The following is a 72,089-nucleotide window of genomic DNA, read 5'->3' as shown; positions in this document are numbered from 1 at the left end:
TCCATGCACTAGCCACAGGAAAAGTATATTCACGATAGAATATGAGAGGGAAAACAGGCTGCAATGATAGTAATGATGATAATAATAATAGCAGTAGTAGTAATAAAAACTAGAGCCCATGGCTGGCTGGCTGAGTGGCAGACAATGGCAGGCATGTAGGATAGACTTAATTTCATTGCCCTGGCTTTTAGGTGCAAATATGATGCCAAACCCCTCTTTAGTTCAGTGTACACTCTTGCAGCCACTTGCAAAGGTAAGCACTGAAAAGTCAGACATACTTCAGGTAGTTTAGGTAGAACGTTGTCATGACAGATCATTTTAGAGGAATGCTAAGCAACCTTTTTTCTAACAAACTGGTGAATTTAAAAGGTAAATTATACCTGAACACAGAAGTCACAGTATCTTCTAAGTTGAAAAGATGACCTTTTCTTTATGTTTAAACGTTCGCTTTTGATATTCCCTCAAAAGAGTAAGGCTAGCTTTCTTTCCAGGGACTAATAATGTTCTTTATGTATAGCAATTTCTGTATATAATGAATATTGTTTAAATTCAGTTGGGGTTTTTTTCCATGTACAAAATTACATGTATCACTTGTTGTCTGCTTAAAAATATTCACCAAATAGGGAAAAATGAGGGAGAAATCAAACAAATCAATTAAAGAGAAAAAAAAAAAGGAAAAGTAAACAAGCAAGAAAAGAAATGCAGGATCACAGAAAGGATATTCTACTTGGAAGAGACTCACAAGGATCATTGAAATCCAAGCCCTGGTCTGTTGGTATTTTTCACATATGGGATGGACTGTCAGGTGGAAATTTCCAGAGAAATGTCAGGAGCTTTATTCAGGCACTAGTTTTGGCTACAAGGTAAGATACAGGAGATAGTGCATGGTCTTTGCTACCCCAGGCAGCCAAAGATCTCTTTGTCACAGGGCATTTTAAAAGTTTTCCAGCCAATAGAATATTGCTAAAGCTTACAGACAATTGTTTTAGCCAATCACTAAAAGCACATGTCTACCTGCTTCAAACAACACTTGCTTGTATACTTTCTATTAACAATGCACAATACTCCATTATTAAGCTTAAAATCTTCTACTACCTTGCTAAGCACATTTTTCTGCAGTCTTAAGGTCTATCTTAGCCAAACCTAAAAACTCAAACTATTGTTTCACACCCTTGCTTGCTGTAATATTGTACCTTCTCTACTTTCAGGCTTTGCAGCTAGCTCTAAGTTCTCTGCTCCTTCTTACACTATTTTTACACTGTTTCTGAGGCCTGCTTTCACAGCTTCTGAAAGTCTTCTTACCTTTACTATTTTCCACACTCTTCCTGCACAGGACCACCCCAAGAACAACAACACATGCTCGAGAGCATTGTTTAAGACTTCTTGAACTCTGTCAGGCTTGGTGCTGTGATCACTTCCCTGGGCAGCCTGTTCCAGTACCCAAGTGGGTGAAGAACATTTTCCTGATGTCCAACCTAACCCTCCCCTGACACAGCTTCAGGCCATTTCCTTGGAACCTATCGCTGGTCACAAGAGTTAAGAGATCAGTGTTTGCCCCTCCTCTTCCCCTCATGAGGAAGCTGTAGGCTTCAGTGAGATCTCCCCTCAGTCTCCTCCATGCTAAACAGACCAAGTGACCTCAGCCACTCCTCAAACAGCTTCCCCTCAAGGCTCTTCACCATCTTTGCTGCCTTCCTTTGAACACTCTCTAATAGATTTATATTTTTCTTATTTTGTGGTGCCCAAAACTGCCCCCAGGACTGAAGATGAGTCTGCTCTAGTGCAGAGCAGGGCGAGACAATGCCCTCCCTTGCCTGGCTGCTTGTCTGCTCTTGCTAGGTAGTACTTTAAAAGTGACCAACACCGATGGACTCCATCTCCTTCAAAAGTGTTTTCCCAGGGGAAAAGTAAAAGAAAAAGGTTTTGAGGCCATTTCTTTTTCAGAAGAGCAGCATGAAGCAGACATGGGAATGATCCCAGAGCAACAGAGATCAGCTGCACCTGGGATGGAAGATGGTAAGAGAGAAGAAAACCTTTGAGTATCCTAGTAAGTCAAAAATATCCCTCAGACTTGTCTTTTTGATCCAAATGTAATGAAATATTAGGAGATCAATGTGTGGTGTCTGTCTGTTTCTGGCACTTTCTTCCTCAAAAGTCTCTAACATTCTACATTGGGAAAATAGGTTGCTTTATGAATAATCTGAACTGGATCCTAATTAGCATTGGATATCTCCATTGTTCATGGTTTCTTTCTTTTTTAATGTGGAAGTTTTTCAGGGAAAATAGAAAGACTTAAAACTCTAAATGGTGCATTTGGCATCCATAATCTGAAAATTTTACATCATTTACTCCAATGACATTACTTATATGGATTATATGGAAGATAATCGCAGCAAGGGATCAGGACACATTCTCAAAGAAACATTGTTTGGTGTTGCTTTACATAAAAGACCATAACCCTGACCCTCTTACATATTTTTGACTTATATATAAGCCTGACAATATAACAGTGTAAAAATAGTGTAAGGAGAAAACCAATTGTATGGTGTCAAGTCAGACACATTTAAGCATGCATCACTCTGATGACATGCCATTCTTAAAAAAAACAGTAACATAAGGGCTGGGAATAGCTTCTACTGTTAATTATGTTCTTTGTTGTGGAGATTTCTCTTTTATGTTAGGTTAGAACTCACCAGCATCACTCACAGGTGTAAATTCTTCAGCAGAGAGAAGAAGACATGGTAGATCTCATTAAAGAACATCTATTCAGTCCACCATGTCAATAGCCGTAGCATTTTCATGGAGTAGGAGATGATGTGGGATCACAATCACTTCAGATTTGCAAATGTTTTAATGATACCGTAAGTGCTTTAGTTTTTAAAAAAATCTATAAATTGCATGACCACTGAAGTGTTGCATGTTGAGGGAGTGAAACCACATAAGGAAGTTTGCAGTTCAAACTTTCATTGTTAAAAAACAGCAAAAAATGACTGTGCTTCTCTCAAGAGAGAGTATATACAAAGTGTCACGAATCCTCATTTTATCTAATACAGTGGGTGAGAAAAAAGGTGGAATGTGAGATCTGTGAAGCTCTTCTACTAAAATTTTGGTGGGAGAGAAGAGCAGACTCTCTATATTTAGGAGGAAAGAGATGATTTTGTTGCATTCTTTGTAAGAACTTTCAGCAAGAGGGATTTTCTAGTGCTAGAGAAAATTTTACACATATGCGGGAGTGGGGAAGTAATTTTTAACTGACTGGGAATAAGTACTAACAAAATAAAAGGGAGGGCTCCTTTTTATAATAAATGCTATAGCCTCACTTGTAAAGGCACACTGGCAAATTGAAAATAACAGTATCCTGATGCTTCAGCTGCTGGGAAGCAGTAAAAGCGACTGAAAAATATCCTCCAGTGGAGGGGTTGCTCTCCTCTACAGCAAGGATGCCAAAAACACTTCTTCTGTGTGGATCTCATCCCCCCAAGCCAAAACAAACAAACAAATAAATAAATAAATTAGTCACAGACAAAGGATAGTTGTTGAATTGCCATTCCAAGCACAAAGAGGGAATTGAAGGGAAGAAGAAGGGAGGGGAAATCCCTCTGTGTTTATGAGCACACATCAAAGAAAATCTTCCAGAAATCTGAAGACTTGGATAAGAGGGAAGGAAACAAAGCCTTGATAGGAAACTTGAAACAATTCAATAAACACCATTGTGTGCACCCATTCAGCAGGTTCAAGTCACACATTTACACAAGCATGGAGTGGTTATATCCCAATGCCCCGTACGTGTGAATATGTGCCTCAGGAACTCAGCAAATGTGCTAAAACTGTACAGGGGTAACATTCATCTGTACATGAGAATTTGTTTTAATGTTTCCAGTTTTGCTAAAGAGAAGTCACGGACTTGTTTTTTCATTCACTAGCACTTTTCTTAATTAATTTTAGATAGAGCATTATTTTTATTGATTTTAGGCATTGTGCAAATTGGTTTTTATAGGACATTAGCTAATTAAGAGCTACAGCAGGTAGTGGATAAACAATGTGTGTCATGCCAGAATATTTCACATAAATTCATGAATAATCATACTAATGGCAAAAGTAAATAACTGATTTAGCATGGCAGTCTTGCCTCACAAATATGTATTTATTTACCTGCATGTATTCATATATATAGGTGATATTTCTCCAGCATATTTGTAAGCATATTTTCAATTGAGCTATTTCTTCCATTGAGCTAAATGAATTCAAAATGTCTTTATCACACCTCTTTTCTTAGACTGGAAAAGTAGCAGTGATATTTTTCATTATTATCTGTAACATGCCGAATGAATATCAAGGTAAACAGTAAACTGCAGAAGTTCATGGGACCGTGAGCAAAGACTGCAAATTTATACTGTTTATTTTTTTTCTCTAATTAGTAAAACCTATGAATACAGGAGCATCTGGATCATATCATCATCTGCAAATATGACACTGTAGGATGTGAATTTTATTCCTGCTCATTAGTTTTACTCCCACTTATATTCAACTTTATGCTCTACAGAATAATAGAAAAAATTACACCTAACATGTAGTTTACCTCTTTTCTTACAGATCATGATAGCTTAGGATTGAAATAAGACACTTTGGTTCTAGTTACTGAAATACACTCTTCAGCTAAGAGGAAGGAAGGAACAAGCTATTCATCAGCACGAAAGAACTGAATTTCATTGTTTTTCTTTGGTCTGCTGTTATTAAACTCCTTCAAGGTTTTATTGTTGTTTTTCATCAAACACATCAGCTCCAGAAAGAAATTTCACAACTTATATAGTTCAAGAGCTTAACAAATACTACTCTTCAATAAAATTAGTAGGTTTGTAAATATTTCCAAGATATATTTATTGCACATCCTAAAGAAAGTCTAGCTGTCCCTATTCAATGCAACTTAAATGAGCAGAAATTCACAGTCATAGTTTATGAAAGTAGTAATGATATTGATGCTATTCCTTCTAGTTTGCATGAACATTTCTGAAATTATGTCAAAAAATTTAGCCATTGTGAGATTGTAATTGCTGTCAATAGTTCACAAGTGCAAAATAGTGTCCTCCACAAGCTGGAATTCCATTCATCACCAGTTCCGGAGCTGCTCAGAACCCTGACTCTTGATTGAAGGAGACTATAGTGGCACTTATAGCTAATCCTCAAGTTTTGCTTCAAATTCTCAGAGCAGGACTCCATCTGAAACTGCTACATTTGTCTGATTTTGTTAAAAATGCATGAATCATCTGCCAGTATTGTAAAAATGGGCTTGAGTTCTTTTGAGAGCTTGTAACCATTTCAGTCCTTTCCTACAGATGTGGTCTGGGACACAAGCTTGAAGGCTGAATGGAGATGAATTTTCTCTGAAATGAGATCTCAAGGGATAGAATACAATTTGATTCACTGTGGATTTTAGTTCACATGCATCACCTCATATCTATGCAATATCTGGTCATACAAAGTGTGATCACTGGGCTCAAATGCTTTAAAGTAAAACATATACACACACACACAACACATACAGATTTAAATATATGGGTACACATATGCATACATGTACACATGGCTTTGTGGTTGCTTTTTTTTTTCACTTGCATGTGTCTGGCTGTTTCCTATTTTGCAGGAACTGGAGAAATGTTCCTTGCCATTTACGTGCAAAAGATGAACGTAAGGTCATTGTGCTTGCTTGCTTCCTGCCAAAAACCCTTACAAATTTTATGACCAGTTTTGAGAATGTGTTACACGTGGTAAGGTTAAACATGTTACTAAAGAGCATTTCTCTGTGAGAATAAATCATTGCTTGCTCTTGCTCTTATGCCACTTTTTCACTTGCTCTTTCACAGAGGTTTACAATTTGATCCAAACTATTTGTCCAAACTCCTTCTACAGAGAATGAAGGCCTTGCAGAGGGCATATTGTTCACCCTATCTGAGACAGTAATCATAGAGTTGGGATGAAGCAGCTTACAGTGGTATTGATCTGTCCCCATTAACCCTACAGGAAGTTTACAGGACTGCTAAACACCTAATCTTTATACAATACTCTCAGAAATACTGAACATCAGCCACTCATTATCTTTACAAGGCTGGGATTAGACCTCCTGTGGTATTTTGTTGCTTTTGCAAATGAAATCAAAGACCTTTAGGAATCTATACACCCCTGTGGAACAGTACCTGAGATGGACTTTGGACTGTATTTGACACTTGAGAAATCAGAGGAGGAGAGATCTTTTAAGTCGATTGTAGCCTTTGCTGCTCAGGAGACACATTAGAGAGACTTACACGCTTAAATTTCCTACATGGCTAGAACTCATCACCTGTGTAATCCTGCCTCCAAGCAGAGGTATTTCCTTGTTCGTGGATGTCATCTCCAAACTGATTATGGCTTCAGGTCTGTCCAATTGCAGCTACTTTGCTGGGGTTATTACAAGTCAGAATAAGCTGCGGTCTGAACTTGCGGTGTGCTTACTTCCTCTGACAGAAAGAAAGAAAGAAAAGGAAGGAAGAACAAGACCTCCCAGGATTAGAAATGAAAACTAAGACAATGAGTAGTCAGTTTTGAGCAAGGCAAATTCCTTATAGTAGGTACCAAGTATTGCATCAATAACTATAGCTGAATAGAATGTGTAGAATAATATATCAATTTATTTTTCAACATTCTCAGTTTTTTTAGAATGGTCTTCAGCTCTTTCCACTTAATATAAAAATATCAAACTAATATTTAGGAATAGAATTATGAAACTGTGGCAATATCCAATTTCCAGGTAATATAATAATTCCTGCTCCTTTAATGATTGTTTATCTTGAGATGAATATGCTTGAAATCACATTCAAGTCATAGCCCTTTCTGTTTGTTCTGATACACAGATACATAGATTTGGTCTATTTATCCATTTTGAAGTAGACTTCTAATACTCAAATTATTACATTCTCGTTTCCAAACACTCTCTAGCTAATCGACTCTCAAAATTGTGTTGTGCACATCAGAAGTGGAGATAGAAATCAATGAATGGCCTTACTAGTCTACATGTAGAGTATGGGGAAATGGTTGTAAGTAGTTTAATTCTGGTCTGGGTTATTCTAGATGGAACCCTGGCAACTTTATCCATGAATACTCATCCACAGTGGTTCATAAATTTAATTCTGACTGTTCTAATAACCCTGTCTTTCTAAAATTTGCCTAAAATAAGAGTGTACATTCAGATGGACACTTCAATTTTTGATTACAGTTTGTAAAAGTTATTTGTTTATAATTATATGCTTGGCTGAATTGAAATGCAAATCAATATGCTTTCCCTTGCATTAAGATGACAAAGGAATTTTTAGTGGTCTGAAGAGGCTTGTGTTGGAGACATCTTATGTTTAAATGCAGTGTTCAAACAGAGATGACAGAGAATACTGACTTTTCACATCTTGAAAAATTATTGATGATAAAGGGAAAGAAAAAAAGAAAGGATTAGGAGCCTTGAGATAAGTTAGACATTTGATATATGAAATATGTGGTGGCAGCAAGGTGTCCACTGTAAATGTCACTGTAAGAAAGACTTTTTTGATTTGAAAAGTGAGAGATTAACAAGGGAAAAGGGCATTTTGATTTTAACAGCTTTAAAGAGGTACTTGAAACAATGGAAATAAATGAAACCTGCATAAAATTTTTGGTCATTTAAAGGACCTTGCCAAATAGGTGAGCTCAAAGACTACATCTATTTTGACAGAAGTGATAGAAAGATGAAAACTTCAAATACATCAGAGTAAAAGTCCACGAAGGGACTGGATTCCACATTCACATCACTGACCTGGATGGAGGTAGCTTGCATAAGTATAAACCAAATGCAGGGAGGGTAGACTGCCACATTGTCAGTAAAGGGCAATTGGTTCATCTCTTACAACATTGTTTGAGAAATTAGTCCTTAAATATTTACAGTATTGATGGTGATCTGACTCTAATCTCTCTGTGCAAATATCTGGTGATAAAAGCAGGTTCATGTTTATCCATGAGAGCTGTTGTCTTTCCATGGCACTAACTGCTCACTTTAGGGTGAGATTCATCTCACTGTGCAAAGAATGCTGCTATACATTTTAAGAAAGAGATGTTTCAAGCCAACTTTCATATTTCTGGTTTGGATATCAGATTCCTACTACATGCTGTACGTGCTGAAAAAGGAACAAAATGCCTCACAATGACATACTGCTGCAATTTAGTGCACTAAGTTAAAGGTAATGACAATGTTTTTATGAAACAGTATGGATTCATTGTCCTTAATCTCTCTGTTTTTCCTGTACCTTACTGGACAACTTTATTTCAGAGTCAGTTTAAATAGCTGCATGAACACTACCAATGCCTCTCTGTGAGCTATTGCCTGGATGAGTAATAAATAGTGAAGACGATTGGGAAGCAAAGCTGCCAGGAGAAGGCTGGACTGGTGCCCTGGGCTGATGAGGTTAGGTTGTTGCATATGCCTTGCTGGTATGCCTAGGAAAGGGCTGGGATGCCAAAAGGGAACACTTGTGGACATGAACCAGAAAAACCTTCTAAAAAATCTTGGAAGCATTTAAGGCCCAGTAATTGGGCGTATTCTAACTTGGTTTCCTTCCAAGTGGGTCCTTCTCCAAATCTTCCTAGCTTGGAAATATTAATGAATTGTCCTTATTGCTGAGCAACACATTTTCCACAGAGAGCTGTTCCAGTTGTTTTAACACATTTGCTTCACATTCATCCACACAGGATTGTTTTGGGGTTCTTTTTGCCCACTTTTTGTGGCAAAGTCTAGCAAACAAGCTTAGTATCTGCAAAAAAAAATTTAAAAAAAGAGTGCTAACCTCATGCATTTTTGAAAGCACTATTTAAATTGCAGACTTAATTAAGCTTGGACAGACAGCTCAGTTGAATTTTTTTCCTCTGTACAATAAAACTGTATTGTTGCTGTTTGTAGCTATGTAAACTTTAAAACTAACAGCAGGATAAACACATGATAATGCCTCTTCTCTGATCCTTGACCTTTAAGAATGAAACTTGAGTAAATAGATTCAGTTTTGTTCTGTTTTCAGGATGCCTGTGTCAGATGTTATGCCCATGAAATATCTGACATAAATCAGAAATATTTCTGTATAGCTAAGGCTAATAAACCATCACAGCTTTTAGATGGTGGGAAGTGAATAAGCTTAGCATGAAAGAAATACAGACCAAAGAGAAATCTCTGAGGAAATACCAAGGCACATTGAACAGATGAATGGAAGAATTTAACTTTTCTGGAAAGTGTATCTCACCAAATTATTGTTGACAAATTAGTCATTATCTCTATTCAGTATCTATTGAGTGCTACTTTTCTCCTTTGACCTGCCCCCTTAGTATCTTCTTTGCCACTCCATCCAGACAGATTGCCCAGCAAGGGACACAGAAGTTATCTCACATCATCCCTAACACATTTTTGATTATTATAGTAACAGTGAATCCACTAGACAACTATTTTATCAAATTATGCACCCAATAAACACCTGAAGTTTTTACTCAGGTATTCAATATTAACTAATTATAGTCTAATTTTAGGACTTAATTCAGGAACTCCATTTTACAAGAGCCCAAATTACAGCAAATGTGATCTTGAAAAAATCTGGTATTTTATAAGGCAGAATGTTTACAGCATCACTAAAAATGGAGCAACATTTAGCTGCCTAATTACATACAGTCGTTTTGTTGTGATAACAACATTTAGGAACCCAAACCACATGAAAAAAAAAACTCTGCAATGCTTATCTAGTTATACTAGATAAAATTAATTATACTAGATAAAAGTAAAGTACCTGACTCCATCACCATGACTTAAAGCCTGTAGGTTTTCTGGAAAGCTGGAAAAAATTGTACACGTGAAATCTTATATGCTAAGGGTGCCAGCAGGATACTTTAGGCAGGACTGCATCTGAATTACTTCCTCTTGACAGGTATTAAGCAGACAAATCATTAGGTGAGTTATCCTTTGGGAATGGCCATGGCACTGAGTGTTCTCCTGTGATGCCAGACTGAGCAGTGCCATGCAATAGCCTCGTTATTTGTTCACTGGTATTAAAAATGAAGTATCATTTTCCATTTTCTTTCTCGCCCCAAAGTATTTGAAACATAGCTTTTTTTCCCACCAAAGAAGTTGGCATAGTGACTTGGAGTATTTTGGGAGGGATAATCAGCATTGTTACAAATGCAAGGACTTTTACTAAGACAGTGCCAGCATTCTTGGACTAACTTGTGTGACGGGAAAATAAGAACAAGCTGTATGTTATAGAAGAAGCAAAAACTGAGATTGTAATTTGGTTTTATTTTTGTGGGGGTTTTTTTGTTTGGTTGGTTGGTTTGGGGTTTTTTTTGGTTTTTGTTTTTTATTTTTTTGTTGTTGTGTTTGTTTGTTTGTTCTTAATTTCAGAATAGGAAAATGGTTAAAAATAACAGATTCATCATGTTCTTAGCAAAAAAAAAAAAAAAAAAAAAAAAAAAAAAAAAAAAAAAAAAAAAGGAATGTGTGTCAGCATCATGTGGTAGGAAACTTTGAGGCAAAATAAGGTGGCAAGTTTTTGCCTATCTGGGAAGGAGAAGGAAAAGAAGTACTGTCATATCAGCAATTGTCAACGATATTTTTAAAATGCCATTATGGCAACATTTTTCTTCTGCAAACTCATCTGTTGAAAGACTGGTTGATTTTTTTTTTTTTTTCTTAAAAAGAAAAGCGAAAAATAAATAGAGATATTGCCAACTAGTCTGAGGGAGAAAGTGGAAGCAGAAAAGCCTGACTGACACGTGGCCATCAAAAGGTCAGAAGTTTAAACCTCACTCTTGTTTTTATTATTTCTAATCCATCCTTATACAGAATGAATGCCAGATTTCAAAGGGAAAATGAGTGAACAGAAGATTGATATTTCCCAACATATATTCCAAGTTGGAGAGCAAATAATTTCATCAGATAAATATAATTTCACAATGACAATGTTGTTATTACTTTAAGAGCTCCAGACTCTGTTAACAGGACCTTTCCTCTCCTGTTTCCCTTTTACTTTGAACTGTTAATTAATCATTTTGAGCTCTCCTGCATTTAATGTCTGTCTTTGAAGCATATGGCCTAACACAAGTCTCTTTCAATTAGGTAAGAGGGGAAGGCAGGCTTGAAATAAAAACATGAAATCAGCTACAAGCAGCACTGTAATTAGCAGTGGAGCTGGACTGCTCACTGCAGCCCCTTGCCTCTCCATGTTGAAGCTGTGTCTGATGCAAGATATAAAGATTAGAAGTAGGTCATACAAATAACTCATAAATAGTTAATAGCTATTTAGCTACTGCTTTGAGAAGCTTTTGGGAAAAGGATTGAGGGGGAACAAACACAAACATTAATCTAAAGTAGCAAATAATCAATTGTCTCAAATGGTTCCAAATGGGCCACTGGATAGGAGGCCAATTAAAAGGGTAATTTTAAAAGGAGTACATTTCTGAAAAATGCAAGATTTAGCTCCCTTGATTGAATAGTTGCTAAGAAAAATAGCTTTTATATGTGCAAAACCCAGGAAAAAAAGAGCAGGAATACATTTGATTTCTGGAAAAAGCAATTTATATTGAACCCATTAATGTTCCTGACTTGTTATTTAGTGGTCTGTTCTATTAATGAGTAACACAGAGAATGAAATGAGAAATATGACTGCCCTACTGTTCTGCAAGAGAAAAAGTTAAAAGATAATCTGTCATTAGCCATAAACATTCATTACAATTTCCTTCACCTATTGAATTTTAAATTTGTGATTAATAAAACTAATACTACTGAACATATGTGCTCTACATGGACTAGGTGACTGCATGAAGGATAGACTAGAAACTAAATACTCCGATCTACTCGTGCTTCTGCCACAGATTTCTCAGTCCTCTGACAAGACATACACTGGACATGAAGGAATTTTACTGCCAAATATGCAGAGGAGAAACCAGTAATATGTATAATCATGGACAAGCAAGCTGTGTTAAAATTTTTGAAGGAGCTGACTACCTAGCTCTAACTGAAATTAAAAATTGGAAAATAAAAATTCTGTATGTAAAACAGAAACAGACGTTTGCTACAGTGAGACTGAAATAGCTAATGAATTCTGCAGCTAAGTATTTTCAAAGTTTTTGCCTAATATCCAGAAGTTGTCAAGTAGTAGGGCATGGTGTAATTTAAAGCCAAGTTCACTCTGCAGTAATTTCCTTGATTACCTACATCCTGAGCTTCTCCATCTGTAAAGTCAGTATTGCAACACTTAACTCCCTCCTTCACAAGTTTTCCTGAGGATTACTTAACTGTGAAGACATTAAATGCTGAATCAGTACAAGTGGAAACTCTCCCCCTAACATTTGTTAAGAGCTGCAAAAGCATTTTTACTTCCACCCCTCCCAAGCATAATGCATACATATATATCCTGGAAAGCTACACTAAAAAGAAAGATTCATTTTCACAAAACTATAGGGACACAACAGGCTTAATCTATAATCCCCCACTCAGCTCCAGAGAATGAAGTAGAAAATCTGTAGCTGATTAGAAGTTTTGGGGTTTTTTTTACACAGATTCTGGCCAGAGCCAGTATCTTATCCAGCTTTTCCTCTAAGCGGTCTTCCATCTTAAACAAAGGAAAGAAGACTCTGATGAGAATCAGACTCTGTTGCAACAAATTCTTGCATTTTATTCCAATGAATATCACATTGATTTTATTGTCTTATGTCTCTCTCCTTAGAGAAAGAGAAATTTCCCCCAGGTATTCTTGTTATCATCCTCTCTTATGAAGTCTTTGTCAATAATTGCACCATATTTTTCCTAATGTAACATGACACTATTAACTTTTTAGGATGAAATGAAGAGAATGCCCGAAGAGATACTGCATGTTTCTAAAAGAAATTAAAGCTGCTGCTGAATTACAGATATAACTATTTAGCTAATTATCTTGGTGAAAAGAATAGCTCTGAAATTCTATCTTTTAGACAAGACAAAACCAGCTGTTGCTACATGAAATCAAGGAAATTGCACATTTCTAAAAGCACTGTGAGATAAGTGCCACTTAGAACAGGCGTAAAAGACTATTGTTTCTGGGTTTTGTAGGGGAGCTTGGGTTGGGCTTGGGGTTTGTATTTTTCTTTTTGTTTGGGTTCTGCTTTTTTTCTGAGAGTAAACAGGGATTTTTCAAGTTTGGAGATGAGACAGATGAAGAAGGTTATGGCACATGTTTCGAAGGTGTGAAGGTGGTTGATGAGCCTCACAAGCTAAAACCTGGTAGGTGCTTTCACAGCACAAGGGAACTGAGAGAAGCAAGGGCAGTCCCTCTTCCTACTGTGGGCAGGGAACCTCCGGGTGTGAGATCTGCCACAGGTGGGTGAGACAGACAGGCAGGACAAGTACATTCAAATAGGGGCCTTCAGCACGGACATTAAAGGGATGAAGCAGGGGAATATGCTCCTTAACACAGCAAACATGGATGCTGAGGGAGTGTCAAGCAGCAGATCTCAGGGAGCAACCAGGCTCCTATGGAATGCTCAACAGCACTGCTGGAGACAGCATTGTGCAAGAGAGACGCAAATCACCTCCTGTAGAGATTTCTTAAGTTCTTCTGTTCTTAAAAACATTTCACCTCTTCCTTTAATAAACAAGATTCTGTGAAAAAAGGTTGAAAATACGAAGTTATATTTAGATATGGTGAGATGTGACAAACAAGATCAAGAGAAGCAGAGTATTGGAAAACGTCACATGTATTTCTGATTTAGCTTCACTATGTTATAGATGTCTGGCTTTTGACCACAAAATTACAGCACAACCCTCTGGCATGGTAAGAATTTGTGCTCCCTGTATGATATTACCTGTTAATATGCACAAGGTGTCAGCTACAGCATACTCTTAATTTTATGTGAGAGGGAAGGACAGAGGCCAGACCACAGAAACAGCTGCTGCAGAAGTAGCCCAAACCCAGTGTGCTGGGTGGCATTTGTAACACAGCAGCCACCCAGGTCACTTTCCTTCCTGTCAGCCTCACACACTGAGCTTCCCTCAACGGTTCTGGAAGCACTTGAACCTCAAGTATGCCTTATTATTCCCAGGCACATTATTTTGATGACCAGCCAGTAGATGCATATTCAACAATCAAATTTGTCCAATTCTGGCATTGTTTTTGCTGGCATTTTGTATCAATGTTTTGTTTCAGGACACTAATCCTTTGATTATCTACCGTTTAAGCAGTGCTGCATAGATTCTATGGCAAATTCTATGCCATATGAATGTGAATGAACCTTCCCTTCCCTTCCCTTCCCTTCCCTTCCCTTCCCTTCCCTTCCCTTCCCTTCCCTTCCCTTCCCTTCCCTTCCCTTCCCTTCCCTTCCCTTCCCTTCCCTTCCCTTCCCTTCCCTTCCCTTCCCTTCCCTTCCCTTCCCTTCCCTTCCCTTCCCTTCCCTTCCCTTCCCTTCCCTTCCCTTCCCTCTCACATTCACAACAGGAACTTTAGCCTGCAAAGATTCAGCCTCTCACCTCCACACATTCCAGAATATGCTCACATGTTGCGTTGGAGCTCTGCAAGACTGCCAAGTTCTGTTTGTCGGTGCTAACAGACAAAAATCTTACACTTGCCAGAATTCAGAGTAAATTTCCAGAGGGAAATTTCAACATTTTCATCAACAAGCACCCATTTAGCCAAAACCCCAATGAAATTCACAGTTAAAATTTTGGTTTTAAATAGATTTGTCCCAGGCTGGACATGTTCCAGAAAACTAAAGGATTTTGGAAAGGAAGATCATAGGATGTTAATAGAGCATGAAAAGACAGGAAAAGAGAACTTCAGCAAAATAGATTCCCTTCCTGACCATATTAATATATTTAATGTTTAAAATATTTTATTGCCTAGTTTCGGGGCTGATTACCTTTATGCAATTGGCTTGACAAGATATGGCTTCTCCAGGTAGATGAATAGATGGAACAGGGATTCAGTTTGCTCTCCAAATAGAGTTTGGAATAGTGTAGCAAAGCCTGCTCTGCCACCCCAGAACTCTTCCTGATTCATGTTCTGCCATCTATCTGACATTTCATTCTTATTGCGATTGTGTAGGAGGAGGGGATTGAGAAATCCACTCCCACCAAGGGACTGTCTTGAACATTTTCATATAATGTCGGAATCTCACCACTCTTTCCTTTGTAAAGGAAAAGCAAAAAAGAGCAATAAAAAATAACCTGAGCAAAAGTGCTGGAACATATGACATCTTACACAAGAGTGAAATGTGTAATGACCAACTTGGTATTTTCTTCAGGAAAAAAATCTACCTAACACCAGCACAGAAGAAATTCACAACATAAATTAATAACAGTTTCAAATAATGCTTCAGTCCTTAGGATTGTGGTAAATCCCTGTATCGCAAAGGCTGAAGATATTTGCAGTGACCTAGCTCTTGTATGTCTGCAGCTGGCCAGGTAAAATGGAAAGACCAGTCACTCAGTAGCTCTGTACTGTGTTGCTACTGCCATTTCAGACTTCTAAAATTTATGCTAAAGGATGCCTTACTTTATTAATATTTCTATACAGTGGTCATATATGAGGAAATTACATGCCCCTCAGTGACAATCCGTTATCATCCCACTTTTCTGCCATGGTAGATCATACTGTTTCAAGAAGCATATAAACCTGAATTCTCATCTCAATAAAGAGTTTTCCTAGAAGATTGGTGGATTCAAGGATTCAAAAACTACTGATGAAAATGATACCTCGGTTAAGGAAACTTTCTTGCACTCAGCTTGAGCTATTATGTTATTGCGTGATGATTAAAATAATTTTTAGTATTGTGATGTCTGAGACTCTGCTATGGGAAACCAAGGGTTAAACCAGTAGTGAAATCTTGTCTGGCCATGTGAGTTTAGTGAGGATAGGGAGTCCAACAGGGCTCCTGTAGGCTCCCTGCTGTGAAGGGCCTTTGGTCCTGTCTCAGGTGGTGCTGTGTGACTGCCCAGAGCTGCTCCTAGATGGTCAGACAGGAAAGTTTCCTTGACACCTCTGCAAAGCAAGAAAAAGTGGTTTCTTACTTCATTTGAAATTTTTAATAGTGGGCTGGAGAGGATGTCAGTTCAAAGAAGACAGGTAGCAAAAATGCTGTAATTTACTAGATAACAGGGATCAAACACATATATGACACATAAAGTTAAAGTGAATCAAGTCAAAATTAAATTAAGCTTCTAAATAAACTCAACATACAAGAAAACTATTCTATCATCTTATCTTCATCATTTTTTCTGAAGATATGCACTCAATATTTCATACTGCAAAATACTTTCTGAAAGTCATCAACTACTCTCAAGTTCTACAGAGTACGATGAAACTTTTTTTTCCCCTTGCAAACTTCAGCACCTCACAGGGTCAGAACCTTTATTCCAAAAATAGAAATGGTCCAGAAGTTCAGCTTTCTGTTATGGAGATGGGAATATCACAGTTTTAGAATTATGGGCAATATTTCATTAAGAAAGAAATGCTGGGATTTGTTGTGACTGTTGTTTGATTTTTCTATCTTTCTTTTAAAAATTCTAAAGCCCTGTTTTGAGGCATGTGTGATCCCATGAAGTGAAAGCTGTGCATGATGAGATGAGAAGTAGAAAGTTCTGTTAAAAACTATCTGATAAGCTCGAAAGTAAAATTGAGTTGTGTTCACTTAGAGGTTATCTGCAGAGATTCCACTACTGAACAGCAAGTTCTCAGGAAATTGTAAATATAAAAGCCAGGCATTTGTGATGATTGTAAGAATGTGTGCTGTCATGAAAGAGAATCATTCCATCTTCATGGAGTCATAGGCTTTAAAGGCTAGAATTTACTTCCTGAAAGACACGAGCCAGAAAACTTCATCTAATACATTTTGTACATGGTATTTCCTTTCTTTAAATGAATTTCCAGTAGTATTAACTTGATAGAGTGATTAAAATATTTTCCATAGACTGTTTTAGGGAATGTTATTCTTTGAACAAATACAAGCACAATTGGTCAAACTCTTCTGTGATGGACCTGAATTAGAATTACAGATGCCACTCAAGCTGCCCCAGTGGTATGTGCTGGGGAAAAGGACACCAGTACAGTATGATATGTTAGTGCCTACGTCCAGTAAACACAGAGGTTGCTGTGAAGAAGCATCAGCCCATAGTGGCAGGAATCTCTCTTTTTTGTTAACCTTATCTTCCCCATAACTGTGGAATTTCCAGATTTACATGAAGGGCTTGGAAAGAAAACACGGCAAGAAATGCACACAAACCAACACCATGTATTTCTTAGTCAGTTGCCAACATATGAAATTGTGGACAGGTGAGGAAGACAGCATGTCATCCAACAGCCTGAACAAGTAGAGTGAAAAGGAAGCAGGGATGTTTGTCTTAAAATCTTATCTGTTCTATCTTAGAAGGTTCCCTGGCTCTTATTCTCCAAAGCAGATATTTTTCCCCTCAGACTATTCTCTGTCAGTTTTCTAGTATTTCTTTTTCTCCTAGGCAGTTTACATTTTTCAGATTGTAACATCTCTACTACAGTGTCACTTGGAATACATCCTCCCTTTGCTCTCTGATTGCTCTGCTTTAATTACCAGTCTCTTTGTAAAATGGGAAGGTCCTTTCCTCAACTGTCAACAGACTGAATTGGTACAGTCTAACACCCTGAATTTCCCAGCTTTTCAGCCTGTACAGCCTGTGATACAGCTGAGAAGTTGCCTGCAGAAGGATATAAATCTGCATTTTTTTCATGACCTGATGTAAATCTCATCTAGCCAGCATCCATGAAAAAATATCACTCTACAATCATAAAAAGGCTGTACACTATACATGCTATCAATGCACTGTCTGTGGGTCTGATTTTGTATCCCCAAAATCCAACATTTTACTTCCACACTAGTGCAAGCAGAGCCGCCTTCTCTGAATGAGCTGGATTCCTTGCTGCCTTGCCAGAGCCTGGCCCAGCATGATGCTGAGTGCCCTGGGTGCAGGCAGAGGGATGAGCAGGCAGAGAGGAAGGCTGCTCCATCCCTGTCAGTGCCTTTGCACATGCTCAGAGCACAGAAGTCATCTCCCCAAGACATTTGTGCTCTCTCCTGTAAAATCTGTGCAACTGTCCACTGTCCCAAGAAAAAGAGCAAAAAATAGGGGAAAAAAGGCCCTAATGAGTTAGATGCTTATGTTAACTACCACATGAGCTGAGATGACAGGTTTATGAGTTTTATGACTGGCTTTTTATGGAAAGAAAAGGGAGTCAAAGTGTGCTGTGAGTAGTGGTTGTGAGCATCTCAAGGCGAAGGCACAAGAAAGATTATCATGTGTCTTAATTTCCATGTTGTCTCAGAGAAAGATCAAATGCTATTTATTTTGAGTCAATAAGCCTACAGAGAGGTGAATAAATGTTTGTTACTTTCTCTCTCCTTGTTCTCATTTCCTGTCCAAGAATGGAGGCGGATCAGCTGAGCCATAGCACACCCAGGACAGACACTACAACATTCATCTTGGTGTAGATGAGATGCTTATGTTAAGGAAAAAAAAATTGCTGTTTATTTAATTCAAACACAGCCATATGACCTTCAGATGGCAACATCATGATCAGCTTTGGCACAGGAACAGATATGATCAAACAGATGTAAAAAATCCAGCAAAGTTCTTGTAATGGAGATCATTCCTTCAGTAGTCCACAGTTTGCAGCTGCAAAGTAGTTCAGTTTCAAAATGTTCCTGATAGCTGTAGGTGGGATGCCTGATCATCTGATTAAATGGCATGACACATTGTAAGAGAACTAAAGTCCACTGTAACACAGAAAAAATATAAAATCTTTGTTCTTTGTAAAAAAAGTAGTTAATTAAATGGCTGTATTCATTTTTATCTGACTCCCAAGAGTGCTAAGAGGTCTCATTATGAATCAGAATATTTTCTAAAATCAGAAAAAATATTAGCCATCTAAGGGAACTGGGAACTCGTAATGATTATAATTATCTTATAGTGCAATGCTTTCATGCTTGGCCAGTATACATTAGTAAGATATTCTGAAATGCAGCTCATCATTCTGAAATGAAACAGGAAAATGCAGCAGCAAATAGCCTAAGCACGTTTAAGTCAACATCCATCTAGTCATGCATATATGTATATATATATATATATGTGTGTGTGTGTATGTTATATAATTGTACAATCACTGTATAGAAAAACTATGCATGCAAGTATAAAAAGGTTCAAGTGGAAAAAAAATATGGGTAAAAGCTCAACATCTATTATGTGCCTCATTTCTTTTACTTACATGGAATGGGTGAACAGAAATAAGTGTACTTGGCATTGTAATACTTTTTGTAAATGAATTTCCTAGGAACAGGGAAGTATATGGAGGATTTCAGAATTCTTACCTTTGCTTTTACTGGATTCCCATTTGTGTCTACGTGTCATGACTACATGTCAGATTTTCTGCTTTGAAAGTCAGGTAACACTGTAGGCCTAGAAGCTGCTATAATTTCTTCCAGAAGGGAACTGGCCCTTTCCTGACAGCTCTTGATCATCTTCATTTAAGCTCTCAGTTGCCAATGTTTTGAAATTGAAACTCCAGCTTCAAATCATGTCAACTGCACCTTCCCCAGCCTTAGTACCTAGCATTCCAGACTCAGGGTTTTTTTTGTTTTTCTTTTTTTCCTTCAGCTTGAATACAAAAGAAAATAATGATTTTTATTTTTTTTTTTTTCTGTTATGGCTACAGTTTTCTCTTTCTCAGGATACATTCAGGGGTGAAGGACATCTGGAGGAGGTGAGAAGAACTCACTTCTGATTTCAGGCTCTGTGCAAACACAGGCAGGACATTGCAATTTTGGCAACAGACAGTTTATAGCTGAAAGCATAAACAAAGCTTTCTTTATTAAGTGAAAATCAAGGAAAGCAATGGTGAGACCTAATATATCCTCATGTTTTGTATAAATATCCTCAGAAACTGCTCCTTAAATATAGGGCAGTTGAACATAATGTTATATATATGTGTGTGTGAAAATATATATACATATGCATACATTTAGCCTAGCAGTTGAATGTCAGAAAGGGTGTCTGACTACAGTCAGCTGAAGTCTCAAGTGACAAGGACGACAGAATTAAGTGAAACCTAAAAGTTATTGGGGCAGAAAGTGCTGCCCACAAGTACTCTGAGGGAGCAGTCTCTCCTGAAAGACAGTCTGCCCTCTGAGTGCACCAGGAACTCCTGACAGCTCCTACCTGAAGGTCTGACAAGAGGCTTTGCTCGAGGTAAGACTTTGACTCATCATCAGTCTTGTATCCTCTTTCAAAACACCTGACTTGCCAGGCAGGCTGGATGTTAAAAGCTTTTCTTGCCACTCTTGATATTAATTTTAATTAACTGCAAAAAAAGCAATGGTGTCCCTTCCTTACATGAAGTCAGGTGTAGCACAGTCTCAGAAGTGTGACAGGACCATGCAGGTGGCAGCCCTGGCCACAGATTTTACTTCATGGTTCTTGTTGTCCATTAGACAGAGCGACAGTAATATCTGCCCACCCCTATTAAGTACAGCCTGACGGCTGCGAGGTGTCAAAGAAAATAGCATGTTTACTTTTCTATTTGCTCTGCTAAATCAGCCCCACTGTAGCTAGTGGCTCTCACATAGTAAGAGGAAAAATTGCAGCATTGATGAGTTAAAAACCAGGAAGCTATTCATGCCTGAGCATTTTAAGTAGTCCATTGCTGTCTTTGTAGACCACCAATAATTTTGCACAGCATAATACAGAGGAAATATAGTTGTGGTCAGGCTGATTTCATTTCCATTAAAACTGCAAGTGTGTGACACATTTCTTTGGATTAGAGAGCTTCCCTTTATTGGACAAGCACTGTTCTCAGCTGCGGTGCAGCAGCAGCACTACCATCATCCCAAATTATGGACCTGGAGTCCTTGAAGTCTTATTAGGTTTGACACTGGCTGCACAATCCCTAGCTAGAATCTCTATTCCTGTCAGATATTTATGCCTTTCCTCTGCAATAGACAACTGAGAGCAAAGGCTTCAAATAATTAACTGAAAACAGGACTGTAATTAATCTCTTTGTCTAATTTTTACCAGATGTTCTAAGGTAATCTTGCAGAAGGAATCAAATGAAATCAGCACAAGCACCACTGCTTCAGTGAACTTTGGGGACTGCTGAGCATAGAGGTATGTGTTCAGAGACTGGAAAAAAAGGGTAGTAGACTGCAAACCTTTTTCTCAGTTATGATCAGGGCAGTGAAGTGACACTACCTAGTTTTTCCCAAACTGTTCATTTTTCACTTACCTTGCTAGGCAATCTTACAATATGAGAGATCAGGCCACATGTTCTGTGCTGTGCAGAGCAATTTGCTGGATGCATGAAGTACAATTGCACATTAAAAGTTATGAAATTACAGATGCAACAAAATATCGTAGTCCACTGCACTGAGAACTAAGGGAGTGCTGCATGGTCACAGGTCACATTGACAGGTTGAAGAATTCAATTCACCACAACTTATATTGAGCTTATATTGAGCTCTTCAGCTTCTGTCATATGGAAGATCTTCCCATACTAAAATCTCCAGGATATAATATTTTTTTAAAGCAAAAGAAGCCTAGCAAAGAGAATAGTTAACTGTCATACTTTTATTCTGAAAAAGATTTCTCCTCCCCAGACCCTTTGCAAAGAATGTTAAATGCCTCACCCAAATGCTGTATTTGAACAACATGTTCTAATTGCATGCTGCTCTTCAATATTAAATCAACACAATAATTTTCAGTTTCTCTGTCCTCTCCTTTACCTTTTAGTCTTCTAGAAGTTTGTTGTCAAACTTCATATTCCCTCATGGCCTGCAATAAACAGGACATGCATGCCTGTTGCTGTAGAATTGGAACAGAATACAGACTACAAAATGTCTGGCTGATAGACAGGGTGGATATTCTGGAGTCTGAGGAATCAACTCCCACAAACTAGCTATGCTGGACAAGGGATTTTATTTCATCCCAGTTATCAAAGCTGAAATATTAATAAGTCCCTGTTAATCAAACAATTCCTATTTGTTCAGGGTTTCTTAATTATTCTGAGATCACAAAATATGCACGAGCAGTGAGTTCAGATCCATATTCCAAATCACTTTCAATAGACAGGTAAAGGCAATTTGGATTTTTACAAATTTTTGCTTTTGCTTTTCTTGCTCATATCATCACCTGTCACATCTTTCTGCCACCTTCCCAACATAAAATATTGCTGACAGAGGTGTACAAACAAGAGTTATAAAAATGTCTAAAGACAGAAGATAATTTCTTTACAAAAAGTGCAAAATGGAATTAATCTGTAAAAGGATTTTATTTCCCTACCACTAAATCAATAGAATGCTATTAAAGACTTATGTCTGTTTGATCTGATGCAGTAATATCCTTTTCCTCAACTTCACTCACACAAATTCCAATAGTCTATAAGTATTTTTTCCAGGTTGTCAGTAACAATTAAAACAAAATACATCCACCTTAAAGTACAAATATGTAATTTTTGTTGCAAGAAATTTCCTGTTTCAGATGTGAGAAAACCCAGCTTGAAGCGTGGAGTTTCATTTGCATAGTTAGGCAATTCTGGGGCTAAACAAAAAATATAATTGAAAATAAAATTTTAGTTTAGAATAACATTTGAAAGACAAATTAATAGGCAATTTTAGCTGTAAGAGAAAAAGAATATAAGGTCATTAAGTGTGTTGAAACTTGACAGGGTAACAAGCAGTTTTAGTTGGAAAATGCTGACATCCTTATTTTCAATATACAATTTAACAAGTACAGATTTTGAAGTACCTTTCACTTTCATTTAAAACCAGCCTACACTACATAGGAGTGAGACAAGAAAAATGGCCAAAACAAAAGTTCTTATTGTTGGCTGACATGAAATTCCTTAAGTTATATTTTTCTTGAAAACTTGAATTTTCTATTTGACTAGGGAATTCCTAGTTACCCACCTTAACTGCACAAAATAAATACACAGTACTGTGCATTATATAGTGTTTTCCACAATACAATGTCTTTTCAGTAGTTCCATGAATTTCTGGAGGCACTGAAGACACTTTGGATGTATTCACTTCGTTTGCTATGTGGATTATTGTGTCTGTGATATGGATATTACATATTCAGCATACTAGTGCAATAGAATTAGTGAATGGCCTCTTTTCCCACTGGAAATGTAACTAAATTAGAAAGATTAGTGTCTGGCTTTTGCATCAGATGTAGGAAAACAAATCAGCAATTTTCTCTCAGGAACAGCAACACAAAAGAGGAACTTTGTCGTTACAGAGTGGTAATTGTTGTATATTTTATTTACAGATAATGTATCTATTTACAGCAGGAGTTTTCGTTTGTGTGACAATTACAAAGAGCCTCTTCCAAAACAATTTTAGGCTTTATTTTGGCCTTGAAATTTGCTACCTTCCCAATAGTTTTTCTGCTTCATGATATGTATAACAGTGGATCAGCTAAAAGTCTTAATTCAAAAGGATTAATATATGATAATTATGAGTGATATAAAAGTTGATCTAGCTTTTTTTTTTACCTGCATCATTATACAGATGAAAAGAAGTGATGTTTAATCAAATGTTTCTTTTTGCCTGTAGATCTGCTGCATACAACATCTGGGCTCACATTAACTAAACTATAACCTGAGATAAAAGCACTTCTTCTTTAAGTGACTTTTCCCTAGCTGACATTTTTTTAAAATTACACAACATGTTTCTTTTATATCAGATACAAATAGAGTCAATAAAAGGAAATATTGGACTGTAGGCACCACTTGGTCAGCCCGAACTGTAATAACTTGATTTTTTCAACTGTGGACTAATTTTATTGCCAGTAACAACATTAGTGAATATTCATGTTAAGATAAGAGCAATAAAAAATCTAGTGATCCACAGTGGATGATTGACAAAAAGACCACAAAGGAATTTTCCTCTTGCTTACTTATATTTCACATTACATAAATGGGCAGATACACTATAGGATTTTGGAAGCTCTTTCTGAAATGCTGAGTATGATTTATTGCCAGAGGCAAGATGCCAGACTGGATGCATCAGGGATCCTGTCTGCTAAGAAATGCTTCAGTTTCTTTCAAGAGACTGTCCATATGTGCCTTCATGCCATAAGCATATGTCTGCTACTCTGAGTTGAAGACTTCTCCATTTCAGCAGTATCCACGTGGTCACTATAACATCCTGTCCCCTGACAAACTGACTGAGGCTGCCCCTGCATGCTCAGGGGTAATTTGTAGATGGATTCTGAAGAGCCACTTTAGCAATTTAGCCTTCCCTTGGAATCTAATTTCTTCCTTTTGTGATTTATTTTTCCTGTTGTCTTTTCAGAATGCATTTGAGTTCTTATATATTGAATTTACATTGCCTCCTTTCTTTACCCACTTACAGACAGAAGTTTTCTTTAATTTTATTTTTACCAACTGTGTTGCAGCTTGTTTACAGTTATGAGGAGATGTGTCTTCCCTGAAGACAGTTATGGTCCTTTTTCCAATGGACATACAAGCACAGGCCAGGCAGATGTGGTTTCTCAACATCTCTAACAAGATGGTTCTAACTGGATGCTTCATTCTTCTTTTAAAATATCGAAGTCCTACAGCCTTCCACATCTAGACAAAACATCTCAAAAGATACACTTTGCCTCTCACTGGGATGCTCCTTTTAAAAAAGCAGCAAGCAACTAAACAGATTGTGTGTATGTGGAGATCCTGTGATTCTCTGATCCCATTTCTTCAGGCTGTTCCTATCCGTTTCTGGGGTTTCAAGCTTTTGTCTTTAAATTGAAAAAGTAAAGTGTCCAAGAGCAGCATGGATCTGATTAAAAACAGTGGACAAGATCCTGTTGCAGTAGATAGCACTGCCAGCAGACTCCAACAACTCACAGTCTGACCATAGGTTCTAACTCCTCACACCAGGGCCAACAAAAAAAAACTCTCTACCTTCTCAATGCCTCCTCTTCTCTCCACCTTTTTCTCAACCAGCTAACCTACCCTTTTATAACACCCATTCTCACTGGACATAGCTGTGACCTATTAAGGGCAAGGCTGTTCCTCCTCTTTGGTAATTAGTACGGCTGTAACTCATCAGGGGCAAGGTTGCTTGCAACCCATTCTCCTACAAGATCCCATTTATGCTCCTCAGAATTCCTACTTGGCAAGATGAAGGAAGAAGTGGCACTTTAGTTAATGTTACTGCCACATCTAAAGGCAAGGGACAAAGGTGGCAAGGTTGTGCTTCAGTATACCATTAAATCATAATTGCAAATACAGCTGCTAGGTTTCTGTGACATTTGCATATGCTCTGTGTGTGCTCATGTCCGGGAAATGAGTTCCACCATTTATCCTATGTTCTATTCATCTAGAAATTATACAACCCTATTTTTCTTCCCAGACTGGGGTATTTTTGTGTTAAAAAAGGGATGTGTCAGGGGAAGCCTAGACATATGGTAACCTCAGCTCTCAGAGACACTGTATTCCAGTGAGACCAAGATTGGCTATTGTGTAGATTTTATTTTTTCTTTCACTCTTAATGTAAAACCAATATTATTTTTTAGCCACTTAATAATTGTCCAGCTAATAACCTAGATTTTTTGTCCATAACCCACCCTTATTTCTAGTTTTCTTTTTCTTCTAGTCAAATCCCTAAGCAATACATATTGAATAATGCATAAGCCAAATTGCACAAATATCCATGGATATTTAGCTACAATCCCTAGATGCATAAATTGGTTAAGTGTTGCGTTCTGTTTTTTTTAATCACAGCCAATCTCAAAGGTGAAATGACCTCTAATTTGTAACAATTCATTACGGGTGTTAAGGAGGAATGCTTATGTGATTTAATTTAGTTCTTTAGTGAGAATTGGAAATCTATAGACAATCTTAATTTTTCCTTTGGCCTTCCAAAATGCATTATACAAGGATGTTGTCCAAAAATTCATTATGGTTTTAATCCAGACATTCCAGATCCACACATTTCTTTGATAAATTCTTGATTTCATTAACTGGCAAAGCAGAGTCATTTTTCACACAGTTGTCAAAATCCTTTTCACAGTCAGAGCACACTGTCAATACACATAAAATGTGAATCTGTACAGGATCCCGAGCAAATGTTACTGTGATGACATTTTCTTTTTAAACCAGGACAGAGAAAGAAACAGTTCACAATGCTGCTTCTTCATACGTTTACATAGCAATCTAGTGGTCAGGTCACTTTCCCATGGATCTGAAAAATCCATATTAAAGTTTCTTTGCATTTGAGAATTAACATCTTCCATATTCCAGGTGACTGTGCAAGCTACTAGAATATACTCTGGATTGGTACCAGAATATAAAGATATTTGCAAGATCCTACGCTGCACAGAAAATGATTCTGAAGTAATTAGGGCAGGAGTAAAGAGCACAAGTTGAAGCAGGACACCCTAGTTGAATAATTAGAAGAACTTGTTTGGAAGAAAAAAAATAAATCTCATCTCCCATCTCCATTAAAGACAAGGTGAGGTGTCCTAAGGGCTCTTTTATATGAGCTACATAAAGTATTTTGAGCAAAGACTGATTTCCCATCAGAACTTCCACTCCTTTATAAAAGGAAGTTACTACAGATAGCAAGCATTTTTTTAGAGGAGCTGGCCTCCTGCCATTTTTCCCAGTTCACACAGCATACACCCAAACACAGTACAGGAAACCAGCACACTACTGCATGGCTCAGCAACCCCTCAGACGAGCCTAAAAAGTAACCAAACTTGGCTTACTGCAAGTTATTAATTCAAGGCAACTTCCAAAGGGTAGTGAAGGGAGTTTTCTGAGTCTCCCTCTGTGACCAATAGCTGGAGACAGCGTTCCACACCTCAACATTGATTTCAGTGTTCCTCCTGCAAGGACCTTACCAGCTTATGTGGGCTACAGGGCACTACCAGCTTTCTTGGGCTAAGATTTTCTTTTAATACTGACCCTCAACACCTTAGCCCTTTTTTGTGGATTTAGTTTCTGCACAGTTTTGCAGGGCTACCAATGCAGAAAGGTTCTCCCTTACAGAGGAAGATTACTGCAAAGTAAAGAAGTAGATTAGTAGGTTTTACAGAATAATTATTTTCATTTTGCTCAGACCACTTTTAGACCACTCACTCAGGTCATTATATCTCTCACCAGGCCAGCTTCTAACATGCCTTTGCTTAGAGAACATACTGCAGCTGTATGTGTAGATCTGTCATTTACAAGCTGATTAGAAAGGGGTCTGGGGCAAGCAAAGCATGTCCCAGTGAAAATAAAGGTATTTTTTCCTGCACCACCCACACATTTGGAATGGGGATATAGGTCATTTTCTTATTTCACTCTCAGGCCAAAAAAAGTTGAAACACTTGATTACAAGATACTGTATGTAATGGGGGAAATTCATCTAAGCCAGAGAACTCTGATATGGCCAAGAAGAATGGAAGCAGTTAAGCTAAGTGTATTTAAAGAGTGCACTTAGTTCATAGTGTTGTTTCTCAAACTGTGAGACTGCCTTTCTCAGCGAAGTGGATGGAAATACAAATGAGGCATGTGCTCTGATGAGGCACAAAGGAGATGCTAACTGGTTGTGAGTGAAGCACAGGATAGATTAGTTGTGATGTACTATTTGGCAGTGTTTAAATTCAGTTGGAGCTGAGATTTTTTTCATTCTGCCATGATCATGCACAATAGAATTATACTCAGTAACTGCATGAGCATATTATTTTTCATTATACCAAAATATAATAGCTTTTGGAAGGGTGGTTTTCTTGGGGCTGTGCAATAATTTCTTTAAAAAACCCAAAAAAATTAAGTCTTTTGCTAGCATATTAAGTGCACCCCATTTTCTCTAAAGCTATAAGCTATAACTACTTCCAGTTCAGCTTAAGATACAGGTAGGAAACTGCTTTGAAATACTGTGTGTTGCAGGCACAAGGGAAATAGCAATGCATGAACCCTCATTTGCAGAAATCAAATTATTTTGTCCTTTGTGATAAATAGAGGGGAAAAAAGAGGCAAAAGTATAAACTCAAAAATTGGTATTACCAATATAATACCAAGTATAACTCAAAAAACCTTGAATCTAAGCACAGGATTAAGGGTTTGGCTTATGCTGATCTGTTTGAAATATTCTTTAATAGATGGCTTGAATCTAAGTAATCACACTAAATAACTGTACTGCAGACCCATATATTGAATTGTTGAGTTTGGAAGCACATAGAGCTTTAGTTCTGATTTTGTTCTAAAGTTCTTAACTAGATCAAAACACAGAGTTTGGGGCAAGATGGTGATTTCTTGTCCTTTCACACAGACTAAAGTAGCAGAAATTATTCTTAAAATGTAGTATATCTACATCCTACACTTCTCAGTTATGTTCCTGCTCCAACATAAAGAGATGTTTTGACTCTTTTCAACCTTCATTTAAAGGAATAGTTTACCTTATTGTTCCATCACACTTCAAGGCATCAACAGTAACCTCAGGAATAGTGCAGAAAGTCTCTGCTTCTTTGCATTGATATGTCTTAGAAGTTATCTACATTTTCACCCATGCAAAGGAAGCTTCCTTCTGAAAAACTAAATCTCTTGTATGTTCTAAATAGTAGCAGTTGCCAAAAGGAGGAATACCCGAAGCCAAGCTAAGGAATATGGACAAATATATACTAAGAGCATGTCTTGTGACTGTTATCAAAGTAGTGATAACTCTTTGCACTTGTTCATGTGTTGATGTAGAATATCAAGCACTGTTCTCTATTTACTGCTTTGAAATTTGTAGAAAATGCTGCAATATTTTGTGGATTTTAAAATTTGGTTTATAGCATTTATGAACTGTAGAGATCTGCTTTTTTTCAAACTGTGATACCACTTAAAGGAAGAAAGACAACACTAAACCTCCCTTAGCAATAGTAGGTGATGATTCTTTTCTAGAGTACAAAAAGCTCTCGAGATGAAAACAGCTCACTGAACATTAGTCCTGGAAAAAAATCAGAATTACAGGAGTTTGTATTTCTTTGGTGCCAAATAGCAGGTATTTGAAATTTCCTCAAAGGCAAATCTCTTTGTTTCTGAAAGTTGAGTTCTGCTTCCTTGCACCGCACTGCTGCACAATTTACCAAGTAGCTTCATTCAAGCCAAGATGAGGTTTCATATTACAGATGAGTTGACAGGTTGCAGGACCGAACCAGCATTCTCTCCAAACCGAGGCCCTTGGCTGTGTGCCCACCCTTCCCTCACACCAACTCTCCTCCCAGCTGGCCACACGGTGAGCTGATCCATGAAGCACAGTCAGCAGAAAATGATCCCACCCCTTCTCTTCTTTTTTTTCTTAGCTCAGTTAGGTTTAACTCTGGAAAATGGTTCACCTCTTAATGCCAAGAAGGCAGATGAGAAGGAATGGAGAAGCAGCAGAATGGGGGCAGGCAGGGTGGGTACCTCTTAGAAGAGTACAAGTAAAATTCCACTCTGAAAAGCAGAATAAGGAACTACTTAGATTAATGTAAAGCAGGGCCTCTGGCTAGATTTTTTAATCTTAATGAAAAAGGCTCAGAAGTGAAGTCTTCACTGGGGCTAAATACAGGAATCCTTACACCCTGAAAGGATGCACACATGAGCACAGGGCTGTCACAGTGTTTGTGCAGAGTGACCCCACATGAAGAACTGCAAAGTGGTTCCTTTTTGCAGGTATAGTTAGTGAAGTTAGTGAAGCTCTCTAGTCATGCTGTGTTTGTGTTGTCAGCTTAAGACAAACCAAGATTTGGGATGCACTGGCTGTGTGCCTGCCCTCCACCAAGGCAGGGGGCTGGAGAGGGAGACTGCAATGCCTGGCAATTCCCACTGACAGCAGTTGCCTTATTGGACAGCAAATGGCAATCCGCTGTTAAAATACTCTCACTGAATAACCACTCTCTGTATATCAGACATGTTTTCATTATTGAATATCTAAAATATCCCAAGATACAATAACATTCTTATTCTCAGCTCTTCGAAGAGTTTATTTCTCCTATTTGCAGTAGAAAGGAAGACTTTGCTTCCTTATTTACTAAGCACTGTCATCTGAAAGAAGAATGAACACTGCTGAATATCACTGCATGGTACTGTCGTATTTAGTATGCCCACATTATACTTCTTGTTATTCCATTTATTATTCTCCTCAATGTTGCTGCAGCACTTAAAACTCCCAGTAAAAGTGATATTCAACTATTCTGACTGCTATACAAACAAGACAGTCCCTGTTCATAAGGAATTCTTCTCCAATTTCTTCTGTCTCTGCATGTTACAATTTATTCATATGCCTGCCGAGTTTCAAGTCAGTGACACTTCTAGTCTTCTATTAATATCTCAAGTTTTGCTTGAATATTTATTCAGACTTGCTTTTAATTCTCTGTGCAGAAGTGGTTTTCTTTATAAATATTAAAGGTATTCATGCATTAATATAAATCTCTATAATGTGTATTGTTCACACTCTGTTTGGGGAAGTAACCATGATGCAGTAGTTAGAAAGCAGAAATACAGTAGAATCAGGAAAAAAAGGCTTATTTTGCAACATTTCTGATGTCTGATGCAGACAAATCAGGAAGCACAGATTTTTCTAAAGAAAGCATGCTGTTGTTAGGCAATCTTCTGCTTTGTTTCTGAAACATGTATCTACTCATGAACCCACAATTCTCACTAGAGAACAGATCAGAAAAGAAAGATGTTTTCCTTAATTGTTTTCTGACTGTGAAAAAGCACAGACAGGCTCATAAAATCAGAGAAAACAGCTGAGAGAGGATGAGAGACAAAGAAATTCAAATATGTTTTCATAAGATGTCCATATATGATAAATGTGAGCTATCTTTAATGTCCATAAGATATATTTTCTCAACACAGCATTCTGTAGTAATTCCTGTTTTGTAATTGGCTTTGTTGTATTTTGAGAAATCTTCTGCCTGTGACACATGGATGAAAGTCAGTGGGAAGCATGCTCTTATGTAGATTTTAAAGTACTTTTTATAGCAGTGTTTTAAGTTCTACAGAACTCTGATTTCCTGTCTATTAACTTTCTCCACAACATCAAAACATTTATAGTATATATTTTAAAGGGTGTAATATCCATCCAATAAACACTAATATTTCATTTAAAGTATACTAGTAATAATATTTTTTTACACATTTTCAGAAATGTGTAAATCAGTCTGAAAGAATTATTGTTTGTACAACTGCTACTCCTCCCCACTATATTCTGTTAAGATTTTGTGTTAGTGATATTTGTTTTCAGGAATGCCACAGAAACCACAACTCTCAATTGCATTTGCTTACAGACATGTAAAAGAAACACATGTAAAAGCAATTAATAAAATTATAACATTCACATTTCCCTGAAAGTTAGTTCCTGAAGTTTCTCAGTTCAAGAGCCTAGGCTGACCAAAACAATGACCACAAATCAAGCTGCTCACTTCTCCCTCTGAAGAAAGTCACTTGAAAATGTCATAGAACAAGCAGCACATTTTTACGGAGTAATTATTTTCATCCTCCCTCCCCATTTCTTTCTTATTCAATGTATAATTTCTCTCCAGGCACTTGGATTCAAAGCTCTTTGGTATCAAAAGACCTCTAGTTGACTTAGCAGAGCTCTGAATGGGCCTGGGCTGCTGTAAGGTGGGAGCTAATAAAACTGTGGTTTGTTCTCCCCTGGTGCCCTCTCAGTAAAGTTTGCCAAGCTGCATAAAAAGCAGCGGCTTTATTTTTCTGTGGGGGGAAATGAGGCTGTGCAGAGTGCCACTACCAGAATTATCTACCAAAGTTCAGGGCAGGCTGGCCAGAACTGAGGCAGGATTTACCTCCTAGTGTGCGATGAGAGATGAGAATTCAATGCTTTGCTTTTTCTGCTTTCCTTGTGTTTAAAAAAAAAAAAAAAAAAAAAAAAAAAAAAAGAAATAAGTTCAAGGCTTTTCACTGAATGAATTGTATTGTGAATGTGTTGGGGGATAAAGGGGGAGGTGAACTAGTCATAAGTACATTCAGTTTTACCTCCTTGAAGTAAGGAAGGCGTACTGAGAAGGAATACTGAACACTAGCTTCTCGTATTAAAATACTAGATCACTTTTCAGTAAAAAAAAACATGCTTCAGACAAATAGAAAAAAAAATCTAGCATAGATTTATTCTTTAAAGTCCTACAGAATGCATATTTAACAATTATATTTCTGCCTTTGGAGCATGTCTAAAATAATTTATTTCCTCGAGGTGGTACAGCTACTCCCTAAAGAAGAACAGTAATTTATTGCACCCAGATGTTTTCACATATGAAGGAGACCAAGAGGACACCCTGGGTAGGAAGTGTGCATTCTAAAATGGTTTTCAAAGGAAAAGAAATTTTTTATACTAGAAAATTGTCATTTCCTTGTTATAATTGCAAATGTAGTTCCTTTCATTCATGCAGAAAGTCCAAAAAAGGGTCAATTATTTTCTGTGGCTCTGGAGAGCGTCTCTAAATAAAAGCTGATGTAAATCTGTGCTTTTTAAGCATTAATAGAACCAGTCACCAAATATGTGTGTATTAGAAGTGTGCAACAGTATGTGAAACAAAGAGTGCACACAACAAATCTGTGCTACCACCACAGAGGGCACAAGAACCACGGGACTCAGGTGAGTGACGACTCTGCAGTGAAGGAGTGATGTGTTGCAGACGAGAAGCTGAGGACAACCTACATCTGCCTCTGCCAGGCATTTCCTTCAGTGTTTTGACATACCTGTTAATGTGCCCGCTGTTCAGTCACTTTTAATTGAGATGCATTGCCTTGGCACCTCAGGCACCTAAGACATGCCAGAAATGAATGTGCACACATCCATTGCATGTGTACAGCAAATCTGACATGCTCAGGCAGGACTGGGCCTATCTGACTGAGATAAGAAGGGAACAACATGTGGTGCTTTGCAGAAGCACGGGCATCTCGTGTGGGTGCTGTGCAGTCAACCAGGGCATATCAGATCCTTTCTCTGCTCCTCTTGAGGAGCCCTCTTCCTTGCTCCCACACTGGCAGCAGGACTGCAGTGAATGCATGTGGCTCTTTCCCACTTTCAGACACCTTCTGCTGAACTTCTGCTACCAAAGCCATGGACAAATGTTCAGGAACATCAAATGCCATCCAGGTAGTGTTCTGTAATGGACAGGGAGGACATGGCTGGGGAAGCTGATCATGGGAATAATCTTAACCTTCGAGGAATACATGAGAGAGAGCAATGGCATCTTGCACCAACAAGAAGAACCCACACTGAAGCAAGCAAACTGGAAATCAGGCATGTGCTGTCAACAGAAATTCTCACTATGTTTAAAGTTATGAAAATAACTTCTGGATTTTTCTGCACATTTTCAGACAAAGAATACATAAGTTGTGGTTTGGTTTTTTTTTTTTTTTCTTTCCTAGAAAAGAATTTATGTTAAAATTCCCCCATGACTACTAAAATATTGGCATGTCAAGTTTTGAAAGAGGTGTTCCACATCCCATGAATCTTTTTGTTTTAATTGAAAGAAAAATAAACTTTCCAAAATACATCTGTATGTAATATTCTCTCTGATAAAGAGCAACTGAGAGAAAGCATCTGCTACATTTTTTTGAATCCAGGACAAAAGTTTCTCCAGTTATACTTGCTTGTTTTCTTATCTTTCAAAATAAAAGAAATTTTTCCTTCTGCCCACTATCAGCATACAAAATAATATTTATACTTAATAGTGTGATCACAGGAAGTGTTACTCAAGGATAAATACTGTTTCGTGGGTAAGAGAAATTAGGGAGTTCTGTTTCTATCAGACATATATTTCTATCGGCCAGCTGTACTTAGGCTATGCTATCTGTAAGCTAGTGTCACTGTTTTACAGTTCTGGGGCCTGTACTGTTGATTTTTTTCCTGATAAGGTTTCCATCACATTCTTCCATTTTCCAAGTCAGTGGGAAAATCTTCCATGTGTGTTTTTTTTTTTTTTTTACTGACTATTAAAAATATTGAAAAAAAATCTTAAAAAATATTACAATGGGGATGACACTGGGGGAAAAACGCTAGTGCCTTTTCTCAGCTGATTCTAGAAATCTGCTTTCATTTCTGCTACAGTTTTCATATCCTCACACAATGGTTGAGGCTGGGAGAGTCCAAAGCCAATAAATCCAGGAGGACATCTAGTAAAAGTATAAGCCTGCTCCTGCTCTGGCCAAGCACATAATAAATTCTCTCCTGCAAGAGAGAGTCATGTCCTTATTCACTGCCTGAAAATCTTCCTTGGAAAGTAAATTAGTATCAGTTGGCCTTCTTCTGGAGAAATACTGTTTTGGTTATTAGCAATCCATAGAAGAAAGTTGTGCTTCTTCTTTTCCTTTTCTCTACTTACTTGCAGTGAACATCAAATAAGAAAAAGTAAACAGCATTTATTTTACATTACAGGCCAGCTTATAGTCACCTATGAAACTTTCTTAAAATATTTGGAAAATAATAGTTATTCTTACCATTATGACTCATCTCCACTGAATCCCAGGCACTGCAGATATGCATTGTCAGCAAGTAGAAAGTAATTACGTAAAGCCAGGTGCACTATTCAACAGGAGAACACATACAGGTGGTGACATGGTAGAATTCCTTTTCTGTGCTCTAGAAAAAGTCAAAAAAGTAAGAATATACCTCCAAATTGTTCCCACCTCAGTGTGTCAGAGCCCACAGTCATTACCTCCCTGATGACATCCCAGAGCTTGAAGGGGAAGGGATGGGAATTTGGCAAGATTCTGCAGACTAACACCATTGCTCTCTCAGGCCATGGTAAAAGTCCCTACTGTTTTCACAGGGTCTCCAGTAAGTCACTCACAGGACTTTTGGTGTGTTTATGTGTTTATCATTCCTCTGGCTTTGCAGATGAAGAACTTCAGACTGGAGAAATGGAATAAACTGACCAAAGCCATTAAGGAATTGGTGCCAGACTCCAAAACTAAATCCAGATGAGCCCATGAGGCAATAAATCACAGATGATTTTGGCATGTAAAAACCCTTCCTTTTTAAATGCTGGGAATGCACTTGCCATGGCCCCAGGAAAAGATGGTTCATCTATAATGAAAGCCATAATACATAGAACATGCTGGAATCAGAACACCAGGCAAAATAATGTTTAGAAAATGTCAGATTTCCCAGGAATTTGTCTAATGGGTCTGAGGATTTTTTGTTATTGATAAACTTCTACTGTTTTTTTAACTTGCCCTTTTTTACTAGCATATTCAATCCGATACAATTTTAAAGAAATGATTTGTATAAGTAAAAGATAAAGGAGTTCAAGACAGCACAGCTCACAGATTGAAAACAGATTAATTGATTACTCTCAGGTTTTTTCCCAGTGTGCTGGGTGGTTCTTTCTTTATTCCATTCCATCCCCCTCCTCCCCTTCCTTCACTGCTGATGTTAATCAGAGAGAAAGGAAGTGGCTGTTTTCCATAGACAATGTTGATATTTGGTGAAAAAATAAGGGATGGGGGAGTGAAAGGTGCACAGAAAACAAAACAAAACGTTTACTGATAAATTCCTTTTTATCTTTGCCAAATGCTGCTCTAGTGTGGGAATGGATGGAGCTGGCAGTCACTTCCATTAGGCCGGAAATACCATCTTTAGTAAATCCAGTTACAGCACTGGATGGACACATAAATCTCTTTGTATGTGTGTGACAGAAGTAATGAAATGTCAGAGGAGAACTTTGAGAATTTAGCAGAGATCTGAGGTCAGCCTGTTTGTTGTCTTTTTCCTTCTGTCTTTCTGACACTCAGTGTAAAGCTGAAATATTTGTACTTAAATGAGTATTGCTAATGCAGGACATTGAGGTCATCGACATGAGAACAGTGACAACAGGCTGTGCAAAAAATTTTACAACCTTCTTAAAGAGTCTAAATTTAATTGCACTGAGACTCCCTTTGCCTCCATTCTACTTCCCAAAGCAAACACTTTATTTGTCTATATGTAATCCACCCTTCAAATGCTGAACACCTCCAAAGCTCAAATTCCGCTTCAGTGTTCTCAGAAAATTATCATTATTACTACATCCTAAAGTTTTTCTGTTTACTAGGAATTTTGACCAGTGTTTTAGATTAATTAAAAAATTGACTTCTATTTCTACTAAGCGTATTAAGCCCTTTCTTGACACAGCACAATCATTTTTGCTGTGTGTTCACGGACCATGTACTCTTCAGCTGCTGATGGAGCAAATTGATTCTCCATTCTGCCATCATTTATTCTGCTGAATTGCTACCAAAAATGCCTTTGCCATTCATATGATTGTTCCTAAGGTGGTTTTCACTGGTAAATGTCTATACACATGGGTTCATCTGAAATCTCAAGATCCTAAGGGGTTTTTTTCCAATTCTTACACCTTTCTTCAGCCACAGTACATCAGCCTTGCTCTGCTAAGACCCTTGTACGTGTTTTTTGTCTCCTCTGTAAGATTGTTGTGGATCCTTTCCTCAAAAGCTCCTGAGAGTCCCTCAAAGTCCAGGCCCACTAATTCCCTTTTCATAAATGCAAGGATGTGTGAACAGATCATAGCTACTGCTGTTCTCCCATATATTCCCATATCAGACTTAAAGTCACCTTCCCATTTTAAAAACTCCTATGAACCTGAGGCACCGTGAAGTATCTCAACATAGTCGTCTTTCTTTAACATGCAAGTAATGATGGCAGAACACTGCTGGAAGTGATAAACAGATTGTCTTTGTAGATTCTGTTATTTGGAATAACAGCATGGCACTCTCTCCCAGCAGTTCCCATTCCAACCTTAGTCTTCAGTGAGAGACAAAGTCCCTCCCCATTTTTCTCATGTTTTTCCTTAATTTGTACTTTCTTTTGCTTATTTTTATTTTCACTCAAGACATTTGAGATAGACTTTTAATTTCATTTATTTATTGAGTATGGAAAGATAAAGCTAAGTGCAAGTACAATTTGAAGAATACTTTTGATGAAAAAATATATTCCATAAATAATCTATCTGCTTAATCTGAAGTGATTGTTTAGTTCATTGGTGTAAGTCACAGTCGGCTTTAAGTAATGAGTAATTTTGAATCTCTTAAGTAGCGTTCCAAAGCTCCGTCCCAAATGAATGATCACACTATAGAGAGTCTCTAAATATTATTTTTTAATCAGTTGGAATCTCACTATGATTTTCACAAAGTACAATATTTATGTCACAGGTTTTCCAAGAGTGGCCACTCAGGAACGGTGACAATAGGAAACCCCAAAAGATCTGACAATGAATAATTCAGCTATTATGAAGCAATACTTTTATATGACTAATAAAAATTAATGTGTTGCTTCCTTTTCTGGAATGACTTTGTAAATTTTCTTCATCCTACTTTTTTCTTTCCTGATGAAGACAATATGGCCAAGACAGTATAAACTGTAAGAATCAATTAGATTAGCATTTTTAGTAAAAAATAGATCACAGAAAAAAACTCATCCTTATTTTGAATGCTGTGACTGGAGAGAAAGTTGAAGCGATAGAGATGGGAAACTAAATTAGTTCTGCTTGTAAATTATATTCTTAGGCATTTTCCAGCAGTGACTTCTTGGTTTTGCAGCAAATGCCTCTGATATTTTCCAATTCAGAGTGGTCCCTTGCTGTGAGCCTTCTTGCTATGAGGCCACCTGGGATCAAAGCTACTTTCCCCCTCCTGTGGTCTCAACTAACTCCATTAACTCTAATTACAAACACTTCTGTTATACCAACCAGATTTTATGACTTCCAAGGAGTGAACTACATGGAGAAAGTCCATGTGATACTACTGTTGGTTCTGTCTTCACATTATTGCTTGCCGTACACTAACCTCATTCATGGTTAGCTCAGAGCTAGAACCACTTCATTTTTACTTCTGTAATTAAAAAGAAGCTTAAATTGTTTCTTGAAGTTCATCATTCCAGAAATTAATGAACCAGGCCAAAACAAAAATTTTATGAGATTTAATATTTGTGTACACTGAGAGTCTCAAAAGGGCTTATATTGTATAGCAATGCCACTAACACTTTTTCTTAATGCAGGAAGACATAAATCAAATGTGTGTCATTATATATATATATATATATATACACACACACACATATAAATACACACACACACACACACATATGTATATGTAACACACAGAGATACATGAATTGCTTGCTCTCTCAGCTTCTCAGTTTGTCTCTCGATGTCAATATTTTTCCAACTGTTCTTTAAATCTCCAGTAAACTGGAAGGGGGAAAAAGCCATCTTGTTATTTTAACAAGGACTGCACATTAAATGATGGTGTGGTTACACATTCTACTTGACAGGGGTTATTTATAGAACCTGTATAATTTATAAATGTTCCTTTTCCAGGTTAAGTGTAAGTGGCCTGTCCACCTTGGTCAAAATCAGTAGAATTTTGTCCCAATTAGATGATATGCGACGTCATGATATGATTCCATTGTCATCCACACGTACCATTTGTACACAGTGTGAACTGCCTTGTGGCCCTGTGTCCAAGGTATTCAATGAAACTTTATTGTGAATTGTTGTGGGTTTACACATTAATGGACACAGGTGAATATTCCCTTCTAGGGACTGTGGCAAGGAAAGCTTAAGACTTTCTAGAGATGTGGAACCAAACACGCTCTACAGCAGAAAGAGCTTCCTCAGTCCATGCTACTCCAAGAGTTAAAATAAATTTGTTGGTAATTAAACATCCTTGATGAACTTTCTGTCCACAGCTACCAATGGAAACAGTGTCATAGTTTCTCCAGCATGTTATACTACTGTCTCTTTACTGTCAAGAAGCTGATTCTTGCTTATCCCTGCCCTCAGTACCTGCCACTCATTTGTTTTTGCCTCAAAGTCCATGGAAGCATCCAGTGTCTTTATCTTTAGCTCAGAGCTCAAGAAACCCTTGGGACCCTATTATTGACTTTTGCTGGTGTGCACAGCCAGCTGAAGAGAGTCCAAAAAAGAAACTATGCAACAGGAAAATTGAAGTGGAACTCCCCTGACTTCAGCCACCTAAAACATCTAATTTAAATTACTTATGCTCCACCCATAGTCAGTACAAAAATACAAGTGCTCCTGGAATGGATTATCTCAACCACCTTAGACATCTATTTTAAATTAATATAAACTGTTTCATAAATGTCTCTTTAGCTTCAGATTTTATAATTTTGAAACAGGTGATTATAGAAAGAACCACATTGTAATTTCTTGAAAGTACTTTTTTTCCAAATTTCACCCAACAGAATTCCATAATTTTGTTGGTGAATTTTTCCTCCTCTGGCTACAGGACTCATTTGCCTCAAAATAAATCTTGAAATTTACAATAGTAATAGATTCCTAAATTTCAAGATGGGGAAAAAATTTGCTACTGTGCTGATATGTAATCTACAACATCATGGTTGACAAGACAAGAAATCATCATTGCTGCTATTTCTCTAAAAATTAGGAGAAATTCTTTTTAGATATAAGCAGCTCAAACTGGTACTACAGCTGGAGATAGACTTCAGTAGTTATTTGTGAGAACAGGTGCCTAAATTCAGATTAATCACAACAGACTCTTAACTAGTCAAAGTTGTACCAAAGCAATTAGAGAGTTCGAGATGTGATCCGGCCTTTCTGGCTGTCTCAAACCAGTGACCTATTTGCTAAAGAGAAAGTAGCCAACAGAGATTATTTTATCAATTAAGTGCCTCAGGAGAAATAAAATATGTTATCATTATCCTTTCAGGAAATAAAAATATGCAAACCCACTTTTTAAAATTTCATCCTCTATCTGCTTTTTAAATCTAAAGAGTGAAATGTCTTATTTACTGTTATTCTTACTCTGACAAATTCTGGCTGCTGAAGTTTGGACTTTATCTGAGAAAAGACAGTGTTAAACTTACATCCAGATCGTAGCCTGGCTTCTAGCCATACAGGAAAATTGGGAGTCATAAACTTTCCCCTTATTCTTTAGGCATCTCAGGTTTAAGCTCAAGAGATATAATTTCCAGAGAGTAAATCCTTCCCAGCTGTGTGTTTGCCAGGACTGAGACTGATGGGATAAATAATCTCATCCTCTCTCCCAGTTCTTCCAGAAGAGATCAACTAGTGTGTGTGTGCTGACTCAGTCAAGAGATGTTCGAAACACATCTGGTGTCAGATATTTCCACATTAATAGTAAAGAGCTCACTAAGAGAGCACCAACCTGTCTCTGGGGTTGCTGTGGGAAAAGTGTGGCTAAATGCATTCACCTTATATTTCAGAGTTTAAGTTTTAGCACTAGGAATTTATTGCAGTTGTTCTCTGTGTTCACATGTTCAAGAGTTTCACCTGTTTCCATGCAGAGGTTTTACCCTGAAGTCTACTTTCAATGTTTAATACTCCTGTTTATACAAGGAAGTTAATTTGTGATGGACATAGTGTAAGATGTAGGAACAGGGCCATCAAGCTGAATTTGACCAGAATTTTTCCATCCTGTTGCTCAGTTTTGGCAATCGCCAAACATAGGTACTAAGGGAAGAAGAAAGAAAAGCTTAGTTTTTTAGTCCTGGATTATTCTCCAAGGTCTAGTAGATTGATTTATGGACTTCCTGAGACAGGGATAGCAGTGTCTCACAAGTTGCACTGTAATTCCCTACCATCAGCTTGTCCACTCTGTTTTTTTAATATATATAACATTCTCACAGTGTTCGTGCCTCATGGCAATGAGTTCCAATTCTTCTCAGCTACAGGATAAGGAATTGCCTTTTTGTCTGTACTTTGAACTTGCCAGCTGCTATGTGATGGTCACCATCTTATAAAGCAGAGAGGACAAATAAAAAATGATCCCCATTCACCCTTTCAGTGCCCTTCATGTTTCCACAGGCCTGTGCTGCATTCGTGCCCTGGCTAGTTCTCTCTGTGTTGAAGAGCTTATTTACTCATTCCCTGTAGAGAAAGCATTGCTCACCCTTGGTGACCTTCTCTGTATTTTTCAAAGGGTCTTTCCCAGGGAGTAATTCAGAACACTAAAATTAATCCTTGCTCTGAAGCACTCCCTGGTGGGAGCTTCTCTCTTTCTCCATTGACAACATAAAAGGCTTAAGGATACCAAGGGCCTTCACTTGCACACCTGAGTTAAGCACAGGGAAAACTCTGCACCATCCTTTCATTCATTGTTTATGAGACTTCAATACAACAGCTTGATTTGTTTTAAAAAACAGTACTATTATTCTCATCCTGTGTGAGAAGTAACTTGTTAAAATAAAATTCCAAAATTATACATCTTTCACAGAGAAATAAAATCACTGAACATTAGGGGAAAGTGTTTGCAGAACTTTTTTTTTTTCCTATTTACTGTTTGTCCACAGGCTGGATGGCTTGTGAATGCCTGCCAAAATGAACTGTATGATAGTTGCAGTTAGTAATAACAGGGCTTTTCCTAAGTCCTACTTGCATGAAGTATTTTGTATCAATAGCCACAATTAAGCCTGTTTATTTCATTGTGTCCTAAGTAGACAAAGTTGTTAATGTTTTAACGGAGTCATTCCCAGCATTAATGTATTGATTTTTAATACACAAAAATGAGAATCAAATATGGTAAAGAAACTAGTAGTTAGACTAATAATGCATGAAAATTTCTCCTTCCTACCCTATGTCGCGCTTCTTGCTCAGTATTCCCAAAAATAACCTCAAAAAATGCCTGGACAATTAAAGGATATAAGATGGTGAAAAATTATATGTGCATGTAATTATACAGGTTATTATATCCACTGATGGTGAGGTTCACATAAACTTTTGAAAAATATCACCTCCATCCTCCTTTCCCTCCTCCACCCTGCAAACTCCCATTATGTTGGCACTCACTTTGTAATTTGAGTATGACTTGATCTTTGCATGTGCTGTGCTGGTGAACATTAATTTTACTCCAAAGAAAAAGCTGCCATCATTTTTCATTTAGATAGGAATAAATAATATTCTATTTTGTAGCAATCATCTTGGTATGTTGTGTGTCTGTCTGAAGTGCTTCCAGAAAGCACCAGATAAATGGTGTGATATTTGAAAAACAGGGCACCATATATTTTGAACAGTGTCTAGGATGTCCCAGACTGGCTCTGTCTGTGAGGTCTGAGACAGCCTTTCTGACAAAACAGATCCGTTACTCATCCAACAGGAAGCCACTTTTTTCTCCCTCTCATTTTTGAAGGAGAAATGGAAGCAATATGCCAGCAGGAATAGTAACTCCAGACAGACTCCACATGATAGGAGGCTTGCAGCAGCAAGGAGTTGCAACAAGAGCTTGGCTTGGAACACAAGAGCATCTCCATGGCTAGTGTTCAGGTGCCTTGCTGAACACCCAAGCATGCTGCTAGCTGATCAGGAAGAATTTAGGGGATTAGGAAGAAAAGAAGTACCATTTTACCAAATGGGAAGCAGGCTCACTGGACGAGTGGAAATCTACCTGTAGATAACTTGGCTTCTCCTTATTCTTACACACAGGAGAGAAGTTTTTTCTCCTCATACTTTCCTTGCCGTTTCTGACTTTGTAATGAGTGAGGCAAGGGTATGCTTCATGTTGGAGTTTGCTTTACCCATTCATAATCTGGCAGCATCAGGGGTGGCAAAATAACATAATCATGCATCAGGGGTGGCAAAATAACATAATCATACACTAGAATGCTTTTAGAATTTTCCCATCTTTCTAATGCAGGTTTATATTTTTATTCTGAGTCTGAAAGGAGATTTTTCTCAGAGTCATAATTTATAAACTACTTTTGCTTTCCATCCATTTTGTTGTGAAGGAAGGTGGTGTTTAAGTCAGTTTAAAACATTACTTTAAATGGCAGCTGAAGTTTTATTTGAAATCCCTAGAATGATGAAGACCTTTTAAGCACAAATCTAGAAAATTCCATTACATGGTAAGAATGGATAGATCTAAGGACAGTTCAATTCAAACTCCTCCTTCTCCTTTCATTTATTCACTTTTCTGCATAGAGGAAAAGAAAGAAATGTTCCTAGACGGAAGAATTTTACATGGGAGCTGTTTCATTAGTAGTCTGTCTAATTCTTCCATCATTTAGTAGGTTTAATGATTTTATGGCCTCTGTAAATATACTGTGACTAGTCTGTCTGACCAATTCTAGAAGTAGGAAAATCTTCACTGACTGTTGAGAGATTCTTTGTGCCTCAAACTTTTGATCAAACTTTTCACTTTCAGTTGTCTAAAGACTGTTAGGATTAATTGATTGGGTTGGTTTTTTCCTCCACTCCTAAATGTGCAGATCAAAATACCTGTTTATGATCAGAAAAATGTAATTTCACTGAAAATAGCTGCCAAATATAATCCAACATGACCATAAATTATATGGTGTTATGACAAATAAATAAAATCAGTGAGATCGTCAAGAAAATTATTGAAACATTAGAAAGTTTCTAGAAACATTTGGAATTGTTTTGCATTTTCTCAATGAAACACTTATAAAGTGAAAGCTTTGTCCTGTATGAATTTAACACATCAACCATTCAGGATCTATCTCACGAGTGTGATCAATGATCATGTTCATCTGTCATACTTAATTTCCCAGAAAAGGCAGGAATCTTAATCACTGTTATTCCTTGTGTAAGTGTGGGAATGGCTGGGAAGACATTGCTTTTGGACTGATTCTGCAATGTAGATATTTCATCTGATTCCAATTTCTGTTGTGCAACACCCAAGGACCATCAAATATCTCCCATTTTGGTCTCACTGAGTGTTTGGCCAATGTCAACATGATGATAGCCAGCTCTAGAGAATCCATTTTGCCTTACTTAATTCTACTCTAAATATGAAGTCACTCCTATCTTACTGACTCAACCAAACCAGCATCTGGATGAAGAGCAGCTGGATAACTGGTCCAAACTCTTTTCCCATGTCCTCTGCCATGAAGGGCCATTGTCTTCAGACTATTAAGCTGATTCTCAACATCTATACTTTTGTTTTATTTTGATTCTACCTTTGGAAGTTCAAATAGCTGTATGGGGAAAAAAAGCAGAACAGCAGCACCACACAACAACCCATCACCCTGATATTGTTTCAATCACATAGCAGAAGCCTCTAAGAGTGCTGGATGAATGTTTCATGCCCCAGCTTGTACATATGCAGACACATACACACACACACACATACACTGAATTATTTGGAACATTTTTGTGATGCCAGTGAAATCTCCATAGGCTTTTCAGAGGCTTTGAAATCTCTTGTTCTGCAAGTTACAAGTGCTTGCAAATCTTCTTTCTGATTCAAATTAAGAGTTAGTTTCTTCAACCTTATTGCTCAACAATAAATTGTTTACAAGAAACAACAGATACCCAGACAGCTACCAATCAAGCTGTTGCTCTTGGGACAAAGTGGGAAATCAAAAACCGAAGGCATGTGAAATATTCTGCTGTGAGAGTGCTGGAGGCAGCATAAGAAAGTAAAAAACCATAATTTTGAATGTAATTGCATTTAGCAATATCTACGGTGCCCTGCATCTTCAGATGTCTTGTTGTCATTCCACTTTGAAAATTGTGATTTAAATGTTTTTCATATCTGTCTAATTTTGTGATCTCTGTATAATTGGGTTTTCAATGAATTTCATTAACTTCTTAGCACCTGTTTCTGTAAATAAAAGGTCTCAGGAATTGTGTTTCTCAATATTATATCGAGAACCTACATTAGGTAAGCACTCTTTCCGCTGTATTTAACAACTTTTGTGGTTTGAAAATATTTTTTTCTTAGGAGAAAAATATCTTTTCTAAACGAAAATTCACATTTCTCTTTGAAATACATATTTTCTTTCATGAAAATGTATTTGATTTTGAATTTTGAGGAAAAATTATTAGTTCTGTATTTTACATCAATGTCCTGTTGGAATTTTGAATATCATTAGACTGTATGAAGGACAATTGCACATTTAAAATATCAGCCAAGAACACCTCCCACAAGTATTCTCCCTCAGAGTACCTTGTATCCTTCCTATGTGAAGGAACACATCTCATGTGACTCACTCAGATATTGCTCCTGTGGGATTTTTTTATCTTGAGGTAAAGTGCATTTTTGGAAAATGCAGAGAGATCATTTTTACATTAAGGGAAATTCAGGCCCAAAGAGCTTTTCTGGCCCTTCTATGAGCCCTGCTGTCAGCTGGGTGGTTTTGTACCTCTCTTCTTAACTTAGTGGTTTTGGCACATACATGCTTTGAAGCAATTAGTCTATCCTGATGTAAAAGGATTCATGATGTAATATTTACTCTTTAGTAGTGAAATTTGTTTGGATATTTTCAAGCAGAAGAAAAATATTTTCTTTTTTAATCCATAAATAATGACAGAATCATAGCAGCATCCTAGGAAGAAAGATGTGTCTTCAAAATTAGCTTGCTTTGAGCCAGATGAGTTCCCAAAGTGTCTTCCTGAGGCCAACCTGAGGGGATTTTCTCCACCATTGTATTACATGAGCTATATCATCTAACTTACGTATTTGTTCAATTATGTAGAATCATGGAATCAGAGAGAGAGATTACAATATATAAATTCTGTAATGAGATAATGGAGAAAATCACTGGTGATATTTTCCTGCCTCTTCAAGTGTAGTGTTTGAGGCAAAGAAGAGAATACTGTATGGATAGATCATATATAAGCTAAGTTACTTCTGTACTGCAAAGGGGAATGCACCTTTCTGTCTTTAAGCCAAACTGCACAATACTGTTGGCATGTATAAGTTGGATTATTCTTGGTCAAAAAAATGGATCCTCTCTAAAATGTCCACTGGGAATGACCCCAGGCTCCTTCTGTTGCCCGTATGGTGCATGGGTATGTGTGGGAGAGTTCTCGTTGTGCCTGAACAAGAGGGTGTATGGGTGAGGCCAAAAGCAGAGTTCAAACCCTTCACCTGCCCCACTTTAATCTAGTACAGGCAAAGGTAATCAACTGTGGGAAGAGAAAACCAGCAGGGACGTGTGGCAGTATCACTGAGAGACTTGGCTAGGGAGAGAGCAAAGCTCTTGAATTTGTGTAGAGTGTATTTAGCTTACACACTAGGTAATTTTCTAGCTCATAGTTATAAAAGGGGAGTAATTTCTTGGGATTTTTTTAGTTTGGTATGTGTTAAAATATCATTTAGATTATGTGAAATATGATTTTTTTCCCCCATACAGCTAAATAAAGTGCAAGCTTACTACAAAAATTTCATGTATAGCTTAGAGTATCATGTCTAGGAATTTGAAAGGGAGAGGCAGGTGTAGGAACAGAATGGGAATGAGCAAGGTAGTTTACTTTTAATAGTATACATCTTCTCTATGGCTTAATATGCACATGGGACAGCTGGATTAGTGCAATAGATTGTATTCAATACAATCAATTAAGTCAAGAACTATTTTTTAAATAAGTGAACCATATCACATCCATAGAAATGATTATAAATTGACCAATAATGTAAATACAGAAAACTTTGACCCTGTACCAAAATGTATGATTGCCTTTTATGTAATAGGGGTTCATAAGAAGCAAACCTAGCAAGTAGTATTTGTATAAAAAGTGAATTTACTGCAGGGGTGGAGCTGGAAAATTAACTTTCTTTTTAAATGACTTGATTTTCTATTTGTAAAAACAGATTTTTAATTATTTTAGTCTTACAGACAATGTGAGCACTTTTGCTTCATAATGTCTTTTTTCCCCCCAAGTTATACTACAGTGAAGTTTGTGTTTAAATAACATTAAATTTGTGATGAAAACTGATCAAGAGCCAGAAAACTAGGGCTGATTGATACTGTCTTCAGCTCATGCTTTGGTATCTGTTTCCCCTTCTTTTCACAAAACCATGAGCTAAGTATGAGGTGTCAGTGTATTGCTGAATTTTCTGGCTTTTTTCAGTTCATGTCACAATATCAACAGTGCTTAAGCAGAGAGTGGGGGGTTGTATTTAGTAAAAATATCAGGTTACATCAGAGACACTCTCTTTTTTTCCCCCCACTTATTGCTGAACATGCTGTTTTGTGGCTTTTGGAGTTCAAACTAGATCTAGTTAGACCTGTGTTTGGATGTGTTTGGCTTGGAATGTAAATGTCCTGTCCAGTCCCGTATTCCCGAAGTCTCAAACAGAAATAATTCTAACATTCTTTCTCTCTGTGCATGTATAAATCTTTGATCAAAAGTGTTATGGAAGCACTGAGGCTAGTACACATTCTCCTTATAGAAAATAATAAAAAGAAATAATCAGGGCAGCTGTAATGTTCATGTCTAGAATTCAGGCAGAATGCTCTGGTTTATAAATGGGGGGTTGTGTACAGAGCAGAAAGGAAGTACCTTGTTATTTTTTCTTTTATGTTTCAGACTGGACTGTTTCTCTGGGAGGATCACAGCATCTTTTCTATCATATTGACCTATTTCTGTAAATGTTTCTGTGCTAAAGCAAAGATAATACATTGTAGACTTCTCCACTTCTCATTCCATGAGGTTGGTAGCATTCACCCTTAAACCAGGTTTATCATAGCCCTATTTTACACTTCCAGAAAAACTATCTTTAAACATTTACCTGTTTTCTATTTTTTATTATTACAGAAGAGCTTCCAGAGATTGACAGGAATATTGATTAAAGAATGAAGAGATTTAATTACGAAGGCGCTTCTGGTACACCACTTAAACATTGGATGTGTCTTCAGGATCACTCTCCTTTCTAGAAATGTTTGACTCAACAAGAACCTGTTAAGGCTCTAAACATACATAACTTTACTGTATGTGTTTGAAATAATGAGAATAAGCATTCTTGAGACATTTTGTTAAGAAAACAAGTTATTCTGAACAGAAAATTATATTATGTTTTAATAATAGATGGTGATGTACAAGCTGCCAGATAACTTCCAGTAGCATGTTTTTAAAGTACTTAAGATTAAAGTGTAAACCTCACTAAAAATAGGACTAAGACATATCTCCTATAGCAAAGATGATATCAAGTATAAACAGCCTTAAAATATCCCACATTTATATTGACTTGACAGAATAAGGCAACCTCCCAAAAGCCATTTTTTCTTCTGTTTATTGAGGAAATACAGTAACAGGCATTTTATCAATGTAAACAATATGTAAGTAATTGAGTATTAATCCTTGGCAGGCTGAGGTTACTAGGATTGACTGTAATTGAAATAAGTGCAGTAAAGTATAGCCTGGAAATCACTTTGATGAGTAAAATATTAGAATTCTTTGAAGATTTGAAAGCTGGAAAGGGTGGTTTGTGGTCAATGCTCTAATAAAAGACTGCCTAATTTTTCTTCATCCTAGACCATGCCCTCAAGTGGATGGTGTGGTAGAGCAATTAAGTATTCATGAATAATTTTTTTTTTTTTTTCTTGAAAAAATTATTTTTGATAACTGTGTGGTGGCAGGAGTATTTTGCACACGGAAGAAACCTTTTCTACAAACTGATAGTTTCATACCGGCTAAAGGTCTGCTCCCGTTGCCACCTTCTACTTTTCATGCTGCTACTTTCTTTTTCAGGCTTCTTACTCTCTCTGCCCATTCTCTAACACCCAAATTCTATCTGTCATTCTGTATTTTCTGACATCTACAGTGGTGGAATAGAGCCATCAAGGAAAGACCATGTGGAGCTCTGCATACTTTTAGTGGATAGAAGTTACACAGAGAAAGGTGAAGCATGACAATAGAGAGGGATGCTGTCAAAGGAGCAGTTTATGAGGAAAGGAAACTGCTCAAGGCAGAGGGGAAAGGGATGTAACTTCAAGTAGAAGGGGAAGGAACACAGTGGGCGTACAGGAAGGCTTCATGTGGAAATCAGGAGCTTAAAAATTGAGACATGAGAAATACTTTCTCTAGACTTAAAAGAAGGAAAAATAGCCTTGAGAAACCCCAAAATCCCCCCAAATTCTGCATTTACAGTTAGGTTGCTCGAGTGCACTTCCCATCAGCGCAATCATCTCAAATCAAGGAAACCACTTGTGGAGCCAGCATTAACCAACCTCAGTTTACACATCTTACCACCTAAACATTACAGTACCCACAGCTATTTTCAGGTCCCTCAGCTTGATAATAAAAAGCCTTTAATTTCAGCCTATAACTTTGTACAAGCTTCATATTCACTTCCTTTAAAAAAATGTACACTCTTTGTTCTGACCTCATGTTTATCTTTCTGGTGGCTAAGTTATTAGCTGTCTTCACTTGGCTAGAGCAAACTTCAAAGTGGGTGTATTTGAATAGCATTTTGAGAAATTTGAGAAACTACATAGGTATTTCTTGTTAGAGATGAAAGGATGTTTTTAAGTAGAACAGATGAGACTGCGAGTGTATATGTACATTGCAAAGTTTATTTAACAGTCTGCTTCTATTTTTTTTCAGTATTCCAGTATATTAAGTTTCCTTCATCGCCTTGGACATTTCAGAAATAATTTAAATTATGCCAGTAGCTTTGGTGCTATATAAAATTGCTCATATGCTAAGAAATATGTTGCCCTCACCTATGTTATTTACGTATTTTTGTATTTTCAAAGTATTTCCTTTTATCTTCCTTGTTATTCTTTACAAAAAAGTTACTATCTATTACTATTTTCCCAATTTTTCTTTACTTTTTTTTTTTTTTTTTTTTTTTTTTTTTTTGGTATTGAATTCAACTCATCAGGTTCAGAATTTCTTTTACATCTGGAGACAATATTTCTTCGTTGTATTACTTGATCTGACATTTCTTTCTGTATTTTCTCTTGATTCTGTGCTAATTAAATGTAGTGCCAGAATAGTCCACTGGTGAAGGCTTCAGAGTGAATTCTGTGAGATGAAGATGGCACTGCTGAACTAGAAGTCCAGGCAGGCCTGGCCATTGGTGCACATACACATGGAAAAATACGTGTGGGTGGGTGTGTGCATGCGGAAATGAATGAGCAGTGAGGAGAAACACTGTTTGCAAAGGGAGAGAAAAAGATGCCAAGATAGAGGAATGTTACATGTGGTGTTTGCATATAGAGATAATTGGTATCTGATTCTTAGTGGTCAACACTTTTTCCTGGTTCAGCCAGCACTAGATTACACAGCAGTCACTGCAGAAGTTCATATGACTGAGTAAGTAGTCTGGCTATTTTCCACTGAACCATTCCTTTGTTTGAGGGTGAAATATTCTTTCAAAAACTAGAAAATTAGGATTTCTCTCTTTCTATTTTGAATTTACCAGTTACTTCCCTGTATAGAAAAGTCAGCTACTGAGTTCAGTTAGCTTAATTAGTTGTTTATGCAAGCTAGTTAATATAGCTCTGAGTGTAAAAGAGGAAAATATTCTGTGTTTAATTTAGCACCTAAAGTCCTGGAATGGAGAGAAGAATTCACAAGACCACTCAGAAGAAGCATAAATCGACACCTACCCCTGTTAAAATAGATGGGGATCTAAACAGCCATTTTATGCACTCCTCTTCTAAATTACACCCTGATCCTCTGTCACTTTGACTTGACTTGTGGGTCTCAGTGGAACTTCTCACAAGTGTTAAACAGATGCATAAGTGTTTACAGAACTGAGCCTAGGAGAATGACATGCTTAATCCTGCTGCAAGATTGCAAGGAGGAGCTGGAGCAAATTCCACCCAAGCATTCCCCAAAATCCAGATCAAACCAGAGAAGGAGAAGCTGTCTGCTTCAAATAAGAGGTGGGATGCCAGACTGCTTACTTGGCATAATCTGCCAACTAGTGTTCCTCACATGGAACCTCAGGAGTTACTGTTGAGCAGAAAAAACTGAGTTTCCACAGACAAGGAAAGAGCAGTCATTAATTACTAAAATGACTGTGAATATATCACTTTTATGATGAGAAACACAACACATAAAATAAAGAAATATTCTATTAAATACATCCATCATAGATGAGAATGGTGAGTCTGGTTTACCAAACAGTTTCACATCAACCAAATGTCCTTGTCCTCCTGCCGGTGAAAGATGTTCACTGGGCAGGTAATAAGATGCAGTGATAGAACTGTTTTGAAGATAGGTTCTCACAGTGATGAAGAAAGGTTAGAAAGATTGCTTTTAAAATTACTGGATTAGACCTGGTTATCTCAAGTTATGACTATATTGCCCTTTCATAAATAAAGCCTTCCTTGTTTGCATACAGTGCTTGCAAGCTGGCATTAAAGAGGGTACACCTGTTTTTCTGTCTTGATAAGGTAGATAGGTGGATTAGTCACCTACCTGTATGGACTTTGAATTATCACAAACCTTCCTTTTCTCCAGCTTTTTTCAAATGAATACAAAGGGTTACTCTGAGCCAAAAAGAGCAGTTTGATTTTTTCTATCACTCATCTACACTTTTGGATTCGCCACGAGTCTATGTTTTCTTGTTTCTTTTTCTCTTTCTCCTGCTGCTTGTGTCTTGTCAAGATTAACAGTAGCATACTATTAGTTTTCATGGTAGTTTTTGACTACAATATCTGAAAAGAAATTCAATCTGCCCAACCCACCACAAGCAGGTATCTGGTTTTTCAAATTTATGAAAACTGGCTGTGTTAATTTCTAGTCTGTTATCTCACAGTTCTGTGAATGGAAAGGCTCCACAAAAGCAAGAAACTTGTTAAAGTCCCTTTCAGTTGATTACCCTTTAGGTAAACTCACCTACGTACACATGAAAAGACAAGCCGACCTAGTAGGACTTTGTCCTCTTTAAGTCCTTCTCATTTTCAACTCACAATCACAGAATCACAGCATGGCTAATGTAGGAAGGCATCCCTGGAGATCATCTAATCCAATCCCTCTCTTCATGCAAAGTCACCTAAAGCAAGTTGCTAATAGCCAGCCATGTCCAGACATATTTTTAATATATCCTAGGATGAATGCTCCAGAATATCTTTTGGCAACATCTTCCAGCATTTGTCCAGACTTTCAGTTAAAAAAAATTTATAAACATTCCTGTACTTCAGTTTTTACATGTTGCCTCTTGTCCCATCAGTGACTGCCAGGAGAGGAAGAGGACTCTGGTTCTTTGTTCTTTACTCCCCACCATCATTCCATCACACCACAAGGTCCTTCCGGAGCTATCTCTTCTCCAGGATGAATAGTCCCTGTTTTCTCAGCCTTTCCTCACAGGAGATATGTTTCAATCCTTCCAGAAGTGTAGTGGCCCTTTGCTGGGTTCTCTTCTGTATGTTCATGCCTCTCTTGTACTGGGAAGCCCAGAACTGGGCCAGTACTCCAGGTGTGTCTCACCAATGCTGAGCAGAAGGGGAGGATTACCTCCCTCACCTGCAGGCAATGACCCAGCACAGCCCAGGAGGCTGTTTGCCATGAGACTGCACTGCATTGTATCCCGTCATTTTATGTAGTATAACTAAAGCTGTCCTGGTTCATGCTATTACTTCATGTTATTTCTATGAATCTTCCTCATAATATAATTTTTGTTCTGTTAGTAGATGGAGTTTGTTGAAGTGGGATTTTTTGTTGTTGTAGTACAGCAGGATTATGTCATTTCTTTTTTTTTAAATTTTCTGTCTAATATTTTAATTTGATTTATGTCTTGCCCAATTATTATATTGTATGTAGCTATCTGTTCATTCTTCCTTCTTGTTCTTCTGAAATTCCTTAAATTAACCAAATAAGGTTTTTTTATGTTCTTATATCAGTTTTATTTCCTTTTTAGGGGGGAAAAATATACGCTTCCTTTTTCTGTAAATAGAATTTATGAATAAACTTATTTCGTTTCAGTTGAGTAACTTTACAAATTCATGTTAGTAATTTTTTCTGACATTTTAACCCTTTCATACTTTTTACTTTCCTATGCTTCCTCCTCCTCTTTTGGAAAGATTATTTAAAGCTTTCAGACTTCCTGTGTATGGAAGGTACTACTCTAAATGTCCTGGTTTTGATAGGTCTTCCTAAGGTAATTCTTGAAGAAGAGATTAAGGAGCTCATAGCACTTGCTTGCTATCAGGCCATCTGGGAACACTTGACTTTCTGGAAGGCATTTTTTCTTTGCAAAAACACCTCAGCATCTTCATACACTGACCAGTTCTGTCTAGAAGGCAAAATCATTCTCTGTCTACTTAGAGGATGCAGGAGCATTTGCTCTTTGTCAAATATTTAGAGGCACAGTCTCATAAGTCAAGAGAGGATACTTCTTTCTCTTACAGGTCTGTAAAGCCGTAGCAACACGGTATCCTGCATTATCAATCCAGGCATACCACGTAAAAATAGACCGATAATCTAACAACAAACAAACAAACTAGATAAGTAACACAGGAGAGTTTAGCATATTTTGAGAAGCTACATTGATGTATACAGTGATTTAAAAAGAATAGACACTAAAGATGTTTTAGAGAAGTTCTTGTGTGGGGTGGTACAGAAAAGAGTCTGGCTGCCAACCATCAGTCATCAGCCCCTTCTGTTTCTAGGGGAAGTTTGCAGGGAAATAGGATTCTTCTTTACTGTGCTGCATACAGTCCTGGCAGATCAGGATGCCTTTTTTTCTTGGATATTTAAATCTAGATTAATTATGAGTCTGCTTTTCCCTGTGTTCTCATAGAGAAGAAAGTAATTAATGACTATTAAATGGTTGTAGTATGAGGCCTAAATTAAACAATGTCTTCCCTTCCCATGTTTAGATAAGATAGGTTATGAAAAGTTAAGTACAGATGGAATATGACAAATGCTGTCATCCAACTTCCTATTGCTTTCCTGATGGCATGTCTTCTGAAGTAATTTCTGAGTAGTTTCTACTTTCAGTTAAGAAAAAAAAAAAAACTTGTTGTAACTTTTTACACAGTAGAAAAGCAGGCAGAGTTTTTTTAAATAGTTAAAATAAATTAGACATTGGATTGGAAAGTCCTCTTAGTCAAAGGAAGAATAGAGTTAAAAATTTTCAAGGCTTTCTGAATTTCAGAATTTCAGTTGGATAGGGTACTTGTTGGAAACAAATTGGCTTTTTAATGAACCTTTTTAAGGAGGCTGGCAAATCAGCTGTGTGTGAATTCCAGCCTGTCAGATGCTTGCAAAGGGTTCACTTGGAGTGTTTGCAGATCACTCTTCATTACCTGAAAACAGTTCCAGAAGCCACATGGCACGTATCCCAACCACTACTTTGGCCAACCAGTTCACCTAATACACCTCAGTGAGTGACGGAAAACAATTCCTGCTTTTTGGAAATTGCCCATAGGAAAACAAAGCAAAACAAAAAAATCCACAAAACCCAAGCTGTGTCCCACTATGTGTTTGCAGAAGAACAGTGATATAGACAGCAAAGTCTGTCCTCTCCCTCTCCGACATTTATTGCCCAAAATTGCACACAAACTTGCAGGGCAGACGGTTGATAATTCTACCCTATTGGAAAAAATTCTTGAAATTAATTTTTGGCTCTTTAAGTTTCATCACAACTTTTGCCATATTACAAAACCCAGGCATGCTAGAGAATTGTCACTGTACCTGAAATCTCTGTTTTACCCTGTAGTAGAAATGCCCTTTTATAAAAAATACAAAACCAATGTCATTTTTTGCTGGTTTTTCCTTTTTTGGGGGGGAAGGGGGGTTGGTATTTTCATTGTTTGCTTTCGGGTTTTTTGGGTGATTTTTTTTAAGTTTTCAAGAGATTGGACACATATTTTTTTTTTTTTTTATTTTGTGAGCATTTTGTGTCTGATAACGGAACTGAGCAAGTCCTTGAGGACTGCCTTGAATCAGGATGACTGAGGAACAAGATACTTAGGCTAAATTGCAGCAGAGGTAAACATAACTAATGAAAATTGAGAGCATGTGAACTTAGAGTTTTAATTCTAGCTGCATTACTTTTGCAAAAGTTTCCATCTTTGGTGCAGATAAAGACCCAAAACTGCCTATGCCAACTGCTGAAAAAAAAAAGCAACAAATGCATTGTGTGCATTTACAAGACTGGATCCAAGATGTGTTCACAGGGAAGCTTTTTCTTGTTACTTTTCTTGCAAACATAGGATTTGCTAAAGTGGCTGTGGCTTCAAACCCTTCAGACAAACCCCTTCTGTCAATTTGATGGAACTGTAAGACAACACACACTGCAATGTTTAAACAGTTACAGCTTTTCGGACTTCTTTTTACTGACTGAGCAGTGACACACCAGTGAAATTCTCTTCCTCCTTCCGTTTCTGCCCACTCCCCTCCCCCAGGTTATTGAATATGCAAGGAAAAGCTAATTGGCAGAGAGCCATTTTGGCAAGCTGCACAATGTGTTCAGCAGTTTGTTTGATTTATACCGTTGGAAGTTGCCAAACTTTTTGTCATTTGGTTTAATATAATGTTGTGCCTTTAACATTTTTTTCTTCCATAAAGGATTTTTATTTTGCTCAGTAGGATTATAATTTGAAGGTATAATTAGCATCTTGTTAATTGTCGATAATTACACATGTCATTCACAGAGCTCTTGCAAAGGACATGAGATTCATTTAGCAGAACTTCCTCAAGCTGGTGTTCAGAGGTCCCTAATGAGCAAAGAATAGAGCAGGAGTGGATCTAATAATATAAATTGAAAATATGAACACATATAAGCAATCTAAATTTAAATTCAAGACAAGACAGTGACATGAATGAGCCTCTCTGCTATCAAAAAAGATGCACAACAGTGTGAATTAGCAACCTCCATGCTCCAAGAATTACAGAGACAAAGAAAATAGTACTCTGATGTTAAGATTCAAATCTAATTTTTCCAGCAATATTTGTGCAAATGGGATGTAACACATAAAATATTGCAGCCCATGCAATGATGAAAATTAATAATTACTTAGATTGCAATGTATTTTTACCACTGCAGTGACATTTTGTGATGTGTAAACACAGCAGAATTTGATTGTTTCTGCTTATATCATAGTAATTGCAAGGTTCTCATTTGGGAAAGTGGTCTCCATTGAGAGAAATCAAGAGTAATTCTGTAGTAAATTTGGCAGCCTTGCATACTTACAACCTGTTTCATATCAAAACAGCATAATGATGCAGATTCCTATGAAAGAATAACTGGATTTTCTCATTCCTTGGCAGGTAGAACTCTCAGTGGACCAGTGAGCTAGATGAAATTTTATCCTCTCCTTCAAGCCCATCATTCTGGATCCTGTAGAGTGGGAATCAAAACCTCATTTTGGAGTGAAGGAAACTTGTCATTTACAATACCTGTAAGTTACCCCACCACAGAAAGAATCATGCAGTATCCTCTGTTAGAGTTTCTTGTTCCTGCTGTGACTCACCCTAGGGGGATCATCTCACAGCTTGTTCTCCTCCCTCCCCTAATGCTGTGGGGTTAATACTGTCATCAGGTATCTAACATCCCCTTATTTTCCTTTCTGGCACTGTCATCCCCTTGGACTCTGGAGGGAGAGGACCATTGTGGTGGAGGAATAGGAGGCAAGCCCAAAGGCGCAATGGGGAAGTGTCGGTGTAGCTTTTAGATAAAGCCTTTGTCTGCTCTCAGTTAACCCAGAGCCAATATAAAAGCCTGCGGGATCCAGGCTCAGAGAGCTCCGTGTGATGAAAGACAGGGTGAGTTCACTCGGTCAGCTGAAGACCAAAGCAGCTCAGGGCAGAATCTCTTGCCTCTCTGTGTCCCATGCTGAGCTGCACACTTCTCAAACACGGGCTGCATCCTGAGACACTGTGTCCAAGAGTTGTCATAACCTTTGCTTGAACTCTTTGGTTTTACCCCACCTCACCAAGGGGACTCATTCTCCTCTCTCCTCAGGAGAGCTCAACTGACTCCAGCTGCCTTAGCTCCAACAAGGTTTTTTGTTGGAAAATTTCTTGCTCCTTGTATTTCCATTTGAATGCTGTTCATTTTCTCCACCCATATGGACGACTTCAGACATTTTCTTATTAGGTCTCCTCTTTGTTGTTACATCACTATGGTGGAGTTTTTCCCTTAACCATCTGTCTTTTTGAGAAGTACTTTGAATATTGTCAGGTGTTCATGCGAGTAGGGGTTTCTCCTTGTATTCCTCAGAGCCTTTTCAGTCAGTTCCTTTTCTGCTTGACATGGAGCTACAGCAGCTCGTTGCCAAAGCACTCCATCACCTTTGTTAATAATCAGATTTTTACTGCCTCAGTAAAAAATGGACAAGAGTGAGGATTTAAAAGAGATTAGCCTTTAACTGAACTAGAGGGGACTACAAATATCTTTGGTTTATGTGCAAGATCTAAAAGGTTTTTGTCTTGAGAGTATTAATGTTTCCTTTTAATGAGTTAAGTGGACAGACATTTAATTTCTTGTACCATTATTCTGACATTTTTTTCTTAATCCCTGGGATTCTATTATAGAGTATGGGTTTCAAAAATTATGTTTGCTACAACATAACAATGTTTAACTAAGAGCTCTTTGTATTTTCAATAGAATTTTCATTTGTTTTTCTCTTTTTAGGTAGACAGCCCACAAAATGTGCACAACTAAAGAAAAGAGAGCAACAAATCAGCATAATGTATCTAGATTAATAATGCATTAATAATCTCTTTGAGTGGGGCATCACAAATATCACTGCACTCAGAACAAACATGTCTCTCTAACCTCACTTCCTCAAATTTAATCCATCTTCAATGTGGCAAAAGTCAGATAATGGAATAGCTCCACCTTCTCCTTCAGAACTGACTTCAAGAGGCACAAGTGATTGACTTATTTATTTGCATTATTTCTTGACTAATTCTCCTGTTAAATGGAAATTGTTGTTTGAACCATGCCAGAATAAAGGGGCAACCCACACCCTCCTGTTCAGGCAGTACCCAAGGCAGAGAGCCTTAGCTAAGGAGCTGCCAAACCCATGAGAATTCATTAGGCTCACTCTGCTGATGAAGACAGGGACCAGCTAAGTGCCTGAAGACGCTGCTGTGGGAAGGAAACTCACCTTCTCCTGGCCAGAGCAGAGACAAGAACTAAACATACTGCTGTCCACCACCTACTGCAGTCTGGTCCAGACAACCCTGCCTGTTCCCACTGCCTGTTCAGGAGGATCCAGCAGCAGGCAGGCAGCTCAGGGTGTGAGCCAGGAGGCTTTGCTTCTTAGGGCCAGCTTGGCAATGGGAGGTGAGAGGCTGGCTGGAGTGTTCAGGAGCTGGGCTTGCTCAGTTGTGTAGGATGGTGATGTTCTCTTTCCTCACTGCATACAATAGCACAGAGCCTGCTCCTGCTTTCTCACCTTGGCTACTGTGGGGGACCTTGTATGGAGTGCCTGGTCCTGTTTCTTTATTGATTAATTAAAGTTTGGGGAAGGGAACAGAGGAAAATACTCTCACAATGCCTCTCCTAACACCCATATGGGCTGCCAGAACAGCCTTGTTTTAGCTTAGTTTCCAGTACCTGCTCCAGTTAGTTCAGTTTTTTGTTGTTTAATTTCTCTTTTTCCCCACTGAGAGCTTAAACCACTGTACCAGGGAGAGATGTGTGCTCCCATCTGTGCAATACCCTGCTAACCCATGTGCATCAACTATGGAAAGCCCTGATTGTGATTTATGCTCCATTTTCAATGAATGCAAATAAAGTTCATTGTTAAATATTTCAAGCACTGTTTCAGTGATCTGGTCCTGTCTTCTAGATGAGGTTCTAATTCCTTTTGTGTTTAATCCCCCCAAAGAAGCAAATATGATGCTGGAAACAAACCTTGTCCTGTGAAGGTTGGAAAGTCTAGAAATGCTGTAGATGCCCTTTCTGCAAAGAAATCTCTGTAGAGTACTGCTGAAGACTCAAGGCCTTAAAAGAGGGAAGGATCCTGTCTGCAGTGCCCTGAAGGTGCATCTAGAGCACAACTCACACTTGTGAACTCCAGGCTCACACTCATGCTTAAGCTATTCATATGTCCATAGAGACAACACAGTTGTCTTACAATTCATGTTGCAAGAAAATTAAGGACTAAACACAGCAGCAGAGGATTTAGCTTCCACCATATGATGGGATATTTCCTGTTGTATTAACAAGATCTGAGGCCATGAGAGAATAATTTAAAAGACACGGTATTAGGTTTGTTTCAGGCTCTTACCACTTCTTCAAATCCTACCTTTGGGTATCTCATCTCAAGGATACAATTACTTTCAGAGCTCTATCTGTCATTATCACCATTATGAGACATGATGTGCTTCATATTCTCACTAAAATTGAAGAGAAAATAGAAGGCAGATAGTATAATGCAGTTCAATATCACTAAGAGATGAAATGGTATATATATATGGCTACACAGGGAGAGTTTTAGCTAAATTTGTTTTTTTGTTCATAGTACCCTGGAGGCCAATCAATGAAATTGCATCTTTTACTGGCCCAGCCTAGTGCCAAGTAATTCTCTTCTCTTTTCTCTTTTCTTTTTCTCATTTCCTAATGATTCCTCATGTGCTCTGCTCAAATTAAAGTCTAGAACTACATTCTTTTGTTAAATCTTTTTGCAAAACACATTTGTGATATAAATCGATGCAAAGAAACTACTGAATAATACAGGCACAATATATACATCTAGAGATCTATTTTTAATATCTTCAAATTAAAATAAAGGAGAAGAATGCAAATAAGGCCATGGGTAGTCTTGCCTTTTATGTGTTTGTATCTCACATATCTGAAAAAATAGCTCATAGTGTTGAGGTTTTGCGTTTGCTTGGTTTACACCCCAAATTCAATAAAGCATGTTGTGTTAAGAACAGGACTATCAGCAGATGATATTTAACTAGATCAGCAGGGATTTCTGATTTTTCCCTTCTCCTCGAAGGAATGATAGACTTAATGCAGGTTATTTTTTATATGTTAAAAGTGCTATTTTTATATGTCAAAACAGTGTGCTATAAAATATTCAGCAGAAAATATAACAGAAGAGCAAGCTGATAAACTTGTGTAAGAAACTATGGGTGGAACAAAAAAGTAGAGGCAATAAGAGCCCTTAATGAAAGAGAAAATATAGCGAGGAAACCACCACAGAAATCTAATGAAAAAAAAAATAGCAAAGGTATCAGCAGACACTCTGTAATCTATCTAGGAAAATAGAAATACTTTGTAATCGGCTAGTTTGCAGCTGGACACTTTTGGAAGCAGAATGTAGATAGTCAGGTTGTTTATTTGGAGATCTACTAAATTTTGTGTTCATGTCACTTATCCTCATCAGATCTATTCTTTTTTCAGTGGTTGTGGCAAATTCATTGAACTTTGTTACACATCCCACTATGATTAACACTTTTCTGTCTTAAATACTTCAAAAGCAAATGTATTAAAGTTTCCTAATTGAATCTTACAGCTTTTACTGCAATCTTGTGGGCTTTTTCAAAATTATTTTGAAACATGTGGCTTGGGCCACACTGTCTGTGCAAAATGTAGAATATATATCAGTAGTGGGGAATATATAAATGGTTCTCTGAACTCAGGTTCTCTGCTGAGAAGCTCAGTTTTATTATAACAGCTTTCTGCTATTCCAAGCACACCTCAGTCCTACAGAGAGCCTTGTACACCCCAGAGCTGCAAGAGCTGTGTCCCATAGAGCCCACAGTGCATATACAATATCTGGGGTGTCCTAACCTCATTCTCAATTTCCATCTTGATGAAACAAGAAAAGGTTTATAGCAACCAAATATTGTTGGTTGTTTTACTTTGCTCGCTGAGATTAGGATAAATAATGTTCTTGGATAAAAAAACCTGAAATTTTATTTAATACCTAAAAGTTGCCTTAGTCTGTAGAAGTTTGTTTCACATTGTCACTTGTAACTTTCTTTTCCAGCATTGTTGAATCATCTTTTCTCTATGATGCTTTATGAATACATTTCAAGCATACTGTAGCAGTATTTGTGTACACATTCCCACGTCTCTAAAGGAAAAATGAAAATAACTGTGGTTAAAGTTGTCATATCAGCTACAGAAATATGTACTTAGAAAGTGAAAGGGATTTATTTCATAAGGCAGATATATGAAAGCCACTGCCTTGTACATATCAGCTGTGACTTCAGTGCAGGGTAATAAGTTAATAAGTCCTCCTTGGCGGAGGCAAGCTGCCAGGAAGAGCTCAAGTCACCAGACAGTAACAAGTTTGCCTCAGGCTGTTAAAGCAGCAAAATTTTCAAGGCTAGTGAGAATACATTTACTACTGGACAGGGTTAAGGCAAACATTGTTAAAAATACTCTCCTCATCAATTAAAGCAGATCTCAGAGAGCCCCTGTGCAAGGTGGGGGTCACATTTCTGCTGCATCATCCTCTGTGAGAAGCAAACTCTCTCCAAGGACCACCCTGACCCCCAAATCCCATTTTTTCAATCCAGCTGTAAATAGTGACGCTGAAATATTTATTTCTGAAAACAGCCTTGTCTAAACTGGAAAATTTCCCCTTTTTAAATATCTTAGAATTACCAAAGGATAAATATAGTAGAAAGTGTTTCTTTAGGAAATCCCCAAAAAGAAAGCATAGTCCGAATCTTTGAATAGCTGGCCAAACCATAAGCTGAATATAATTTCCTCTTTACTAGTATCAGGTGGCCATAAAATTAAATAGTTTTGATTCTGATGCATTCTACCCATAACACACACTAATTTGACCTTAGTGTCAGTAAAGACTGATGGAAAAATGAAGCTGTTAAATATTATTAAAAGTCAGAGAGATAGAGATTGGAATATTATGAAAGCTACTGATTTTGTATTTTCTCCAGCCTGTTGTGGGCAAGAACATTTTGTACTTTTTAACACTCTCTCAACCCTAGAAACATTATTGTCCCAATAGCTAGGAAGCCCCAGTTCAAAGTTAAGTTTTGGCAGGTCTCAGCTGGCCACAGTATTTAGCAAGACACCATTAGTGAATTTTCATATGCTCCATTTATTTTGAGAAAGTGAAGGGAAAAGTTTAAACCAAAGGCATAGCCAAAGGTAGAACACGTTCTTCACTGTGGTTGTACTGAAGGACATAATCCTCATCATGACTACTTTCCATAGGAAAAGCCAAAACAAATCTCTCAAAAGTAGTGTTGAACTCTATTAAATTCACCTGATGGCAAAGGATTGACACATCACAAGCCAGCAAAATCTGTGTTCACCACTCCAACTTCTTAAAAGAATTTTGTGCCAGAGTGATTCCAGATTTTCATTATCTCAGGCTGATGACTTCTACTCTTGGAGTTGTTGCACTTGGTAAATTAAAATGTAAGGTCATATACCAGCCAAACACAGAATAGAATAGCGAATATAAAAATAAAACAATATTTTCTCTTCCCCTCTTTTCCTTCCATCAGCCCTGTACTGGGATATATATGCTGAGCAAATAAAGAAGAGTTTGAAAAGAAAAAAGGATTACCTGAAGTCACTTAAGGTCATGCTTTGATCTTGTCTCCAAACAATGAATGATCCTTTTACTGGAAACTATATCTATGAACTGCATTTTTTGTTTTTTACTAATAGCATTAATTTTTTTTTTTTTGTTTACTCTGCATATAATAAATAGTTCTTATGACTTGCCACCATACATATATAGATATCTTTATATATATGTAGCTTTCTGAGATGCATGTAGATTGCTAAGCATTTTTGTGCCTCTCTGAATATATACATAATAAGAGGAATGAACAGGCAGATGCTGATAAGCCAAAGCAAGACGAGAATTCCTGAAAAACTGGAATGAGAGTGTGTAGTAAAATGTGTGCATCATTGCACAGAAGTGATTCAGATAGGTGTTCAGAGGAAAGTGGCTCTTTTGCATGACAATCAGTTGGACACTTTTATCTACTAGCTCACTCTTGAAGGTGAATACACCAAATAGAATTAGCATGAGTTTTCTTATGGTTAGAGTACTACTTTAATCTGCTCAAACTTCTGACAGGCAATGATTCAAAGACTCGACAACGGTTTCAGGAGCAACACAGGATGAGAATGAACATTTGAAGTCCAGCCTCTTCTTAAAACAGACACAATATTATGTAGTCTTGTTCATAAACCTATCAAACTCCATCATTTTTATCACTGATAATCTCTTGGAAGGCTGTTTCAAAGGTTGTTTAGTACTTTGATGGCTAGAATTATCTTCATTTCACAATTAATTTTATTAACAGGAAGCTTATACTGAATTATTTGTGACTCAGTGCACAAAAATTTTATCACTCAGATATTTCATCACCCTTCTGTTGCATATATGAGTGGAGCTCTGAAGCATCCACTTAGCCTAAACTTTCTTTGGAGAATAGAGATGACTTGAAGACTTAGTAAGAAATGTGTAAGTAGGTCTCTGATGTTGTAGCCTGCCTGCAGAGCAAGTAGGTAGCGTTATATTTCTTTGTTATACTTTTTGGGTTGATAACTATGAAAAATAAATGGGCATGCTTTGTAAATACCAATGACACTGAAGACTCTGTGTTATCCATAGAAATTCTTCTCCAGCAACAGGAAAAGGGCTGATGTTGCCAATATTTATCAGTGTTAATCTGAGTGGGCAAGACCTGTAGAAGAAATTTATTTGAATGGATGTAGATGTCCTTGGTATAGATACATAGATATGGGCTTATTATTTAAGTTCCCATCACAGGCCCCCATGAGAAATATGCCCTTTAGGTTATAAGCCATCTAGGTGTTTCATAGGTCTACCCAGGAGGTTTGCTCCCTAAGACTTATATTTCCTTAGTGACAGTAAAGGTTACCTTAGAAAGAAGTAATCTGTTAGCTGCATTGGATAATCTTCTGTCTCTATTACATAAGGACAACTTCAAACAAGAGAATTCCATCCTTTCAACCTGATTTTATCCCATAGACCCTTTATGCTCCCAATATAATAAATAGATAGGCACTTCCAAAGAGCAGTAATTGCACAGAAGATCTGCCCCAAACTCTGTGAGTGCCAGCTGTTCACCCCCAGTTGACAAAAGAGCCTGTATATGTTGCACATGCCTCTCAACAACCTTAGTTTATTGCCTAAAGTTGCACTGGATAAGTACAGGCCAGAAGATGTAACCATGTATCAGTTCATTTTACAAAGACAACCAAAGAGCAGAGCTCTGTTTTTCATCAATCTCTAGGTTTGGAAATGTCAATCAGCCCATCAGTGTACTGAAATACTACCATAAAATTATTTACTATGTAGTGTTGCGTTCACACACTGTAAGTCACAAAATATAGCAACGTAAATAATAGTGTTCAAGAGATCCAGCAACTCTTGGAACATATAAAAATACATTAATACAAACCACTTGACGAATGCTCACAGAGATGAGGACTGCAATGCAGACAACTCCTGGAAAGGAGGTGGGGCAGTGGGAGGGTAAATCCATAACTCAGATTATTGGCAATGAATAATTCAGCTAGTTCTTTTTACAACACACTTCCACCAGCTGGCTTTTGTGTGAGAACTTCAAAGTATTTCAGTATGAATTGATTAAGGCTCTACACTACATTGATCTTGGTGTTAGAAAAATTTGCTGTTCTCCAAAAAGCAGTGACATTTGAGCAATGCAGTTTGTACTATTCCTCTTGACAAATTCAAGAGAATATGTCTTTGAAAATTAGGAGATTTTTATTGAACTCAGATGCAGAAATATTTTCATTTTGGCTTTCCTTTACAAGGAAAGTACATGTTGAATCACAGAATTGCTGATATTTCCCTTATAATAGTATCACCTCGGATCACTGAAATATATCAGTTTTGTTTCTAACTGCAGATGTGGACATTTTACAGCTAATGAAAAAAAGTTATGTGCGAGGAAAGTTCAACAAAAGCAGTCGCTTTTCCCCCTCTCTTATTGAAAGCCCTTGCAAAGAAAAGGAAATCCTTTACTTTTTTCTCCTTGGCAGTAAAATGTTGTAAGCAAGGACTATATTGGTGCTAAATATTAGCAGCTGAGTTCAAGAGTAATGTATAAACAGAGTTCAAAGGCAGAAATAAATTTACATACACATTGCTAGCATAGTTTCTTTTACCACTGCAGTATTCTATACATTAATTTGAGTGCTGGAAAGCTCCTCTCTCTGTGGCTTGTATTTTAAAAACAAACTAAAATAGATGAAATAATTTTTGAGGCCACAAATGGGACTTTGTGGAGACAGCACATATTAAGACTGAGGGCCTGGTACTTGTTTCTTATTTCTTGCTGTATTTATACTGCTTATTTATCCTGTACTTGGAGGTCTGGCAATTCTTTTTCTCTTTTGTGAAAGCAGCTGGGGCATTCTGTGATGCATGTCAATGGGTACCTCACTGTATTCCAAAAGAGAAATATTATCTTACCACTGTGGGAAAATTATATCTCGTTTTCACTCATATGAATAAATATCTAGCCACCTTTATCATCATGGTGACAAAAATATTATTCATTTATTGGGACAAAGGTATTTCATTTCCATGAATAAAAATAAAGATACAAGAGATAATCATGATGGACTGAGAAATATCAAACTTTTAATTTAGTTTAGAGCAGGTCTTGAAGTCTTAGATATCGGGGAAATGTCCAGTTTCAGACATTTCCAAATCCAAACAGTAGAGATGTGTGTGAGACCTTTACTCTGTCTTTTATTTCTTCCTAGAAAAAGACTTCTACATAGTGGATTTTCAACTACTAATTTCCTTTGAAACTCTAGTGAATTGTGCCACCACCAGATGTGTACCCCTCTAAATTTTAAAATTATGGCAACTGCAAAAGGTTGCAGTGGTAGCTCCAAGAGTGTACAGTAAAGTGAAAATGAAAGATACATTTGGAGAAGATAGGTAAATATTATATACAGAAAATGAAAGTAAAACTTTGAACCTCAAAGGAGTTCCTTTTAGGCCTGAAAAAGGCTGATACATTGCATTCACTCAAGCCTTGTGCCTTTCCTGAAAAATACAAACAAACCAAACATTTACATTAGAATCCATCTGTGTAACACAGTAGGTAGGGGAGGAAGATCACAGCAACCACATTAGGACTGCTATGTCTCTGGCTCTGCAAAGCCTTGATGCTCAGATTGTGCACAGATATTGAAGTCTAAGATCTCTTTAATAAAGATGTTTTATGAAAAAAGCAAGAATACTGCAAACTGCCAGCAGTATGAAACTCTTTTTTTTTAGAGGAAGGACAGCAAATAATGGTATTTTCTGGTACAGGCACCAGGTCCCTGACATTTAGTAGAACTTCTCCTCTCGTCTCTATCTGATATTCATGTGCTTCTTTTGTAGGTATTGCCACAGATTAGAAAAGGGTTTAGAAAACTGGAAACTTCCAAATGTCCATGCTCCAGAAGACCTTGGAATGGGTGAACAGCCTTGAGGGAAAGGTTTGATTTCAAGAGAAGGAAGACTGCAACTCCTTTCAGATCCATGTTTCAGACTTAAATACCAGTAAAAAACTCTAGCATACACTTGCACACCAAAGATTAGTCCTTTGCAGTGGTGCCAAAAACAATCCTTAAATTATGTTAAATATAGAGGATTTAGTTCTCTTCTGCCTTTCTTCTCTCATGAGGTTAGATCAGCTAAAAATAAAGATTCATCCATATATCATTCAATGTCTCTATGAAAATAACTAATTTGTTCAAGGTTTCTTTGTCTTGATAAGATGTGTCGTGCTAAAAAAAAAATTCAAGTTTTCAAGGTATTTATACTCCTTTGGGAGATTAAAAATACAGAGGCAGGGAATGGTGGGTGTACACACACACAAACACAATCTCTGAAGGAATTACCCACTTACTAGCATGGCACGTTTTAATGACATACCCTATTTTCATCTATTATCCTAGACATTTCCCTCAGACTGAGTCCCAGAATTTCATATCTCTGAGAAAAGGATTTACCAGATGCTGTTGTTTTTCTCCAGATCCAGATTCTATTCTGTATATTACCTTTTCTATATATACTTAGTGTCTATTAATTCAAGATAAACCTTCACACTTCCAAAAGAGTCTCCACATTATGTTTCAAATTCCCAGTAGCAAAAAAAGATGGAGACAGAAGATGCATCCTTTGCAAAAGAAGTTGGATAGCTTTCCCACAGCACTTTCTTCTACTAAGTCTAAAAGCTTCGAGATGCCTGACTTAAAGCTAGTTGAGGTCATGTCTTGAAACATTCAGGAGGGCAGTAGCACTTCTGAACAGTTGTGTTTACAGGCAAGAGGGGAAATGTACTAGACCAGTGACCTTCCACAAACACTCTGAAACATTGCAAAGATAAAAGAGTGAGCTGTCTGGATATAAAGGTGGAGGAAAAGAGATGTAAAGGTCTACAACATTTGGGAGCTGCACAGAACATGTATGGATGGCTGCTCTAGGAATCACCTTTGCTCTGATCCATGGCTTTTTGGCCAGATTTTCCCATTTGAGTCAAACTGTATAACACAATCTTTCCTTTGCCCATCTTCATCATGTTCTGATTTGTTGTGACCCTCTCATTTCAAGAAGGGCATGAAAATACTCTGGGGCAAATCCAGAAAAGGGCAGTGAAGCTGGTGAAGGGTCTGGAGCACATGCCTGATAAGGAGCAGCTGAAAGGTGCTCAGTCTGGGGAAGAGGAGGCTCAAGAGCAACCTTATCACTCTCTGCAACCACCAGGAGGGAGGCTGTAGCTGGGTGGGAGTCAGCCTCTTCTCCCAGACAAGCAACAGGGCAAGAGGACATAGTCTTAAGCTGCGCCAGGGGAGATTTATGTTGGATATTAAGAAGGATTTTTTCACAGAAAGGGTGATTAGATATTGAAATGAAATTCTCACAGAGATGGTGAAGTCACCATCCCTGATATTGTTTAAGGAAAGAGTGGATGTGACACTCAGCCACATGGTCTGGTTGACGTGGTGGTGTTTGGTGTCATAGGTTGGACTCGATGATCTCAGAAGTCTTTTCCAACCTAAACGGTTCTGTGATTCTGTAATAAATGGAAAATAATTTAGAAAACCCCAAACAACCCACATCTCATATTTAACATGGAGAATTCAACACCCTCAGAGATCATGTGCTGATAGCTATCCTATGATGATTCATTATATTTAATGATTCTGAATTCATATAAAGGACATTAAGGCTCTGAGAAATAGAGAAACTACACATATATTCCTGAGTAGAAAAGCTGTCATGCAGAGGAATAAGGAATATTCTGATTTTGTTTTGAGGAACTTCCTTCTATAAATAACACTGCTACAAGGGTATAAATCAGAAGAACCATCATTCTGATGAGGCCTCAAAGGAATTAAACTCTGTTCACAAGCAATTAATCTCAATTAATTCAGATAACTTCTGTATAGGCTACACGCTCATCATTCACAGAGGTAACCTGACTACTGAAGGTTGCTGTACTCTCAGAAACAAGGCTAATTAATGAATGAACTTCTGCTCAAATGCTAGTTGAAATTCAGTTTGCACACCACAGAGTCTAATGTTCACTTATTTTCATCACAAGCTTCAGTATCAGCCATTTTTTTCACCAAATATTTATTTCCTTTTCAATATAATGTTTCACTTTTAAATCAAATGGAATGCTGGAATAATGGAAAGACACTCTATTTTAATTCTTAAGAGTTATAAAATTGTGTTTGCAATAAATTGTTATTTTAGAATCTATATCTTTTATTTCTAAATCTAGAGTATGCTTTTGGTGATTTATAATTACTTTTTATTTAGAGCTATTTCAGATAACAAAATAAAAATATTGCTGTGCCTTTTTTCATTCCCTGAACTCCTTCACAATGGACTGTGGTTCATGGAAAAGAATGCAAAGGTCTTCCCACAGGCAGGACTAGACCCAAACACTAGACAACAACTTTTTCTCTGCATGGGGAAGAGGATGGTGGAGATTCAGTTTACAGACAGGTTCTGTCCCACAATGGAAACTGAAGTAGTAGCTCAGAATCTCCTGCCCTCCCTTTACTGTAATCAGAAAGGAGAAATTAAAGGGAAATAAAAATTGAAATAAAAAAGAGAAGACAGGGAAATAATACATAAGACATATGTTTCAGAAAGAAATTGTTAAAGGACAGAAGTCATGCTATTTAATATGTAGACTACAGTATGACTACAGTAGGGTGATCAGTTTTGTGTCTAGCACTCTGAACACAGAACTTTACAAGCATAAAGACTTTTTTTTTTTAAATAAAAAAGACCCAATAATAGATATCTGGTGGAGAGGCTGGGGGTTGGGAATTTGCCATTAACTGTAACAACTGTTCAAAGCAAAGAAATAAAAAAAGGAACAGCAGAGGAATGTCTCTCCAAGTTGCCTACTGAAGCAGTTTCGGGTTTAATTTTCATGCTTGTTTTGCAATCCCTTGATAGTCAAAACTGGCTGACACAACACATGAGATATGTCAGTGCCAGTCTTGGGTATTTTAGGTTCCTGGAAACAGCACAAAGACCTGTGTTGACAAAAACTTTACAGATGTGCCAGATTTTTTATTCAGACTGAGAAGCAGAGGACCCTCAAATACTTTGTGTGGGCATTCAGCATGTCCTGCCTGACTGGAGGTGGAAAAGGGGGATCACTAGAACAAGCTGTCTTGTTGGGTGCGCTACTGCTTTCACGAGCATTCAGTAATACAAATAAGGCACCCAGTTTCCTGAACATCACTTGAAACCAGTTTTTTATCATTTAAATAACAGATGGGATGTTCTTTCACCTTTCACTTCCTTCTGTTGTAGACAGGTTTGAGATGCCTGCAATCCATATTTTCAGTGAAAAGCCTCAAGGGGAATTCCATCTGATTCAGTTCTCACTGGGATTCATATCCTGAAGCTTGTTTTTGGAGGAATGGAAGGGATTTTTTTTTTGGTTATTTGTTTTATTATAAACTACTTGACAGCAACATATGACAACATTGCAGGACCTGGGAACAAAGTTCAAGTAGGGAAGAAGTAGTAGAATTCGAAGGTTGGGATCCAGGAGAAGGGGAAGGAATCAGTGGGACAGCTGGATCTATTTGTGAGGAGAGGAGAGGAGAGGAGAGGAGAGGAGAGGAGAGGAGAGGAGAGGAGAGGAGAGGAGAGGAGAGGAGAGGAGAGGAGAGGAGAGGAGAGGAGAGGAGAGGAGAGGAGAGGAGAGGAGAGGAGAGGAGAGGAGAGGAGAGGAGAGGAGAGGAGAGGAGAGGAGAGGAGAGGAGAGGAGAGGAGAGGAGAGGAGAGGAGAGGAGAGGAGAGGAGAGGAGAGGAGAGGAGAGGAGAGGAGATTTTTAGCTTCACTCCATAAAACTAGTATGCATAAAGCTAATATGTTAATTTCTATGTATTTCAACTTGTCAATATAGGTGAGGTTTAGAGCTATGAAAAGAAAATCCAGATGCAATTAAGTGGTTTTTCTCTTACTGATTGTAAACTTCTGATCAATTTAAGGTTTATATTTGTGGGTCTTAACATACATAACCCAGGTGACTTTTGTATTTAAAGTCCTCCATGCCACAGTAGCTCTGTAAAGTAAGGAGGAGTATCAGGATATAGCACAGCTGAAGACTTTAAACCCTTAAATCTAAACAATAAATACAACTCAGCAGAGACAAAATGTATTTTTTATGTATCAGAAATTTGTGTCAAAGCTTGTGCAAAAGAGATGTTATCTGAAACATGAAAAAATATAATCTTGAGGTAATTTATATTGATTTTGTTGAAATATATTTAACATTATGTCCTGCAAACACAGTAAATAAACCAAGAAACTGGTCTCTATTATTCAAAAACCAAAATAAATTTTTGTTTTTATTCTTAATTAATTTGAAGGTTGTCTTGCTCAAAAAAAAGGAAGTCAACTTAATTTGATATGAAGGAACACAAATTTTAAAAAAATATTGCTTATATTTCAATGGGTTAGTAAACAAGTTTCTAAACTTTTTTGAGAAAATCCTCTTACTTTGCTGATGAATTTTGACACGGACATCACATTTTGCTATATATGACTGCAGTATTTAAATAAAGATTATTTTACTGCCTACTATAAATGCATTTTGTTCCCAGACATTTTACCTAGCAATTCAGATGCCATTATAGCTTTTCTTTGTCTATTGAACAAGGTTATCACTAAAAAAGTCAATCTTTCACAAAACATTTTTTAACATGCTTCTTTTTTATAGTGTTTATATAAAGATCAATATTTTATGCAACAGTGAAGTCTTCAAATAATACAGTTTCTCTGGATATCTACAGTAAAATGACATCTTAAATATTTAATTTTTATTACACCTTACATATTGACAACAGGGACATTCTAAGACATCCCATGAGCAAAAGGGCCACACAAGCTAAAGGAAAATTATTTACAGATCAGACCAAAGTTAGTTTCTACTATTAATATTGCAAGATGCTTGTCACCTTTCTCTCTTTCTGGTGTACCTCTGGGACACTGCACAAAGGAACAGCAGTGAAAGACATATTTAAGACAAAAGAGAAAACAAATCCTCGAGTCCTTCTCAAATATGTGCAGTAAAGTGTTAGGTGACATCTAACCAGCAATCCACAAAGTAAATGTCAGCACTCTTAGGATAAGGCACACTCAAGACCTAGACATTTCTTTCATTCAGATTGAGTGTTTTGAGCAAATTTAGCAATCTTCTGAAGTGTATCTCCAAATCCAAGCGCCAAGGTGCTCACTTTGAAGCTAATGTTCTCACAGATTAAAGTACTTAAAAAGCTTGTAGAATCAGCTCTCTTATTGCACAGGTGAAGAGATTGCTTTAGATACTAATATGCATCTGCAGTGCTGAAAGACATCAGGAAGAAAAGACCCTGAGCCTTAGAACACTCCCACACAGGTCTGACACAGGTAGAAAGCTGCAGTATTAAGCACTTCTTACCAAGGAGCAAATAAACCACAAACAAACACAGTTGGCTTCAGGGGGGACAGTGGATTGAATACCTCAGCTGGTGGTGAACAAGTATTATTTTAGTGTTGATATCAGGCATTTCATATATTATCTATTTTATTTTTTAATTTTTTTTTTTATTTTCTGCATGGAATGCAGTAAACAGCAGACAGAGCCAAAGAATTTTACCCTGCATTACAGAACCATATTCCATGGGTCATTCCCCGTGTTGACCACACTTTGGTGTTCTAGGGATGCTGCCTCATGCTTTAGTGGAGAGGAAGAGAAAGTCTTTCTTCTTTTTTCTTAGAACATCATTATTTTTTTTTCTGTACACGTTGTCTGTATTCTGCTCAAATATCCCCATTCAATCTCCATTTCTAGTACTGCGTTCACCATCTGGATTTGCATTTGACAGCTCATACTTTCAGAACACATTGTACCTTGAATGTGTGA

General features: G+C 37.5%; 1 long non-coding RNA gene across 2 annotated transcripts; it reads left to right on the top strand.

The window, feature by feature from the left end:
- The first annotated feature begins 20,169 nt into the window (after positions 1-20,169).
- LOC310907677 lies at positions 20,170-58,134 on the top strand. Of its 2 annotated transcripts, XR_014589685.1 has the most exons (4): positions 20,170-20,269; positions 21,095-21,184; positions 55,964-56,094; positions 57,330-58,134. It is a non-coding gene; the product is annotated as an uncharacterized lncRNA (long non-coding RNA). The 2 variants fall into 2 exon arrangements; XR_014589686.1 differs by lacking the exons at positions 55,964-56,094; positions 57,330-58,134 and adding an exon at positions 33,083-33,539.
- Positions 58,135-72,089: the final 13,955 nt, after the last annotated feature.

This window comes from Zosterops lateralis (genome assembly GCF_965231275.1).
Source record: "Zosterops lateralis genome assembly, chromosome: 3".
In the NCBI taxonomy this organism is placed as follows: domain Eukaryota; kingdom Metazoa; phylum Chordata; class Aves; order Passeriformes; family Zosteropidae; genus Zosterops; species Zosterops lateralis.
This window is presented reverse-complemented; position numbering and strand designations above follow the sequence as displayed.